General features: G+C 38.2%; 3 protein-coding genes, 1 long non-coding RNA gene and 1 pseudogene across 4 annotated transcripts; 4 read left to right on the top strand and 1 right to left on the bottom strand.

Moving 5' to 3' along the window:
• Positions 1 to 15,310: 15,310 nt before the first annotated feature.
• LOC113295022 lies at positions 15,311 to 15,652 on the bottom strand. Its single transcript, XM_026543384.1, has one exon. The coding sequence runs from the start codon at positions 15,650 to 15,652 to the stop codon at positions 15,311 to 15,313; it is 342 nt and encodes a 113-aa protein (XP_026399169.1).
• Positions 15,653 to 44,774: 29,122 nt separating this feature from the next.
• Positions 44,775 to 46,340, top strand: LOC113296830. Its single transcript, XR_003333162.1, has 3 exons — positions 44,775 to 44,968; positions 45,169 to 45,343; positions 46,051 to 46,340. It is a non-coding gene; the product is annotated as an uncharacterized LOC113296830 (long non-coding RNA).
• A 2,023-nt stretch (positions 46,341 to 48,363) lies between these two features.
• On the top strand, positions 48,364 to 52,405 carry LOC113298010 (probable methyltransferase PMT2). Its single transcript, XM_026546645.1, has 7 exons — positions 48,364 to 48,665; positions 49,224 to 49,875; positions 50,094 to 50,304; positions 50,489 to 50,780; positions 51,118 to 51,507; positions 51,659 to 51,736; positions 51,840 to 52,405. The coding sequence occupies exons 2-7, from the start codon at positions 49,231 to 49,233 to the stop codon at positions 52,069 to 52,071; spliced, it is 1,848 nt and encodes a 615-aa protein (XP_026402430.1). The 5' UTR covers positions 48,364 to 48,665; positions 49,224 to 49,230; the 3' UTR covers positions 52,072 to 52,405.
• A 1,491-nt stretch (positions 52,406 to 53,896) lies between these two features.
• LOC113295021 (DExH-box ATP-dependent RNA helicase DExH18, mitochondrial-like) lies at positions 53,897 to 54,898 on the top strand. Its single transcript, XM_026543382.1, has one exon. It carries the CDS (start codon positions 53,897 to 53,899, stop codon positions 54,896 to 54,898), a length of 1,002 nt encoding a protein of 333 aa, XP_026399167.1.
• Positions 54,899 to 60,907: 6,009 nt separating this feature from the next.
• On the top strand, positions 60,908 to 65,279 carry LOC113295020 (annotated as a pseudogene).
• The last annotated feature ends 6,810 nt before the right edge of the window (positions 65,280 to 72,089 follow it).

Below are 72,089 nucleotides of genomic sequence, written 5' to 3'. Positions count from 1 at the left end.
ACTCGTTGAGTTGAAGTTTCCGTTGAATTCCAGCTTCGTCCAGAGAAAAGTTCAGTTGCTTGATTGCCCAATAAGCTCGATGTTCTAACTCCACAGGAAGATGGCACGGCTTTCCATACACTAACGATAGGGGGACATGCCAATTGGTGTCTTATACGCTGTTCTATAGGCCCACAAAGCATCATTCAATCTTATTGACCAATCTTTCCTAGACGGGTTAACCGTCTTTTCTAGAATGTGCTTGATTTCCCTATTAGACACTTCCACTTGTCCACTGGTCTGAGGGTGGTACGGAGTAGCAACCTTGTGAGTTATTCCATACTTGCGTACTAAAAACTCGAAGTGCCTATTGCAGAAATGTGAACCACCGTCACTGATGATAGCTCTCGGGGTACCAAAACGTGAAAATATGTTTTCCTTTAAAAGGAAAGTACCACCTTGTGGTCATTTGTTCTGGTTGCGATGGCTTCTACCCACTTGGAGACGTATCAACGCGACTAGATGTACAACTTGCTGTCAGACATGGGAAATGGACCCATGAAGTCGATCCCCCAAACATCAAAAATCTCAACAATCAATAGGTTCAATGGCATCATGTTTCTCCTGAAATGCTTCCAGCTTTGAACGTTCACAGCAACACATAATCATGGCATCCTTGAACAACGATGGCCAATAGAACCCACACTGCAAGATCTTTGCAGCGGTTTTCTTGGCACTGAAATGGCCTCCACATGCTTGGTCATGACAGAAAGATATCACATCTTTCTGTTCGGTGTTGGGGACACATCCTAATGATTTGGTCTGGGCAGTACTTAAACAAATATGGGTCATCCCAAAGGAAATGTTTAACTTCAGCCAGGAATTTAGAGCGGTCTTGTCTCGACCAACGTGAGGGCATCCTACCTGTAGCGAGGTAGTTAACAATATCAGCAAACCAAGGAAGGTCTGAGATAGACATCAGCTGTTCATCTGGGAATGATTCTCTAATCAGCTCAATTCATCAATAGACTCTAAAGTTAATCTAGACAAATGATCAGCAACCACATTCTCACAACCTTTCTTATCACGGATTTCGAGATCGAATTCCTGTAATAATAGTATCCATCGAATAAGGCGAGCTTTAGCATCCTTCTTGGAAAGAAGATACTTCAAAGCCGCATGGTCTGTGTATATGATGATCTTAGACCCTATCAGATAAGATCTAAACTTGTCTAATGCGAAAACGACGGCAAGCAATTCCTTCTCGGTAGTTGAATAATTGAGTTGGGCATCATTAAGGGTTTTGCTAGCATAGTATATCACATATGGTAGTCTATCAACTCGCTGTCCTAAAACAGCACCAACAGCATAATCAGAGGCATCACACATAAGTTCGAACGGAAGCTTCCAATCGGGTGGTCGGACTATAGGAGCGGTGGTGAGAAGGGTTTTTAATTCCTCCCATGCCTTCACACAAGCAGCATCGAAATTGAAGGCAACATCTTTGGAGAGAAGACTGCACAGAGGTCTGGAGATTTTGCTGAAATCTTTGATGAATCGCCGGTAAAAACCAGCATGACCTAGAAATGATCTGATCTCCTTCACAGAGCGAGGTTGTGGTAGATGTTGAATGAGGTCAACTTTAGCTTTATCCACTTCAATTCCTTTTTCTGAGATGATGTGTCCTAGAACTATTCCTGAATTCACCATAAAATGGCATTTTTCCCAATTTAGAACAAGGTTCTTTTCTTTACATCTGGATATCACGAGGGCAAGATGCTTCAAACATTCGTCAAACGAGGAACCAAAAACAGAGAAATCATCCATAAAGATCTCGAGAAAACTATCTATCATGTCAGAAAAAATGCTCATCATGCAACGCGCGTGAAAAGTAGCAGGTGCATTACACAACCCGAAGGGCATACGTCTATAAGCAAACGTCCCAAATGGACACGTGAATGTAGTTTTTTCCTGATCTTCCGGAGCAATGTGAATTTGGTTATAACCGGAAAAGCCATCTAGAAAACAGTAGTGACTGTGTCCAGACACACGTTCTAGCATTTGGTCAATGAAAGGGAGCGGGAAGTGATCCTTCCTTGTTACTGTGTTCAACTTCCTGTAGTCGATGCATACTCGCCATCCTGTGGTTGTACGAGTAGGGACTAATTCATTCTTGTCGTTCTGAACTACAGTAATGCCTGACTTCTTAGGCACAACTTGAATGGGACTAACCCATTTGCTATCAGGAATTGGGTATATGATACCCGCATCAAGTAGTTTCAGGATCTTCCTTTGACTACATCTCTCATGTTAGGATTAAGTCTCCTTTGCATTTCCCTCGATGGTTTGGCATTCTCTTCAAGGTTAATGTGGTGCATGCAAATGGTGGGACTAATTCCTTTGAGATCTGAGATGGTCCATCCTAAGGCCTCTTTGTGTTCCTTAAGTACTTCTAAAAGCTTACTTTCCTGTTCCGTGTCTAAACATGATGAAATAATGACAGGTAAAGTATCAGAAGAACCTAGGAATGCGTACTTCAACGTACTAGGCAATGTTTTCAATTCAAGCTTGGGTGGCTCAACAATGGATGGAAAGCTTGGAATCAGAGAGTAAGGGTGGTTCCACTTCATATTTCCTTTCAGTGACGTCCATTTGAGGTACAGATTCGAGCAGAGATAGGACGTCACTACAGTATGCATCATCATAGGAATCTGAGTTAAAGTTCTCCATACATGCTTGAAAGGGGTCGACGGATAGAATGTTAGTCAACGAATCTTGTATTAATCCTTCAATCATATTAACTTCATGCACATCATCATCAAGATTCACAGGTTGTTGACTAATATCGAACACATTCAATTCTACCGTCATGTTGCCAAAAGACAGTTTCAACACTCCATTACGACAATTAATGATGCGTTGGACGTAGCCAAGAAAGGACGTCCTAAGATGACAGGAATGTGACAGTCTGGGTTTTGTACAGGTTGAGTGTCTAAGACAATGAAGTCTACGGGAAAATAGAATTTGTCAACCTTGATCAAAACGTCTTCGACCACTCCACGAGGAATCTTGACAGATCGGTCTGCCAGTTGTAGAGTGATAGATGTTGGCTTCAACTCCCCAAGACCTAACTGCTCATAAACAGAATATGGCAGTAGGTTAACACTTGCACCTAGGTCTAATAACGCTTTATTGACCGTGTGTTCTCCTATAGTGCAAGAAATTGTTGGACATCCTGGATCCCTAAACTTGGGTGGAGTTTTGTTCAGAATGATGGAACTCACCTGCTCAGCTAAGAAAGCACGTTTGTGCACATTGAGCTTGCGCTTTTGAGTACACAAGTCTTTGAGGAATTTGGCATAAGCAGGGATTTGCTTGATTGCTTCAAGAAAAGGAATGTTGATGTTGACTCTCTTGAACAGATCTAACATCTCATTGTAATGGGTACTTTTCTGTTGATAGATCAATCTTTGAGGAAATGGGGCAACAGGAGAATGAGTTGGCAAAGGGACATTCACAGCAGTAGAATTGTCAGGCTTTCCAACTTGCTCAGATTCTTTGGTTTTCTGGGGTTGTGGAGACAGCGTGGAATTTGTATCAGATTCATTAGGTTCGCCCACGTTGTTCTCGATGACTTTACCACTTCGGAGGGTGGTAATGGCATGGACTTGATCGGGAGAGGTTTCCTTGCAGGATGAGTGCCTGTTTGAAATACTCTTTGGATTTTGTTGGGGTTGGCTCGGAAGTTTACCCTTTTCTTCTCACTATGGAATCACAGATTTGACCCATCTTTTGATCAAGACTTTTCTGACTTTGCACCAGACTCTGGAACATTTCCTCTAGGGTGGATAATCTCTTGTCGGTATTGTGTTGAGGATATGATTGTTGTTGAGAGTTTGATTGTTGTTGAGGGTTTCTCGGGTGTTGATAACCTTGATTGTTCTGATATCCCTGATTGTTTTGATAGCTCTGATTGGGTTGAGATGGTCCTCCCTGAGTGGGTCCTTTTGACCATGAAAAGTTAGGGTGGTTTCTCCATCCTGGATTGTAGGTCTGTGAATAGGGTTATGCTCTTGTTTTTGAAACATGGCATGTGCCTGTTCAAGCCTAGATTCCTGGACTGCAAGCAAATCGGGACAATTTTGGAATTGATGGTTGGGATCGTTACAAGCGGCACATACAGACGAAGCGACATGTTCTCGGAGAGTAGTGGTGGAAGGTTTTGAATTTTTATGTAGTTCTAACTCTTCTAATCTCCTAACTATTGATGCCATGTTTGCTCTTCCCTCGAAATCTGCTTCAATCCTAAAAGCCTTCGCTTCGGATGTAGTCTTTCTGGGTTCACGGATGGATTCCCACTGTTGCGTCTTTTCAGCTACTTCAATCAAGAAGTCCCAAGACGCATCAGCAGTTTTGTCTACGAATAGACCATTACACATCGACTCAACCGTTGTTCGGGTGGACACATCTAGACCTTCATACAAAATTTGCACAAGTCTCCATTTTTCAAAACCATGATGGGGACATTGGAGCAATAATTCATTGAATCTCTCCAAGTATCTAGCTAAGGTCTCACCCTCTAATTGCACAAAGCTATTCAGACTTTGACGAATTGTCGCAGTCTTGTGATTCGGGAAAAACTTTTTGAAAAACTCCTTTATGAGGTCATCCCATGTCATGATGGATTGAGGCTGTAAAGCATAAAGCCAGGCCTTTGCCTTATCTTTCAGGGAGAAAGGAAAGAGCCTTAACTTTAGGGTTTCGTCGGACATTTGAGTGAAACGCAGAGTTCCACAAATTTCCTCGAATTCTCTCACGTGGTGGTACGGGTTTTCATTCTCAACACCTCTAAAAATAGGAAGCATCTGTATTGTGCTGATTTCAGCTCATAATGGCCATTCCTCGGGTAGCACAATACAAGAAGGTTGACTGGCTCTAGTTGGGTACATATAATCCTTGAGGGTACGGGGTTCTCCCATTGTTTCGGTTGATCTGGACTGTCTCCCTCAGAACTTAGAATTTCGATAGGTTCTTCTGTTAATTCTAACAAGTCTGTTTGTTTGGTCTCTGTAGGTCACAATCATGTCCTAGTAGGTACCTAACTAACATGTTGGTCAGACAGAGCAATCGGAAACAATTTGGCCACAAGGCCAATATTTTGGTTAAATGGGTTTTGATGATTTGGTTTTGAGTGGGTTTTGGTTTAATAAGGGATTTTTTTTTGGTTTAAAATTGGGCTTTGGAAAAAATTTTGAACTAAACCTAGCATAAATTAGCACAACCATAAAAGAAAATAAAAACAATAATAATAATTAAGACAAGCCCATAAAAGAAAAAAAAGAAAAAGAAAAATAAAAAAAAAAAAAAAAAAAAATAAAGACAAAAAATAATTACAGTCCCAAAAAAAAAAAAAGAAAATAAAGGAAAATAAAAATTATTACAATCCCAAATAAATAATTAAATTAATTATTACAAGCCCGAATTTGAATTTAAATGAGGCCCAAGTGGGTTAACTCATGGGTTAGGCTTACTTGATTTTTGGAGGGAAGCCCAAAAATAGGCTTTTGGTCCCCTTTTAGTTGCACAGCCCAGTTGGGCTTTAGGATCGTCCTAAGCAGCTCACGCTCAAGCCCAGCAACAACAGGTGGAACAGAGCCCAGCAGCAGCAACAACACAACGAAACCCAGCTCAGTTGAAGTGGTGAAGCCCAGCAGTAATGGTGGCACAAGCCCACCTCAGTTGGACGAGCCCAGCAACTTGTTGAGATGCAGCAGCCCAGAAGCCCAGTTCGCAGATGAAGCAGCAGGCTTGGCTTGGCAGCAGCAGGCTTGGTTCACAGCTCCAGCAACAGCAACAGCAGCACCAAGGTTCCAGCAGCCAGCAGCAGCTCAGGTGGCCAGCAACACAGCTCTGCAGCAACTCAGTGGCACCTGCAATGATAGTGATGAAGCTCAGACAACTCAGTGCAATGATTGCAGGTCAGGACAGCAAAGGAAATCAGCAGCAGCAAGCACCACTCCCCGGCAGCGGCGCCAAAAACTTGGTGTGCTTGGGAACGACACACAAAAGACTTGCAAGTATACAAGGCCAAGTTTTAGTATAGAGGTAAGAGAGGGATCAGTCCACAGGGAGTAGGAGTGCTTAAAAACTTAACCTAAGCTGTCAATGAAGGATGCAAGCAATATGGCAGATGGGAAAGATGGGAAACAGTTACAAAGCAAAGCAAATGACATGTAATAAAAACAGCAAGGAACCAAGGCTGTAGTCAAGGGCAGGGGGAGTTTGTGCACTGATTTCAGTGCACAACAGCTACAAATTGCAAGAAATTAAACAAGCAAAACATGTAGGAGATAAACTGAACAGAGAGAAAAACAAAACTGAATTTAAGTGACTGTAAAAGGGATTGTGGCTAAGCTAAGGGCTTAGAATCCACCTTTGTGTCCTAGCCAAGCAATGTGATCCTAGGTTGAGTTGAAAATCCTATGCATACATCTAGAATGGGAGGAAAACTAATTTGCTCACTAGTTTGCCCTAGCATTGACTGTCTTTTGACAGAACAATCAATCACAGGCACTATGAGCATCAATCTCTTCCCATTGCTCAATCAAACAACATCAGGATAACTATCCTAGCAATTCACCATTGACAATGCACTAGGCTTCATCTGAGCCTCAGCCTAATGCAGTTTAGCTCATGCTAAACATGTAACTAGCAATAACATTCATTGAGTATGATAATTCAAGCAACATTCAACATTCGAGATAATTGAAAACAACATGCACACATTCACTGTTAACTGCATAAGAAGAACTGAAATTGGAATTGCATCAAAATAAATTTTTTTCAATTCTCTACTGGCTAGTCCAGAGATGCCCAATTTTACAACCCCTAACACCCTTTTATAGTTACAGCAAAAAAAAATCTAAAATCCCCAAATCAGTGAAATTAGGGTTTTACAAAAAATCCTTACCTAATCTCTGAAATCAATCAATGGTCTCGACCCATTCTTCTATTGCTTCTCCTCTTCCGTAATTGGTGGTTTGATTTCACTAACTCTGTTTCTCTCAAACCTAGTTTCTAGGTTCACTGTTTTTGAACAGATAAAAGGGTTGAGAGAGAAGGAGCTAGAGAGTATCATGGTGGTGTCCTTTAGTGATGGAGGGGGTGACTGATTGATGGGGTACAGTGATGGAGGTGGTTGAGCGGACATGGTGGAGGTGATGGTCGCTGTAGAGGAATGGAGAAGATGGAGTCGATGGTTTTGGGAAGAAGGGTGTGTTTGTTTTGCGGGTATAGGTATTTGGTTGTTTGGGTGTTGAGCGGGCTCATCAAATCTTGATGTTTCGCGAAGGGAATCCGTGGGATGATAACTTCTGAAACGGATCTAACGGCGAGATGGAGACAGATTATGAGCGACCGTTGGATGCAAAAATAAAACGAAACTAACGGCTCAAGATGGAGTTAGGTGCTGTAGTGTTGGTAAGGTGCATCGAAATCAGATGCATGATGATGCAGCGACCGTTGGATGATGGAATGGATCCAATCTTACGGTTAAGAAGGAAAACGGGTTTGGGTATTGAATTTTGGGTTTAGGATATGGATTTGGGCTTAGGAATTGGATTTGGGCTTAGGTAATCTTGAGCCCACTTCTTCTTTAAGAACAATTTCTTCCTTTTTAAGCCCATTTTTATCCTTGAGTCTTCCATAACACATTCTTCACTTCTTTTCCGCTAGAGATTCCACCGGCTTTCTCCCGTGTCTTTGCTCTTTTGGCTCCGCAACTCATCTAGTCTTTATTTGGTACCTAAAAATACAAAATTAATTAATAAAAATATTTATTCTTGAAAACAATGAAAATACAGAATATGGGATAAAATGTAGAATTAATGCACAAAAGATGAGTTAAATGCCAAGAAAAATATATAAAAATATGCACTTTTTAGCACTGTCGATCAGTGGTGCAGCTAAGTGGAAATTATCTTCGAACGATGAAAGAGTGTTACCTTCGGATTAAAGGCGAGACGATGATGGCGTACTACGTTCCCAACCCTGCTGAGAAAGACTGGTACACCCCTGAGAATTTCAACACTTCGTTCGAAGATTATGTCAATGATAGAAATTGTAAGCCATGGAGTGTAGGTCTTCGTACGATTGCTTCTTCTCAAGGTGAAGTTCGTCTTATTAGTGAAGTAAGTGATTCTAAGCTTCGTTATGTCCATGGTACCGAAGGAACTCCTTCTCAAAAGCTTTTCCCCAAAGGTGAGAGACTCAAACGTGACCATGATTATGAGTGGCATGCCACCGTTATTGAAGTTATCGGTCCTTGGGCCTATTGTTGGGTGCCTGGTTCAAATGGGCGACGTCCTTTTGCCGGTAGTCAGCCTCGTGAAAGTGCCCCATCCCGCTATGGTGACTTCTGTCCTTGGGAACTAAATTTCGCTGGCATGAACTTTGAGTATGCCGCTGATGATGCTGATGAGGAGGAGAGTTCCGACGCGGTTCTTCCTTCGATGGGTACTGCCACTGTCAAGGTATGATTCCATTACGTATAAAAGTGTGTTGTTGTATGTTTCCCCTGGAATCAGAAGTTGATCAAGTGTTTGTTTCAGGCTACGAAGAATAAGAGGATCGGTCATGTTCAGTCCTCTACCGTTGGTGAAGAAGAGACAGAAATCCCGGAGGTGAACAGTCCGGTGAAAGATGAAGAAAATTCCGAAGAGGATGTTACCGGTGATGAGAAACGTACTGACACTTCTCCTTCCGGTCACGAAGGTGGTGGGAATGTTGGTGTTAAGGAGGGCGACGAAAACATCGTCTCTAACGCCCAAGTGAACGATCCTCCTACTGAGTCTATGAATGTTCAAGGAAACGAGGATGCTGATCTTCACGCCACGAACCCCAAACAAGAGTTCTACTTTGGTAGGATTTATTCCGCTGAGGGCCCGATTGACATTGATGTTGCTTTAGGGTTGGCTTCAGATTTTTCTATTCTTTCACCAAACGACGAATGGGATGTTCTTGCAGGGGCTGAAGGTGAAAAAGTAGCTGAGAAAAAAGATAGTTCTGATGGTGAGGATGCCGAGGCTCTTGCTACCAAGGAAGTCGAGGCCAAGAAGAATTCCAGTGCTGGTGAGGAGACCGCTGCTAGTAAGGAGACCGCTGCAGGTGAAGGTGCCACTGCTGGTGGAGGGGCCGCTGCAGGTGAAGGCCCCACCGCTGGCACCTCTTCTGATAGCTTTGAGAAGGTTGTGATGCACGATGAAGATGATGCAACCTTCAACTGGTTAATGAAGAAAGGTCTGTTGTGTGTGCCCAACCCTGCTCATGTGGTGCCTGGCGAGAAGAGTTCTGATGCCTTTACTCGTCAAAGAATGCAGCTATCGTCGTATGAAGATGTTGTCAAAGTCTGGGAGAAGGATCTGGGTGCTACTTCGACCAGCCTGTTGGTCGACCCTCCTTCTTCTATTGCCGATACGATGGCCATCGCTGATGGGTATCAGTATGAATTTCCTCATCAACCTATTCTTGAGGTAAGTCTTCGCATATTCCCTTAGGTAAAGTGTCGTGATGTTCTTTTATTGATTACCTTTATTATTAACGTAGTTGGTGAGGAGCGAGCACTGCAACAACACTCTATATCAGTTCTTCAAAGCGAAGGCTATTAAACTGGAGGCAAAGCTTCGTCATAGAGAAGAGGAGTTGAATTCCTCTGAGGCACTTATTGCTGCTAAGGATAAGGAGATATTGGAGTTGAAAAATCGTCTGAAAGGGAAAGAGAAGCTTGGTGCATCCTAGAAGAAACTTCGTCTTGAACTCGCCCTCGTTCGTAGTGAGTTGGATAAGGCTCGTAGCGATGCTTCGTCTTTCAAAGGTTTGTTTTCTTTTCTTACTTTCTTCTTCGTCTCTCCCTTTCGTCTTCTTAGTGTGATGTCTGAGTCTCCCCGCCCTATCTTCAACGGGTGATTTCAGAGAGTTAGCATGGCTTCGAGGTGAAAGGAATCGACAAGCTTCTAGGATCAGAGAGTTGGTGGAGAAAATTAAGGACGAGGATGAAAAATGAACGCCCGGGCCGATGAGAATAATGTCCATGTGGCTGAGTGGCGAGAGAGGCGGAACCAAATGGTTGATATGCAGAATAAGTATAATGCCGATCGTCGCCAGTTCAACGATGCTCTACTGTGGACTCGTGAGAATATACGTGAGGCTCGTGAGGATATTTATCGTTTAGAGACCAAGGTAATTAACTTGGAAGAAGAGCTGCGTCAAGCTCGTTCATCTCATGACCCTGAAGTTAAGGATTGTATACAACGGCTTGTTCGGGAGAGGGACGATGCCAGAGCTGAGGCCCATGCCCTTAGTAACGCTTTAAGTGCTTCTCGGGCTGGTGTTGCTCGTTTGGTTGAATCTGAGAAGGATCTTGAAGTTAATATGTACAGGCTTACTAAAGGCATAGAAGAAATGAGTAACGAAGTCAATCGCCTTCATCACTTAGACTCCATGAAGCAGGTAGAGTTGGATGAGTGTCAGCTTGCCCTTACAAATCTTCGACTGGATTATAAGAAAATTTCAGACGAGTATGATTTCCTCGACGAAGCCCGGGACGCTGTAGTTAATGAATATGAGATAGCTTCGGCTAGTTTCGAAGGTATACATTTATTTGGTCGTGAGCGGTTTCGTAATTCTAATTCTCTAACTTTCTTGCATCTTCTTTTTCAGAGCTCGAGGGACAACTTAACCTTGCAAATGAAAAGCTTAAAGAGGCTCAATCTTCCTTAGTGCACCAGCAAGGTCAGGCTAAGTATTATGAAGGGTTGGAAGGATCTCGGGATGCAGCGGCGAAGGAGGAATCCAAATAAGTAGCCCGACCGAAGTCTTCATTATCGTAGTCTGATCTTAAGTCCACCGTCATTGCACATAAGGCTCGTTTCCAATTTGCCGAAGAAGTGAACAAGAACTTGACCAGGATCGAGCAGAGCCTCCAGAAGGATCATAGCATCGTTAAGAATTAGCCTCGTCGTCCTATGCCTGAGCCCCTAATCTACACCTCCGATCCCTCTTCGGGAGGAAGTGTCCCTTCGTCTCTGAGGAAGACCCCAGCTGATCACATCGAGTCTTCCAAGGGGAAGTAGGCTTCTATGTTCGTTATCGAGAGTTGATCTTTGTTGATTACTTGGCTTCGGGCCATTTTTGTGTATTTTACGTATTTGTTGTTTAATTCCCCCAGCTTGTAATCAAATTTTAAGGAATGGATCATCGTTTGTTTGGATATGTACAACTCTAATTTATCTGCATTGTTAGTTCATTTATCTCTTAGATAGCAAGTAAATCTAATTATTGAAAAATGAATTAAGTAAAGTAATAAAAAGTGTTTGATGGCAATAAGGAAGATAAGCACCTTCGTTATCGACTTTGGACCTGTCACTCCGCTGGCTAACCATTGTCCAGAAGATTGCCGAACGATGTGGGTTGATGCAGAATTCCCGGATATGTAATGCGTTATTGAAATATCTACATGCATCCATTCCGCTGAACCGCTGCCTTGTTGATTGGATGGGTATCTCTTTCTACTGGAAGCCTTCCCCATGGTCCTACACTTATAGACGTTGATAGGGGAGTCCCGAGAGATTGTATATGGTTACTTTCCCCAGTATTCATTTTGCAAAAATCTTGTTTGATTGATAAGTTGAGGTCCGTTATTCCTCGTCCAGAGATAGAAACATGTCGAGCGGATACGCTGTCTTCTTCTTCTGGTATTCTTCACGCAGATGCAGGACTGCGTTGCTTTATGGATAGTATGGCTTGAGATATTTCGCATTCCATGGATGTCTGAGGAATTATCCCTTTAGGTTACGCAGGTAATAAGATCAATTTCCTGCGATATCATGTATTATAAATGTCCCTCCCCCATGTTGGTTCCAACTTGCCCCACTTTTTCTCTCGTTGGTATTGGGGTATAGTTCTCAGTACATATTGTCCTTCTACAAAATTTCTGATCTTAACCTTCTTATTGTATTCTCTTGCTAATCTTCTTTGGTAGTTTTTCATCCTTTGTAGCGTTGTTTCCCTTCTCTCTTCCAGGTCATCGAGTCTTTCCAGCATCATATCCGTTGTGAGGTTTTTCTCTCATGATTCGGCCTTGGTGGTTGGCATGATAATCTCCATTGGAATGACTGCTTCGGCCCCATAAGTGAGAAGGAAAGGGGATTCACCAGTAGCAGACCTGCGTGTGGTTCGATATGCCCATAGCACATTGTGTAACTGTTCACACCATCAGCCCTTGTGTTCATCCAGCGACTTCGTGAGGATGAGAGCAAGAGTCTTGTTTGTGGCTTCAGCCTGACCGTTGCTCTGTGGGTAGATATGGGTCGATTTGTTCTTTCGGATCTTGAAGGTATCAAAGAGAATGTCTATGTTTTTCCCTTGTAGTTGTTTGTCGTTGTCAGAGACAATTTCTTCGGGGATGCCGAACCTGCAAATGATATTTTGAAAGATGAATGTGAATACATTCACCTCCCGGATTCTAGCTAGAGCTTTGTCCTCCACCCACTTGATGAAGTAGTCTGTGGATACGATCAAGAATCGTCTTTTCCCTGACCCTTCGATCAGGGGTCCAACGATGTCTACGCCCCATTTTGAGAAAAGCCACAGACTATCTACTGAATTCAACTTCGTCGCAGGAGCATGGATCCTTTTAGCAAACCAATGGCACTCCTCACATCTCCGTGACATCCTTGCGGCATCTCGTATCATTTGTGTCCAATAATATCCCTGCATTTTTGCTTTATCCGCCAGTGATCTCATTCCATTATGGTTACCTGCGTCCCCGTAATGTATGTCTTTCAAAACAGATGTTCTTCCTCTCTTGATAGGCAGCGTAGTAGCGGTCCGAGGAAAGATTTCTTGTATAAGACTCCGTCACAAAGATCATATCTCCCTGCCTTTGATTGTATCTTTCTGGCCTGCTTCAATTCTGTGGGCAGCGTACCTTCTCTAAGGTAAAGGTGAACCTCGGTTATCCAGTCCTCCTCGTTGCTAAAGTCCTCATCTTCGTTCGCCCTTGTCAAGATATCATCTTCGACGAAGTCTTCGGCAATATCCTCCCCTACGTCATCGTCAGCAATGTCTTCTTCCAATCGTCTTCACGATTTGTAGCGAAGGACTGATGTGGGGTGATCGAAGATTCGTATACTCTTGTCACTTTTATAGCTTTAACGGTTTCGTCTTTTAACATGGATGATATGTATTCCAAGGCGTCGGCATGCCTGAGATCCTTTCTATATAGATGTCGGAACTTGATGCTTGGTATCTGTGATGCTAAGGTTTGGACCAAAGCCATATATGTTGAGAGGATCTCGTCATAAACATTATATTCCAATTCGATTTTCTGAATGACCAGTTGTGAATCACTTGTTAGGCTACATCGGTTATTCCCATTTCTATTATTAAACGAAAGGCATGTACTACGGCTTCGTATTCTACGATGTTGTTTGTATGCCCCTTGAATTCTAATCTTAATGCGTGCACGATCCTATCTCCGGTTGGGGTAGTGATCACGATGCCAATACCCGCACCTTCTCTATTCCTTGATCCATCCACGAAGAATTCCCATCTTTTTTGGCTTGAGGGCTCGAGTACATCAACTGGATCTTTTCCGTCCTCTTCAGCTTCTGTTAAGTCTTTCACCTCTTCGTCGTTATCCATAGGTAAGTCCGCCAAAAAAATCCGCCAGGACTTGTGACTTTTGGGCAGTTTGGATCTCGTGGATAATATTGAATTGATCAAGATGAGTATTCCATTTTGCTATCCTTCCTACCTTCCCAGCGTTTTTGAGGACAGCTTCCAACGGTGCTTTACATGAGACCCGAACATGATGAGTCAAGAAATAGGTTCTCAGCTTTTGGGTTACCCATACTAATGCTAGTATGAGGTGCTCAATCTTCGTGTACTTTCTTTCCACCGGGTTGAGAGTTTTTCCGACGTAGTAGATTGGTTGCTCAACCTTCGTATTGGTTTTGACCAGGACTGCGCTGACTGCATCTTCGGTCGCTGTTATGTACAGGGCCAACACCTCATCGGGATCGGGCTTCTGTAGGATTAGGATCGTGGCCAAGTACTCTTTTATCTTCTGGAAGGCTTCTTCGCATTCAGCGGTCCATGTGAACTTACTTCCTTTCTTGAGGATGTTGAAGAAGTGTTTGCATTTGTCCGACGATCTGGCGATGAATCTCCCCAGTGCTGCCAGGGATCCGTTGAGTTTTTGGACTTCTTTCAGGTTCTTTGGGGACGTCATTTCCACAATGTCCTGGATTTTAGCATGATCAACTTCAATGCCCCTCTTCGTTACCAGATATCCGAGGAACTTTCCTGATGTGACGCCGAATGTACACTTCTCTGGATTCACTTTCATGTTGTGCTTTCTCATGGCCTCGAGTGCTGTTGATATTCTTCTGCCAGGGCCACTTGGTTGTAACCGGAGTACCATCTATAAATGACAATTCTTCGTATCCTTCAACAACTTCTACCAATTGATCAACGCTTGGGAGTGGGTAACTATCCTTCAGACGCTCTTTATTGAGGTTGGTGAAGTTGATGCATATCCTTACTCCCCCATTCTTCTTTGGTACGATGACCATGTTCGAAATCCATATTGTATATTTCACTTCCTTGATGAATCCTGCTTCTAACAGCTTGCGGAGCTCCTTCTCGATTGCTTGGTGATACTCCGGTTCTACCTTCCATACTTTCTGCCTGAAGGGGGTCGTGCCTGGCTTTATACGAAGTTCGTTCTGGATTATCTTTGGATAAATTCCTGGCATGTCACCTAATTTCCATGCAAAGATGTCTGTGTACTCAATGAGTAACTTGATTAGATCTATCTCTCTTTCTTCATCCATTAAGGTTCATATCTTGATCATCTTCGGGTTTTCTCCGGTCCCTATATTGATCTCCTTCGTGGGCTCTAAAGATGTGAATGTAGGCTTTGGTTCTCCTAGGAGAGGGACATTCTTTAATTGCTATTTGGTAGGCTCTTCATCTCCCTTAGCTGCTGAGGTACCTGCTTCGGTCTTAGAATGATGCTTTCCTTTGTCAGGATTTTTCCTGAGATTTCTTCAAGATAAAGGTCAATTGCTTTTTCCTTGGCGGCCTCTTTGTTTTTGTTTCTTCGGGACTTCTGATGTTCGTCTTGTTCATTAGTGAGTTGGTTTTGTAGAGCCTGGCATTCTCGGGAGGTGACCTGATCTCCTTTGATCTCCATTACCCCTTCGGGTGTTGGGAATCTAAGGTATTGGTGATACGTTGCTGCTACTCCTTTGAGATTGTGTACCCATCTTCAGATGATGATGGCATTGTAAGGAGAAGGAGCGTCTACTACACTGAATCGTGTATCAACCTTCATCGGTCCTGCGTTCACTTGCATCACAATGTCTCCTAAAGGCTTCATTGGGGCCCCATTGAATCCGTAGATGTTATAGTACGAAGACATCATCTGCTCGTCATTCAGCTCCATTCGTTTGAACGTGTCATAAAACAGTACATTGACCGATCTCCCTCCGTCGATGAGGACCTTCCTGATATTGCACCCCGCGATGGGTAATGTGAGAACCAAGGGGTTGTTGTGATCCTCCATGTCATCCTTGACATCCTCAGCGTCGAAAGTCATCGGAGCATTCATCTATTGTTCGTGCTCGTCCACTTCTACTCCATCGATCTTGTACAACTGACAGTAATCTTCAAATTTCTTCCTTAACCTTTTGCCTATCTGGGCGGTTAGCGATGGTCCAGTAGCTTCAGAACATGAGATGATATCGAGCGTTCGGTTACGCTCGGGTAGTTGGACTTGCTTGCTTCGCTTAGCCCTCTCTTCAGTCTCGATCTTCTGTAGGTATTGCTTGAGGTCATCAGCGTCAATCAACTTTTGGATCATTATCTTGAGATTCTTGCATTTTTCGGTCTGATGCCCGTTAAAACAGTGGTACTCACAGTAATCTCTTGATTTTTTCGTACCTTGGGGGATGCTTTCCTTTGGATCAAGGCCATTCCAGATTTTACCGATCCTTGATCTCCCTTAGGATACGAGTGTAGTTGGTGTTCAGCTTCGTGTAGACCTGATTTTCGAATTTTCGGTCATCACGCCGATGATGATCACTTCGTCCTCTCTTATCTTCGTTAGGACGTTCAGTTGAACCGCCCCTATTTGATCCGCTGGCTTGCTCTACTGAATTAATCAGATGATATGTTTGAGTTTGGGCTTTGGAATTCTCTCGATGGATTTCTTCTAACCTGGCGTGCTTTTCGATGATTACTCGAAGGTCTCATTCAGTCGTAGGTACACTTCCGTGAATCTCCACGAACAGTGGGCTCATTCTATCCAATCTCCATTTGTAATAGTTGATGCTGACCACTGGGTATACGTTCCCTATTGCTTGATTCCTGTGCCATCTGTCGGTATATTCCTTGATTGTCTCTTTGTAAGCAGTTGCCAATGAGAAGAGCTTGTCCATTCCGGTGTTGACAGCCTTGTTGTACATGTAAGTTCCTAAGAATTTCTCAGTGAGCTGGCTGTAGGAATCAATGGAGTTGGGAGGTAGGTTGTCGAACCAAGATAGTGCTGATCCCTTTAGACTTGAAGGAAAATATCTGCAGAGGACTGCCCGTCTTGATCCTATCGGGCTAAAATACGAATGTAGTACCGTATATGATCTGCGGGATCGCTGGAACTATCATAACATTCGAACGCTGGGACGAGACACTTTTGAGGGATAAGTGCTTTGGCCAAGTGTGGAGTCAGCGGCGTGGTGTTAGCTTCTATGATTACTTCATATAGTCTTCCCCCCCTTGTCTAGTTTTCAACTGCTTGATTTCAGCCATCATCTCAGCACGAAGGTCCTCCATAGCACGCTGGTGATCGTCTTTTATTGTGGATCGTCCTGATTTTCGGTTTTCACTATCGAAATAATCTGAGTCGTCGGGCACGTAGTATGGGTCGGATAATCGATTTCCTCTGGAAGCCCTTCGGTTTCATGGTTCAGGATTATTGGCATTGGACACTACCATTCTTCGATCCTGGTTAGGCGACGGTGCGTTGGAATTAGCTTCGTCGTGCAAGTCCCTTAATTGAGCGCTTTGAGCGATCCTATCCTTGAGTTGTTGGTTCTCTTGTGCTAGTAGGGACACAACGTCGGCGTGCACCTTATGATTTTTCTTCAACTCTTCGAGTTCTGCCATCATCTGGATTGAATGGTTCGATCCCTGGTTCGGGGTTCCCACTTGCATCTGTCCACCGGCGGCTACAGTGTGATCTTCATCAACAGTCTGCATTAGGGGAGCCGGTGGGTCAGCAAGTGGAGTTGCGAGTTCTATCGACTGTTGTGCTGGCTGGCCTGCTATCAGAAGGGGTCAGTTGGCTAGCAGCGGTTGATTCAGCTCGTTGGTGAGTGGCATCCCGTAGAGGGGTTGTTGTATTATTGATTCAGCAATCCCTTCCCGCTGTTTATGGGCTCGGGTTATCGCTGCTGCTTTGGTTGCTGCTGCTTTCAACGCTGCTGCTGCTATCGCGCCTGCATCCAATGGCATCGTGCTTTCTGCTCCATTCTGTTTCTGGTTTGTTGCTTTAAGCTTTTCGCCCTTTTGTTTGCTACGTGTCATCACTGGAGTCGTCCTTGGTGTTTCTTTTGACGATGCCTTGGCTTTTCCCACATCTTTTGCTTTTTCCATCTTTGATTTTCTGCAAAAACGAAACGTCGTCCGAGAAACAGAATCCACATTGGTTTGGTTAGCAAAGTTAATCTAATGAGAAAAGACGTAAATCTCAACGTACACTTCAAGATTGTCAAGAAAAATGAGGTTTTGGAGAAAACTCTTTCAACAAATTGTAAATCTAATCATTGCAAACATAGATCTACTCATGGGTTTTTAAAGTACGTCGTGAATGCAGGTGGATCTTATTTAAATAAACGCAGATCTACTCTAAAGATGATAAAAACTCAAATAACTGATTACAAAGGTATGTACCCAGAGATCCGTTTTGAAAGAAAGTGTTGAACGGGTCCCTAAGGCCTATAATTCTGTTAGAAAGAACGCAGATCTAAGAAATTTTTCCAACACAAATAGTAGATTTGAAAGGTTTTTGCAAAAATGTACATAAATCCGAGGCGTTTCGGCATTAGAAAACGCAGACAAAACAGGGGTTTTCGAAAGGAAGAACAATGGTAAGTTACTCAAAACACTATTATGAAGGGAACAACGCTGAGAGCCCAAAATAGGATAAAATCACAGGGAAAGATAAATCTTTTACCGGGACAAAGTCCCCGTTTCTAGCGCCAGATTGTGAACACGGAAATAACGATGGTATCTTCGTGTACAAACAATACTCGCATTACATATAAAATCACTGAGGTTCTTAGAATACATATAAAACGATATAAGTCCGGAGTTTATTAGACTCAGAGCCATCGGGCTCGTCCTCGTCTAGCCACAAGGGAGAAATTAAAACCGATTTATATACGATATGAAATATAACAAAGCATAATAAATAAGATAGAAGATAAAGTGCGGAATATAAATGAGACGATGATTTACGTGGTTCAGCACTAAGGCCTACGTCCACGGGGGTAGTTTTTTCACTATGCATTTGAGGATTACATAGATAGTCAAATGACTTTGGAGTGAATAACGAAGCTAGGAAGAAGATAAATCTACTACTTACTCTTACTATCTCTCTCTCTCTCCTGATCTTATCTCTTACTCTTACTTTAGAAATTGGTCGACCCCTCCTCTCTTAGTGGATAGGAGTATTTATAGACTTCCTCGGTGGGGCCCTCTTTTTCAGACAACTGTCCTTATCGTCTTGGTTTGTGTACCGAACCCGACGCTATCTTCGTTCTGATCCGTCGTCTCTCAACGACATTGTATGGAAAAGAAGATGGGATTCTTTCTTCTCCATAGGATCTTCGACACGCGTCCTATGCCTAGGGTGTTTAATGCGGTGGTTGGGGAGATCTGCACGTGTCAGACGGCTGTCTGATGCCCATGTCACATCCTTGTCGGTGAGACTCATCCTACCCTGGATGAAGTAAAGTAAAACTCTTGGTCTTCTATGGTGCTTCGCGGTAGCTTGCTCTTTCAGTGCCCCTTGATTTTTCACCACTGGATTAGCCTGATGATGAACATACGTATATGATAAATGCCCCTTGGGTGTTTAGACGTGGCATCATATCTTGATGTCTCAAGGCTGTGTGTCTTCCACGTGTAATTCCTACACGTGGCGGATGATGAATTATGTGTATACATGACCAAAAACATTAATAAAAAAAAACACGTAAACCGTAACTAAAAAGGAGAGGACACTAAACTAACTAAACTACCTCATATTTGCAGGCAGAAAGATGATCCCAAAGATCTAAGCGTTGTTTGAATAAAATTATCACTTCAATCGCTACGATACGCTAGCTTCTCCCTCCCGACAAATACTACTACTAGTGTACGATCAGTGCCTTGCTTTTGTTTTTTCGGTGGAAACAATGATTTTTTTCCCTTTTACCGGCAGCGCAGTTTTGTTCTTTTTGGAAGGGAAGAGGGGCTTCGAAAACCTACCTAATTAGCATCTCGACCAACCCATTTATGTGCTCACTTATACGAGAGGGGTAAATGTCTAAAAAGGGTCGATCATAAAGCCCGTTAATCAAGCCCTTGTTCGCTTCTGCCGTTTCAGAAGTTTCCAGATGTCTGCTTTCTGAGTCACTTGCATACGAAGTTTATCTTATAATTAAGGTCTAATATGGATTACATCCCGTTTCGAATTGTTTTTCCCTTCTTTTTTTTTTTACCGAAAGTATTTTGTAACAAACTCTTACAAAAAGTTGTGTTTGGTAAAAAAATTTCAAAGTACTTTTGGAGAAAAACACTTCCATTTTAAGTCTGCTTTTAAAAGCTACTCGACACTAGCTTTTAAAAGCTGGAAAACCGGAAGTTGTGGATCCACATAATTTGATTTAATTGATTCTTTATTTTTACCTTGTTATTTTATTATAATAACAAATTTTATCCTTGAATGTTTTATACTTATCATCATATTTCTAACTTCTATTATGTTCTCTAATTTTCATTTTTCCTATTAAAATAATAAATAATAATAATAATAATAGTAATTTTTTTTTGAAGCAAACCATACGTATTCGTAAAATTCTTTATATTACAATAATTTAATTTTTCATTGAAAAAAAAGGATTCGTACACAGCTTTAGTTGGTAACTGAGCAACAAGTTGGACACCAACTTCTTTTTGAATAACAACACCCAATTTATGAAAAATAAAACTCGCTAGACCACTATCAGCATCATTACTAACTAAACAATTCTTCAAAAGCTTAAAAAAACATACATTATCCTCACTAAGCTCCCCCAAAGTAGTGAAAGCTAAAACACCCAAACCATAGCCGTGCGAAACAAATTATCCAAGTATTTAGTACGTTTACGTAAAATCTCTTTCGAAATGGCTTGTCCTAGAATGAAAGCACGAACCCCCTCCCCAGTGAAGGATGAGACACCTGTGACATCCAAACATATATCTTGGTCATCTTCCCAGTTAAGAACAAAGATATGAGTTGGACGTAAGTCCTTGTTATCATCTGACAAAAATCCCAAAGCAACCTCTTTGCGTGCAGGCACACCAGCTTTGTAAAAAATATCCGTAATTACATCACTACAAGGTCATGGAAAAACTTGAGCCCGACGTCTTTAGCAAAATGGAGCGCGTGGTCACCAAAAATATCGATAGCCCTATTGCAACTAGAGCACAAACCATCCTTTACAAACAAAGGAATACCAAGTCGATAGCAAACTACTGCTCGAAACTATATGAGACCAATAATTATAAATAAATCAAATAAATATTACATATATTAGAATTAAAAATATCATGTATTATAATTACGGTGTATTTAAAACTAAATTTTAAAACATGTCTATTTTCGTCATTAACTACATCGCCAGCACTTTAAAAGATCAATTTACAAAACAAAATTTACAGTTTGTTAATTTCAAAACGCTTTTTAATTGTAGTTTACCAAACAATCTGTCGCTTTATTTTCACAGCACAATACAACAACGCAGAACACAGCACAACAGAAAATCACTTTTCTAAAACTCACATCAATACCAAATTTGGTTTATCTTGATTCGTGAGAATCAAGCCTCTCTGAATTCAAATGAATACAACCTAAGAACAAAGTTCTAATTTGATTAACATTCAGATAAGTGTTTCATTACAGATTCAACAACTTATAAAGCTAAGCCTTCCGTCCCTACGTCTAACGGCTACTACTAGCACATATGGCTAAATCTACCCATCTCTTACAATTAATAAAGTAGCCATTATTTGGCTAAAGGCTACCAGCTGTAAATAATACTAAATAATGACAAACATTCGATATTGGCACGTCCTCTACTAGCCTGGTACATGACATTCCACCCTTCTTCAAAACATCATTTTCCTCGAGGATGTGAGATAAATGAATCATTTTAAGTACTGGTAAAGCATGCACTATAAGACCCAAAACCATAACGCCAATAAAAATCCATTTGAGGCCTTGAAAGGCTGCAACACTAGGATCAATATTCTACTGATTGTTGCTTTGTGAAATAAGTGGATCACTTACAGTGGTGTTTCTTTTCCAAGGAAGCGAGCATCAACATACCTAAGTTCCCAGTATTTGACTTCCAAAAGTAAACATGCCCATTATCTCCATAATCTCTTGTACGAAATGCACGAGCAAAAGCACCCCTTGAAACTGCAATATTTGGTTGCGCCATGGCTTCAATGTAAGCCCTTACCACCTGTGTGAATACTATGAGAAAGGTCAAAGCATCCATTTCAGTAGGAAATGATCTTGTTGTCATCTCGTAACCAATTCCAGTATGACCACGAATTCCTGATATTGCCATGCTAATAACAATTGGTGCTACATGATAAAACCTTGTACATGATATAGTGACCATCAGGGGGTTGTTCATTATGTCTGCTTGCATTACTTCAGGACCCTCTCCTTTGTCTCTTGCTGTTTTGCAGTCAACATTTCCCAGGCAAAACTGAACTACGAAACTAGTTACAACAGAAAACCATTTGAATTTTCATCTCAAAAAATCAGGCCACGCCAATACAGAGAAATTTTAATTACCATGAGTAAATATTTAGCCTCAAAACTATTTACAATAGTAGAATATACATTTTGGTTAGGATGAACCGTAACCGAACCGTGTATAATGCTTGGTTCATAAAAGTTAGCTGAAACTAGCCAATTGAAGAATAAACTTAACAATTTTCATATAAAACTTTAAGAATTTTCTTGGGTCACAAATGTGATCAATCACGTCTATATGTGTTCTTAGAGAGTTATTCAAATGTCGACTGCCTCATAGAAATAATTATGATGCATCTCAATATTTTCGACAAGGTAAGTACGTGTATTATACCCGTTAGTGAATATTTTTTTGTCATAGTACGTGTATCGAGAATGTGTATACCTTAATATAAAAACAAGTTCAGGAACTCACAGATCTTTTATGGTATGGGAACCTTTCCGGTTTTGAAACCAACAGATCTTTTCCGGTTTGCATACTAGGTAAATGTACCTTCCTGGTTCATGAGTCCACAGACTTTTTATGATATGGATACTGGACTTATAACAGTTCTCCCAGTATGTGAACTGGTATGCATACTATCATGTATCCAGATTGACAATAGTTTTATATCTCTCTAGTACTCAATATGAAATATTTTTGAATAACATCAATGACACATATCACTGTTCCAGGCTATTTTCAAATGATTAAATCTTGAATCATAATTAGGTCATAAACAATAAATTGTTCTTACCCAAATTCATCAAGTATGAACAAATGTTCTTAAGCTTAGCATATTTCGAGAACGATATTCAAGATAAACTTGACTCAGAATTTCTGTTATGCATGTATTATCTAATTTTTTTATGCGAGAATGCCTCATAGGTAGAAAGGTGAAAACTTGAGAAATAGGTGGTTCAGTCTTCACTCACCTTTGTTGAAGAAGTTCTCCAGAGCTCCTGTAGATATTCGCCTTCAAATGGTAGAACGCAGTGATATATGATTATGAACTACACACTTCTATCCTAATTTAATACTTTGACTAAATGTAGACTATAAATCAAGATATATTTTTGATAATTACATTTGACAACAAGCTTGAGATAACAACACTTGTGAGTACGACCGAGCAATGCTCTAACAGTCTCCCCTTTTGTAAATTTTAGCGACAAAACTATCAATACATATGGATTAAAAAATAAAGCTTCAAAACTCTAGACTCCATTGTTAGAGCACTGCTCGGTCGAACTCGCAAGCGTTGCTATCTCAAGCTTGTTTGTCCAGTTTAGTTGCCAAAACTATAAGTCTTGATTTCTAGTCTACTTATATCTAAGTATCAGATTAGGATAAAATGTGTAGTTGAGCTTTAGACTCCATGGATTTAATCGATTGAAGACGGAGAACTACTAATGGGAGCTTGTGGAACTTCGTCAACAAAATGTATGTAGAGACTTGAACTCATCTATCACTCAAAAGTCTATCTATATTCTATCTCTTATTTGAGACAAAAATCGTATAGCTATATAGACTACGATTATACACATTTGATATTTCGAGCTGAGTTTAACTCGCTTACATATTTCTCGAAATATGTGTTGGTAAGTTTTCTCTTTAACCAAGTTCATCTTATATTCGCGACGAAAGTCAAAAGATGATCATGTGAAAATCGTCTGGTAACATCTTATATGATTTGTGTGAGACAGTCATTTGGTGTAGACTCGAAATGTTTCGTATTGATCATTTGATCACTTAAAAATTGCTTTGAAGCTAATAGTTTGTGTGAAACAACTATTTTCGTATTCTAAGAATGTTTCAATGATTGAAATGGGAGTTTAGAACAATTAACCATGACTGGATATAGCACAACATGCGTACTTGTATGCTAACTGTTGCAAGTTATTCCAAGTCCGGGAACTTAAAATGCATACCCGTATGCGTACCGGCGTAACATTTCAAGACCAAGAATTCAACTGAGTTTGGTCACGTACGACAGTATGTGTACCCGTTCGCATACTGGCGAACTCAGATCAAGTCTGGGTACTTAGGTATTCATACCTGTTTGCATACTTGAGTGGGTTATGTTCTAAAATCGGTTTGTTCATGAAATAATATATTTATAAAATAAAGAATGCAATATTTTGCAAACCGTGTCTATAATGTTCATGAATTGATTCGAGTGAATCAAAATCGATTTTGCTTCAATTGTGTCTTGTATACTTCTATGAGAATATAAAAAATTGAACAACTCTATAACTAGTTTCATTTGAGTCATTTGAACTAGTTGTGTTAAGATGAACAAGGTTGATATGAAAGTGTTCATATGGCTAACTTCGGTTAACTATTGTTGAGCCAACAAAGTGTACATGTTTAGGTACAGTTACCCATATCTAAATGAAGTCACTTTTCATTTGTGTGTAACAAGCTAAGTTCGATCTAACGGTTGAAAGATATTATCTTGAATGTAATCAGGTTTTCATCTAACATTGAATATTGAATGCTTTGTTACCAAGGTAATATTGATTGTAAACCCTGAATTGAAGACTATATAAGGGAGAACTCTAGCAACTGGAAAACCTAATCCCCACACCTCATGTGTGATACTAGTTGCGACTAGAGTCGATTATCCTTTAACCTAGTTTTTTTTGTAAAACCGTTATAGGTTAACGACTTAAAGACTTCATTGGGATTGTGAAGCCAAACTCAACTATTTTTCTGTAGTTGCGAGTTCTGATCTTTCTTTATTCTATCGTATTGAGTACTATTTTCTCTATGATTTGTTCGAGATTTAATCTCCGATAGGTAAGATAAAAAGTAGTCACAAATATCTTCGTCTCATCATTTGTGATTCCACAGTATCTTGTTTCGCAACCATACAATTAAGATTATTGTGAGGTGATTGATATTACTAGGCTGTTCTTCGGAAATATAAGTCTGGTGTATCAATTGGTTCCCGTTCACCTTGATTTATCAAAAGACGGAACAAAAATCATATGTATTTCTGTGGGAGACAGATTTATCTATTCAGTGGACTTTTCTATGTGAGACAGATATGTTTATCAATTCTTCGACTTTGGGTCGTAGCAACTCTTAGTTGTGGGCGAGATCACCTAAGGGAATCAAATACATAGAGTCCTGCTGAGATTCAGAGGTGTAAGGAACGCGAATGTACCTTGATCAGTGTGACAATGGTCAGGACTCAACTACATTCCAATCCGAAGTTAACTTGTAGTAGGCTAGTATCTGTATCAGCTTAATAGAGTGTGGTATTAAAATTTGGACTAGGTCCCGGGGTTTTTCTGCATTTTCGGTTTCCTCGTTAACAAAATTTCTGGTGTCTGTGTTATTTTTTTTCCGCACTATACTTGTTTATATAATTGAAATATCACAGGTTGTGCGTAGTTCAATCAATTAGATATTCCAACCTTTGGTTGTTGATATAAATTGATTGACACTTGAACATTGGTCTTTGGTACCGTTCAAGTTGGTTCTCATAATAATCAGGCTCACGATTTCTATCTGTTTGATTTACTGATTACATTGTGAAAAAAAGATACAACTCTTGGATATATTTCCATTGATTGAGTCTGACTGTCTAGTTGATTCTCTTCGAATTATATTGGAGTTTTTCCATACATATTTGTTAAGAAAAATATTGGGTGTGGTTGTTAGACCCCCGCTTTCTCATCCACCATGCTTGATTTCCTTGGTTCTTCAACTCCTTGAATTCTTCGTTACTTCAAGTTACAATGATTATGAATGTGTTCAACTCAGCATCGTGGTTGTTGAAGACCCGTAGCGATAACAACTTTGAAAACAGATTTTCAATCGTCGTTAAACAGAAACATAATATTATTATCTTCTCCAAAGTTCAATTGTAACACAACTTCGAAGTAATACTACGGTGATATATTTCTCCCCCTTAGTCAATACTTACATCTTTTGCATAATTGGTGAAACCTATAGATGTTGATTCGCTCCCCCTTACATATGATCTGTAAACCATATGTATGTAGTGTGAAACTACTAATAAATTCTCCTCCCTTTTGTCAATAAAAATTGGCATAGGTACGAAACTATGGGATCGTAATGAATTAAAACAAAAGATACTTCAAGACATAAAGGAAATACATATCAACTTTTATTTAGATGATATCATAGAGTATAAAATACTTAAGTAGTGCTCGTCTAGGAGATTTAAGATACAAGCATCCCCTGTAAATTCCACATCCACTCTCCCCACAAGGATATATCGGTTAAGCACAAGTTCATTTAAGAACTCTCCTCCATTTGATGACATTCCCAAGAGAACAATATGAGCGACCTTATTTAAAACATACAAACAACTCCGTGTCGCTGAAGATACGGTTACTTTTAGCATGAATAACAGGCCTTTGAACCTCTAGGTGTCCCTAGTGGACAAGTTATAGTCTCGTGAAGGTTTACAAGAGGTGTACCTACAAAACCCTTTTCTCCAAATTCCAACTACCTGTGAAGAATCTATGGATGACACTAAACATTTTGTACTTGGCATACTATCAATGATTATAGGAGGAAGTACCCACTTTCGAATCCAATTCATTCATAAATTAGCAATATAGCTTTATCAGAAAGTTAACAAAACCACAATACTCAGAATCGAATCAACCACAATCACATGAAAAGATTAAGAAGATGGATATAGAAAATAGATGATAACGAACTGTTGACTAAGGTGAACGGTGTTTCCCATATCTTTCTGAAAGTCACTGCCAAAACAAACCTAAAAATCCTATTGAATTGAGCTACTGGTCTGAATACTAATATCAACACGACTGGCATATACAAGGGAACAAGCGGTCGACAAACTTAATTCTAGATCAATTCACTGGCATATACAAGGGAACCAGCGGTTGATTTTATTCAACACAATAATAATATTTATTTTTTTCTTTTCCTTTTTTCAATTTTTTTCATTGACATCATGATTGGATCTTGTAGATCCAAGCGCATGTTTCTTGTCAGCAGATTACATGATAGTTCCCTTGGATTCTGCACTCCACGCTTGCTTAGGCGACAGAGACAGGAAGAACACACACATATTGCTTTATCCAAGTGTCATATTTATTCCTTTTGGTCAATTGGTCGGTCTCTTTTTTTTGTAGTAACTCAATCACTCTAATTCATCCTAGCAGTGATAACAATTCGATGTTCGTGCCCCACCAATTCACTTAGAGAAACAATAGATAAATATGGGAAAATAAAAATAGAACTTGATATGGTGACGACTCCGAGATATGGTGACAACTAACATGTTATTTATTCTTATATTTTGTTCGTTTTCATATGAATAGACTCTACTAATGGGTTCCTCAACTCCTATGTTTTCATTAGTGTAATGCACAAGTTGCTAGATTTTGGAGTTTATAAAGCAATTTTTTTTTCTTTTTTTTTTTTCACTAAAGGCATCAAATCAACTAACTATACAAACATATAAATGCTCCCCACACTTACACTTTACATTGGCCTCAATGTAAATTTAGTCATTCAAAGTAAAGTTCAAGGTGGGAAATTCCGCAAATGATATGGAAAAACAAAGATAAAATGCTTAAAAATAAAAAGATAAAGATACAAAACCGGTGGGTTGCCTCCCACTTAGCGCTTGGTTTAAAGTCGTCAGCCCGACTATCTCCTCGCTTTCTGCGGCTTAGCCGGCTTCCAAAATTTGTTCGCTGTCGTATGCGTCAAAAATAAATTCACTTTCCTAAAGTATATGAAAAGAAAGAGTTCGTTTCCACAGAGAGGCGATTGTAACTATTAAGTATTCAATTTCCTAAGTAACCAATTAGGGGGATTTCTGATTTTATAAAGCAATATGAATTAAATTAAAAGCAAAGTAAATAGTAGAATGTAATCAATGAGAGAAACATATTGGTCTAGGAATTCATCTTCTATCTTAAACAAGTGTTTGCATTCATGATTAGAATTACAATTTAATCTCTTTTATTATCAAAAGCCTAGAGAATCAAGAGAGCAAGATAATCTATTAATTTTCTAAGTTCATCAACATACACATTAGAGCTGTGTATGTGAATTCTACCTAAAGAATAACCTAACGCCTTGCGCTAATTAAGTTCAATTCCCAGGAGCATTAAGTTTTGGAAATAGGCTAATAAATGCAATTGTCATACATTGCGCACGACAATTCGGACAAAGGTCAAACTCTACATATGATTACAAGAGTGTATCACTACAAACCGTAATCATATTATGCTCTTGTATTCGGGGTTATCGCTTGATGAAAAACCTTAAAATAGCTATGGACAAGGATGCAAGTTCAATTAATTGGCCACTTAACTAACAAAACATCTAAGTCCTATCACAATACATCAATCATGTGATTATTAAAACAATAGAGATTTGAACGATAATCAAGAGAGAAAACTAATGCATTAATCAAGCACAAGTTGTAGATATAGGACTACATCCTTAACCAATAATATAAGATTTAGCTACTCATAGCTATGAAGTTCATCATAATCAATAATCAAATAAAGAAGATGAAAGCAAAGCAAACCCTAGTGGCGTAAACAAAATCGACTCTCCCCTTAGCTCCAAGAATAATATGTGACCAAAGTTATCGAAACTTTTCCTCTTTTGTAGCTTTTCTTATGTCAAGCCTTCAAAATCCCATACCAATATATCCACCAAGCCCATATGTGAAATACCCGAGTAGAAAATCTGCTCAAAAAGTGTTGTCGGAAGTCCCAAAAGGTGGCCGGAAACCTACCGGAAATTGTCGGGAAAGTCGCCAGTAAGTAGCTCAGGTGACCGGCAAAGCCACCCGGTCACCGGTCATTGTCAGTCAACTCGGTCAAGGCTCAGCCGAGTCAGGATGAGTCATCGAGTTAACTCAGTTGATTTGGTCCTTACTGCCAAGGCCAAAGCCATTTTGCACTGGCCAGCTTTTGTGTTGCACAATCATTGTGCATGACTGCTCTTCTGCTGCTCCATCTTATGCCAATTTCAGACCTAGCCATTGATTCCATTTCTCCTCAGTTGCGATGCAACAAAGTCTTGTTCAACTGCAGCATAACCTCTTCAGCCACCAAATCCTTGTCTTTGTCACTAACTCAGCTGCATCTTCAAACACAGCTCCAACTCCATAACTTGTGACCTAGGCTCATCTAAACATTCATCTGAGCATCATCCTTCGCAGCAACCACCCTTTCATACTTCAATCTCTACCTGCGGCAACAACAACATTACCACCACAGTGCACTTCAGTCCATTACCAAAATCAATCAGCATTACAACTCCATCAGCTTCATACACCATCTCTTGCAATTCAATCACACCACTGCGACTGCGTCTCCTCGAACAGTACTGCCTCATAATTCCTATAACATCAACTACAGCTGCAAACTGTAATACCTTCTTATCTTCACCAGCAAGCTTGCAACTGACTCTGCAACACAATCTTCACTTGGACTCCCACGTACAGCTACATCACAATCTTGAAATTCTCCAGCTTCTTCTTGTTGACCTGAAACTGAACTGTTCAATACCATTATCTTCTCAGCCATGAACTGAGACATCAAAAACTGCAGTGCGTCTTCTCAGTTCAAAGCTCATCTTCTCTACCTGCACTTTGAGCTTAAAACTCAACAGACCCATCTCTGCAACACCAAATCGACACCAATTTCATCTCCAGTCTCTGCATCTCAAGGCTATGGCAGCATTCTCTGTATATTTCCATATACTTCTCACTGCTTCTATGTCGACGAACCCTGACAGCAACACACTGTCTATCACTTGCAATTCATCTTCACCAGCATCACCAACTCACTGAGTCTTCATCTGCTCAGTACAATCCAAGCACCATCACAATTCCACCTAACTCAGCACCAACTTCTCTTCCCATGACAACTTCATGATAAACCAAACCCATAGCAGCAACCTCGGATCACCAGTACCTGCAACAACTTGAACTACAGCTCAATTTACTGCAATTCTAGCATACATCTATACATTCATTCTATAACTTCATCTGCTCCCATTCAATTATTAGCAGCACCTTATGGTTCTTTATTTGCAATCACCAGCCCACCTGCAACCAGTCTTGACACCAACAATCACAACACCATCCTCCTTCTCAGCTCCACACAACAACTCAACCAGTCCACCATCTGACCCATCTTTCTCAAATCAACACCAGATTCAGAACCCTAACTTCTTCCTCCTTGTGTTCTTCTCGTGCTGCAGCTTAAACTCTCCTTTTTTACCAAGAACCAGGTCAATTTCTTCCTTGTTTGATTCTTTGTTCAAAACCCAAATTCTTCTCTTCAAATACGAGTTACAGAAGCAACCCATCTCTAATTTTTGCATAAATTTCTTTAAAGCAAGAACCCTAACCTCCAATTGCAGCAACGAACTCCCTTATAATCTCGGTCTCAAAGATGTTGTAGCGTGAATTAAAGTAAACCCATTCTTCAATATGCTTAAAACTGTCTAATCTCAACCACAGATGTAGATCCCCTTTTTGTTCTTCTCTTATTTCAACAGCAGGAACTCCACCTCCAAAACCCCAACTTCAGTGTTAGCTCCTTCTTCATCTCTGGTTCTCTCTGAGTTTCATCCTCTCTGAATCAAAAACATCTTCTATTTCTTCACTGTTTCTCGATCTAATCTTTAGCAGCAACTGCTGCTTTTCTTCTCAATTTCAGGTCTGCTAATGATTCGGGGGAAAGAAGAGAAAATGATTTCTCAAAGTTAGGTTTAGGGTATAATAGTTGGGTCCGGACCTGGGCGGTACTATGGGCCGCCAATTGACACTCCCAGCTAGCTACATAGGTGCCATGAGTATCTAACCGGGTGTCTTTAACACTTAAATGGGTTTCCCCTTATCCTTAGTTGAGCTGTTTTTAATCATTCTCCAAAAGAGAGTCGCCCCATAACCTTGACTCGGCTCCCAATATTGTTGGTGTATGAAATGACCATTTTGCGCTTATTGCTCAATTTAGGATGATTTCTTCTTCTTCACCTCCTTTGCTGCATAACCTTAGTTGGCTCCAAACATCGCTCGCCTGTGAATGACGCTTCTGCTCTTCTCGAATTCTTCCACCAACAATAATCATTTTTTACTTCTCATATCCACTTCTCCTCTTCAATGTCTATTCATCACTAAAGCTTTCATGCTTTTCAGACAAAAATTGCATCACTAAAGCCGACATACTTTTCAGACATAGCTGAAGAAATAAAAGAAAATAATGAGAAATAATCCGCCTCCAACAACATTTGCACCTTTTTGCCTTTTAAGCGACGTCTCCCCTTCTTTTGTTCCAAATGACTCCAAAGTACCTAAATACTCAAAAACAAACATAAGATACATAATTTACAAGAAAACTTAGCAAATAAAGCATAAACAATATATAAATATTAAGGTGTTTTAGACACCTATCAAACAATATGAGTGACCTTATTTAAAAAAGAAGGATTTTTTTGGACATCAACAAATCACATGGATTTGTATCCTAAACATCGACATAAATTAATCTCAACGCCCATTACGTACATGAGACAATTTTAACTGATATGACTGAACATAAGTAAATCTTACAGAGTGGATAGTGCAGTAATTACGCAAGAGTGTGATCATGAATAAATCAATACTACGAAAAAATTCTCACAAAGCTTGTTCTATTTTCAGTTTATAAAACCTAACATATTTAATTTTTGAGCATATATGAGATATCATTTTAATTCACAAAAAGTAAAGGACACATATATCTCATAAGACTTTACGATACATTAAACCAATAATGATTACATAACACAAGTTCATCTTCCAAAAATTCTAGAATTTAAATAAATAAATATATAAACATGCAAGATGAAAATTGTTGGAAATAGCTTCTGTACTCACAATATTTGTTATACGAAACCCTAGTTATCCTTCTTGAACACAAGAATAAATTCTTACAAGAAGTTTCATAGTTACAAAAAAAAAAACATAAGATGCAAGGGTTATTTATTATCTTTATCATCGAAATCACCCAAGGAATCTTGAATTTTATCTATTTCACTCCTGATGTCGGGAAATTTTGTAGCAAGCACACATAATTATTTTTGCACACCTTTTATCTTGGAATTGATCTTACAAACATCCTTGTGAATTTGTTGAAGAAGACTCAAGGATGTTAGATTACAAGAACCTTCAAGGGATGAAATAGATGCCCTTTTTCTTTTATACTCGATCGTTCTCATACGTTTGAAAATACTCGTACGAACTAAAATAAGAGTTCCAATAGAGTTTCCAATTGGACCAGTGGAGAATTCTCCACATACAAGTTCGATAAGATTAGGAAAACCCAATTTCTTATTGAACGAGGTCATAATTGTCATTTTTTAATGATCCACCCACATATGTCAAGACCTTGAGTATCCATTTCAAGAAATAAACTAACTCTGCAAAGTCACGACTCCAACGAGCATATTTCACCATGAAGGAACAAATATTTGGAATACCAAACTTTCCAAAGACCTTAAAAGCCAGCTAAGATCTTCGGTAGGAAACTTTCGATCTTTCCAATCCAAAACCTTTTCCACAAAGTAGAAGAGAAATTGTTTCGCAATAAGGCTTTTCTTGCTTTGGTCTAGGAAAACAAAAATCACCCATAAGAAGATTAGTGATTCCCGAAATTAATTCTCGATCAACCTTAATCTTGTCACTTCCAATCATGGTCATAAAGCGCAACTTCTCAAGATCAACATCAAAAATGTTAGCATAAAATACACTTGTAAGTATGTCAAATCCTTCACCAAAACCATTAAGGATGTTTTCAAGATTGTACAAATCAAAACTAGAAAAATCATCACAAAGAACGTATCGTTCTTCCAATTTCTTATCTAGGATAAAATCTCTAGTAGAAGTTTTCTCATAGGTCTTATAGCAATCTTCATTAACGAAGATGATTCTAGGTTCATCTTTTTCTTTGTGATTAGGTGCATAAACTTCCTTATAAATTCTCTTAGGTTTTCCATTACCACCTTTAATTCTTCCATACTTGCCAATTAAGGTAAATTCAAATAAGAGGATCTTACTTTGGGATCTCCCTTGTAGACAATTGCTTAATTGTAAGTTCCTCATTGACAAGGTTGTGCCTAATAATAGAAGAAGACAAAAATTATGATGAATCAAATTCCAAATCAAAAGGACATCGCTCCAGTTCGTTAACCATAGTCTCAACCTCAATTCCCGTTCGTGACGCACAAGAAGGAAGAAGGGGAAAGGGGAGTACGCATGCCCTTTTAAAATACCCTAATGGGAATTTGTTGGTTCGGATGTGGAAACCCATGGGTGGAAAAATAAAAATAAAAATTTACACATTCCATTTGATGTATTCACTCATACTATATTATGATTTCCAGTGGATACTTAATAAATTACATTTACAGTATCAATATAATAAGATGATTAATCTTATTCTTAGCTCAATGAATTAGTTGTTGTGAACAATGAGTTTCAGAGCACAAGTCAATATTTATATTCACAAGATTAGAAGTGTTGTAATTTATTATGACCTTATAACATCATGAAATTGGAGGCATCTCAGCAATATGTGATGTTTGATCACGTCTGATTATGAAGTACCTTCCTTTATCGAGAGTCAATTACCAAGCTATCATGATCTCAGATACTTGATGGATATATCACGGAACTAAAATTAGTACCAACAGAAAAGAAACCTTTACTACTGATTTTCCCATCTCAAGAAATAGATACATGATGGGGTGATGCCAAGATATTATCAAGAGGTTGAATGAGCAAAATACTCACAAACCATCTCGGCTAGACAGTCTTTCCGATTTGTTTCTCCATTTTTGTTGTGATCAAGAGATGGTATTCCATAATCAGGAGCAGTCAGTATCATTGAAATAAACTTGCAAGATTTTTTGACATGTCCAAATTCTCCATACCGAAAGCAAACTTTATCATTGTCCGAAAATACCAAGGACTTATCCTTTCTCAAGATCAATGCCAGGTGTTCCAAGAATTTAAAAGTATTTTCAAAAGCTACATAGATATCTTCGTCTACAAACTCCTTTTTGTTTCATTCCTTAAAGAGACTGTTTAACAATCTTTTAAGACATCGTTGGTTATTACTTTTAACAGGACGTTTCTTCATTTTCTCCTTGGCATAGGATTCTTTATTTTTTCTTATAGATTTTTTACCCTCAACCAAGACATTGTTTGAATCGAGAGCTTTATGAGGGATAAACAACCCTTAGAAAAACAAAATCTTAAAAATCTTTAAGGAACTCTAGTGTACGTTACAGGTAAACAAAAAAAAACCCAAAGTAGTTTCCCATAAGGATGTACTTTCAGGATCAACAAACACAAACTTATTAGGTTTTTCTTGTTTGCCTACTCTGATACCAATTGAAAAACTGGGGGTACCAAAATACACCACCAACTTTTTCTTAGCAACATGAGTGGACTAAACTCAAATATAATTCCGAGATTTCAACTTAATGAATCTCAATCAGGAAAGATATGAAGAGATTATATCTCTTTCACTCACAATCAGAATGTTACAGAGACTAGTCTGTGAACCTGATTATATCGTGAGAGTACTTGGACGATTCCAAAGATCAATATCCAAAAATCAATCAAGTCGTATCCAACAATTGCGTCGGATTTGTCTGATTGAATTGATTATAACGTACTACCTGTGATATTTCAATTATAAAGATAAACGATGTATTGCAAAAAAAAATAACACAGACACCAGAAATTTTGTTAACGAGGAAACGGAAAATACAGAAAACCCCCGGGACCTAGTCCAGACTTGAACACCAAAGTGTATTAAGCCGCTACATACACTATCTTACTATCAGAAATTCGGCCTGAAATGTAGTTGCGACCGAATTAAGCCGTCACAACAATTCAGTTACAGTCGCGCTCCTTACGCCTCTTGAATCCCAGCAAGACTCCGCGCAATTGATTCCCTTAGCTGACATCCTTTATAGCCTGAGAGTTGCTTCAACTTGATTGAAGACTTTAAACCAATCTGCCTCCCACGGATAAGCCTATATGTGATTTTCGTTCTGATCAAAGATCAAGGTAAGGTAGGAAATCGATTGTAATAAACAAAGTCTATCAAACCTCAAAATTTGGTCTTATGACTTCCGAAGAGTAGCTGAGATTATTATTCACCTCACAAGTATAAACTTGTGGAATCACAAAGTCTGAGACGAAAACAATTTGTGATTTTTATCCATCTTGTTTGTTGAAGCAAGGCTCAATAATTAAAACAAGATCATGATAAGTGAACTATAAAAATAACGATAGTTGGACCTTACTTCACGAATCCCTAGGTGAAGTCTTTTTAGTCGTCAAACCCTAAAAGGGTTTAATGAGAATGCGACTCTAGTTTACAACTAGGATACACAAGAATAATATCATAGATTCAAATATCCCAGTTGTTTGAAGTTCTCCTTATATAGACTTCCAAGATCAAGGTTGCTTTAGATTTAAGCTAAGGTAACTTTGAAATGAAACAATCAATAATCACCGATATATGAAAAACTAGACTTGAGATTAACATAATACTCCATCCGTCTTTAATTAACATTCCTAATTGACTTTGTCAGAATATTAAGGAAATCCTATAAATTGTCATGACTATCCCTATTTAATGTTATGTTATTACCAAAACTAAAATTATGTTAGAATTATAAGTAGAAGTTTTATTAGGAATTTTATAACTATCCATAAATGTTTTTATTTAAAAAGGAATGAAGATGAATACAAAGATATTGAATAGGTATATATGGTGATAATATTAAAGATTTTGAATTAAGATTATATTAAAAATAAGTTTATGATTGTAAAAAATAAAGGGTATATTTGATAGTTTAAGGGGAAAATATGTCTATTAACAGAGTGGACAGATAAAAAAAGACAGACCAAAGTAGAAATTAGGACAAATAAAAAAAGTCATAGGCAAAAGTAGAATATACATTCTGGTTAAGATGAACTGTAATCGAACCGTGTATAAGGCTTAGTTCATAAAAGTTAGACGAAACTGCCAATTGTACAATAAGCTTAACCATTTTAATATAATATTTTAATACTTTTCATGGGTCACAAATGTGATCAATCACGTCTATATGCGTTCTTAAAGAGTTATTCAAATGCCGATTGTCTCATAGAAATAATTTTGATGCATCTGAAAATATTCGACAGGGTAAGTACGTGTATCCAGTACGTGTACTGTACCCGTTAGCGAATATTTTTTTGTCATAATACGTGTACCGGGAATGTGTACCTTAATATAAAAACAAGTTCAGGAACTCACAGATATTTTACGGTATGCGTACCTTTTCGATTTTGAAACCAACAGATCTTTTCCGGTTTGCATACTAGGTATGCGTACCTTCTTGGTTCACGAGTCCACATACTTTTTATGATATGGATACCGGGTATGCTACCAAAAAGTCCCTGCCGAATTATAACTACACCAGTACGTGTACCGGGTACGTGTACTGCAGTTCTGGACTTATAATAGTTCTTCTCCCAGTATGTGAACTGGTATGCATACTGTCATGTATCCAGATTTACAATAATTTTATATCTCTCGATTAATCAATATAAAATATTCTTGAATAACATCAATGACACATATCAGTGTTCCAGGATATTTTCAAATGATCAAATCTTGAATCATAATTAGGTCAAAAACAATAAATTGTTGTTAACCAAATTCATCAAGTATGATCAAATGTTCTTAAGCTTAGCATGCGATATTCAAGATAAACTTGACTTGAAATTTTTATTATGCATGTACTGTCTAATTTAGTCATGCGACAATGTCTCATAGGTAGAAAGGTGAAAACTTGAGAAATAGGTGGTTCAGTCTTCACTTACCTTTGTTGAGGAAGTTCTCCAGAGCTCTTGTTGATTTTCGCCTTCAAACGGTAGTATGCAATGATATCTGATTCTTAACTAAACACTTTTATCCTAATCCGAGACTTGACTAAATGTATACTAGAAATCAAGATGTATTTTTGACAACTAAATTTGACAACAAGCTTGAGATAACAACATTTTTAAGTTCGACCGAGCAATGCTCAGATATGCCTTGGAATTTTATAATTGTTGTTTGCTAAAGGTTTATCGGTGTGTTGATCCCTAATACAATGTCATTTTTCCTATTCATCGGTATGTAATTAGGGTCTGTGATAGCTCTTGGTATCCTTTATCAATGAATATATCCCCTTGTTCGAACTCGTCTCTATGCAAAGATTCGGATACCGTGAGACGCACATGTTGGATGCATCCGTGCACATATAGATGCATCCGACGGGCACATGTAACTGCATCCAGTCCGCGTATAGGGCTTTAAACTTGACATGTCCGCGCTGCACCATAGGGAGATAGTTTATTTTTATGTGCCGCGTAGGAAGTGGGAACGACTGCAGTTTGTAGATTTGGAGGTGTTCCTAAACAAAAGATTATAAAAAATTAATATAAAAACACGAGACCCACAAAGATATTATGTAATACCGTATGGGTATATTATTGGTTATATTTCACATCCTCATGCGTTATACGCAATAGACTAAAAATAAAATTGTTAAATAGGAGGAGGAGGAGAGTACTAGAAACACAACTCTTGTTCTTTATTATCTCTTTCTCTCTTTCTCTATTTCATACCAATATTTGTTATCATCCTTGCATTCTATCTTGTTATTACTCTTGTTTTCTTTTGTTTGTTTTTACTAGGTGAATCATCTCAATAAGAGTGAACATGGATACAAAATATATAAGAAGTGAAGTACTCCAAGTATCCAAATGTAAAGCCGAGAAAAGTAAGTTCACCTCGTTCCGATCCATAAGTTCAAAAATCTAGCTTGAAGAGAACTGAAATACGAAACGAAGAAAAAAAAGAGGTCATTCTGAGGTCGTATGAGAAAGTTATGAGCAAAACAGTGGGAGAAAAAGGATGTTCCAATAATCGGTGGATGTAATGCATTATATCAACCGATTCTGATTTTTATACTTAAGCCTTTTACAATAGACACTTATGGAGGATTGTGTCTACTGATTGTAACTCGACGGGGGTCACTTCTTCGGCGTATTTTTTACTTCTAAATTAAGGTAACATGGTCTCATTGGGACTCTAACGCCTATATATCATGAGGACTGTATAAGAAGAGTTAACAACCCTGAGAAGACATCTTTGGCACATTTACACGGAGAAAACGTCTTTGAATATGTATTAACAGGAGATGCATCCTTAAGCTATAAAGCTTGGCTAGTAAATCATATATGATGCAAAAACATCAATAGTGTTGTGTATCCTTGCCTATGGAGCATTGTTGCTATGATGCGAACTAAAAATCCATCAAATTTATACATTCCGACGGAAAGGTCTATGATGCACTATATTGTGCATCATTTTGTAATGAAATTTTGGCCTATACGGACTAGGTTTTGCTTGGCTTTGGCCTTGCAATATGAGTTGGTTTAGGTGCTACTACCAGTGTGGATGAACTAGGGTCTGTGCTTGATACCTTCGATCTACAAAGTAGGGTACTTTGACATCCACAATGAGTTGCAATATTTGTGGCCCAACACTTTGTCGCTCTTATCATCAAACTAAGAGGTTATTCCGAAAGTTGACAACTCATATCATCTGGCTCGACAAATGCGAGGAAATAGACGAAGGTTACCATACTTGATGAGGTACCTGCAATATATTCTGTGAATCCTCATACTTATTATCAAGCCATTTGATGTTGGTGTACACCAATTTTGAATTTGTCATAGCCAAGAAAAAAACCTAAACTGGTATTCAAGTTAGGGGAGCTTGCATAGGCCACTTGCATCACAAGGATGATGATGACATGAGCCTGAGTGATGCACCATTGGCACGAACAAGATTAATGAATGATTTTAGCTAAATGCCGTAACGACTGGTAATAGGCTTACAATGGCCTATATGCAAGTCCTGGCATATGCCCTATACCTGGACATGGCTCGAAAGTCGGTGATGCATGCAAAATTTCCTCAGCATTAGCGCTTATGGCCTTACACCCTTTGCAAAACAAGAATAAGTTGGAACGATGTGGAAGTTTCGTTCAAGGCATCATGCTTGCAAAGCATTTTTTTCAGTGGAAAATCAACGTACTTATGGCTAGTGAGATTTAAAGCTTTACGACAGGGTCATTGTGGTACGAGTAGCGTTTCGGGGAGTTTCGGTCTGCGTAGCTTGGCATTGAAGGCGTAATTTTTCGGTCCGTCACAAAACATAGTCGAATATTATTCTCTGTCCAAGTTGTCTTTAAAGTACTCCAACTTATCTCTATGAGGTTTTGATTTTGGGCGGCCTGATCAGTCTCTTTATCTTTGTACAATTTTTTTTCTCTCTTCATAACTGCCTATCTTTTCATCCAGATATAGTTTGTATCTTGCTCGATTTCGCCTCTCAAATCGAGTGAGTAAACTTCATGTACATACTATGTAATTTGTAGATATTAAGATTCTGTGTCTTTTTTTTTTTGTTTATTATGGTTTGGGCATCTTGCAACTCTATGTGGGGGTGTTTCTCCCTGTATTTCAATAGGAAAGATGAATTTTTGGTTGTGATTCTCCTTCAGGTGTTGATGCTTGGTATTGAGTTTCTTTTGGAAGTGATTTTTGGTGGCTATCAGTGGTGATGAAGGCGATGGTAAAGGTTGTGGCATAACTTCCTTGTAACTTGTGTTGAGCAGTTGCTCCCTTTCCCTTTCCGGGAGTGATTCGGTTATTGGTTTATTAAGACTGTGACGTAAATCTTGATAATAGATTGTATTGGAGCTTGGTAATGGTGGTGCTGCTTTGGTGGTGCTCTTCACAGTGATTATGGTGATAATGCAGCGGCTAGGGTTTTGTTGGACTGTGTGTCTAATCGAGTCTTGTCTTCAGGGTCTGGTTTTATTGGTGTTGAGTTGGACCTGGGCTTTGTATCTTTGACAGACGGATCTTGTTTGTGATACCTTATGAGACTAGTCTTTAATGTATCATATGCTTTTTTGTATCGGGTTTTCGTTTAGATTTCGACAATTATGTTAGTCAATAATTCGTTGTCATTTTTCCGGCCCGTAATCGGGTCTGTGATAGCTCTAGGGAGACACTATATCCCGTTTGTTCAAACCCGTCTCTATACGAAAATTGCATCCACGCACACGTTGTTGCATCCACGCACATGTAGATGCATCATGTCTGCAGAGCAGGGCCGTACCAAAGGTTTTGGAGGCCCTAGGCGAACTTACTTAAATGGGGGACTATATAAGCAAAATAACAAGAATTCTATCAATTTGAGATAACATTACACTGTTAAGCAATACTGCAACAAAAAAGAGGCTAAAAACATAAAGCAAGTACATTTATCTCATGATAAAAACAGATCTTCCCGCCCTTTCCGACGCGAAATCTTCAAGTATACTTTCAAAATCAATATTATCTAACATCCCAATCTCAATAGACAACATTGCTAACCCATTCAACCTTTCTTCTGACATCGTCGACCGAAGATAATTTTTGATTAACTTCGAAAAACTTCGTTCAGCCGAGGCGTCTGTAATTGGAATTGTCAACAAGATTTTGTATGCAATAAACGCATTCGGGTAGCAACCTTCCACATCCTTTAAGAAATTCAATACATTAATTGCTTTACCGGTTTCGGCTGGCAGATAACTTTTTAAAACTTTCAATTCCGCATATAAGTCATGCCCATTAATGTCGGAACTCATACCATGATTAAGATGATTTTCAAGATTGATACAAGAATACAATAAGATATTATCATCAAGAGAACGCAACTGATCAACATTATATAAGAATCCAAAAATTTCTGCGAACTCTCGAAATTGTTCAAATCTACTAATGAGTGAAGATATAGCTTGATCTAATATGTAATTGAAATAGTTAACTTCAAAGGAATCTTTACCTTATGGTGGTGCTTCTTCGGGTGCACTTTCATCATCAAAATGTCTTGTTCTTTTAATTATGCGTTTTTCTGGAAAATGAGGTTCAATCCCCATTGTTGCGGCGACCGTTGTAGCTTCAATCAACGAATTCTCAAATCCAGTCTTTCTATAGTTGTCAATGAAAGAAACAAGATCTTTAAATCTCATCACGGCAGTATCGAGATGCATATCCTTATTTTGAAGCAACTTACTAACTAAATTAACTACAAGCAGTAGATGGTGCCAAACAACCATCCCAAGTATAAATTCAAAATTTTCAAATTCATACTCAATAGGGAAGAAGCTTCAGCTCTTGTTTCGGCAGTAAACTCACTGGATTCTGACAAGTAAAGTAAAGCCTCTTGAATTTTGGGAGCTTGAAATCTTATTGCTCTAATAGCCTAAATATGGCTTTAACTGTGAGACCGCCAACCTTTTCTTGATACACTTGCCAACGCTTAGTAGATGCTGAAAAGAACTTATACAAATGTTGCACAATCTTGAAAAATGTTACTGCCTTAGGACATGATTTAGCCATATCCAAAATCAAAAAGATTGAGACTATGACAAGCACATGGCATGTAAAATGCTCTGGGATTTACCTCAAGTAACCTATTTTGCACCCCCTTGTTCTTTCCACTCATATTGGATCCATTATCATATCCATGTCCTCTAATATCATCAATATTAAGATTATGCTTGAGCAAAAAAGATTTAAGTTCTTCAAAAAGTCCTTCTCCCGTCGTTTCTTCTATTTTCAAGAAACTTAAAAAGAATTCTTCAACTTTTGTTGGAGTTGTCGACACATCTACACACCTTATAACAACAGACATTTTTCTTCACGACTTTTGTCCGAAGTACAATCAAGTATCACAGAAAAGTATTTGGCTTCTTGAATTTTTTTAACAATTTTATCCCTCACATGACTTGCCAACAACGAAATCAATTCATTTTGGATTTTCGGTCCTAGATAATGGTGATGAATTTCATGATCTTTGACACGCCTAAGATGTTCTTGCATTACCAAATCAAATTCAACAATCATTTCAATAAAGCTCAAAAAATTATCGTTATGTGCTTCGCCAATCTTGTCGACATCTCCACGGAAAACCAAATTATTCTTGGCAAGAGTTTTAACAAGAGACATTATTCTTATCAAGACTTGGTTTTAATAATCCTTCTCTTTCTTGATCTGTTCCTGCTTCTCCTTGTCTATGGTTATATTCTTCTGCAATCTTTTTTCCAATTCAACCCACTTATTAAGATTTACAATATGACTTGAAGAAGTTTCATGGCTGCTAAGTTTAACACTAATATTCTTCAAATATTAGAACCCCTTGTATCTAACTGAAACTTTTTTCCATCTTGTTTAAATAACTTGCATCAAAAACAAAAAACTCTATCCACAGAATTTGAATACACTAGCCATTTCCTGTCCCAAGTTTCCCCATTCTCCATCTTTCGTATGTAGTGATCATGATTGAAGCACCTATTATATTTATCAATAGGAAACCTAAAATTTCCATTTATTTCTCTTATTGGACCTTTCCTTACCAAAATATCTCTCAAACTTCGGTTAATATTGTTACCCCAATTTCCTGGATCATTGATATTCACTAGTCCATATTCTTCATGTTCAACTTCATTTTGCATAATCTCATTTTTATCAGATGATGATAATTCTTCCACACTTGTCTCTTCATCTTGCTCAATATCAGTTGTATTTGGTGGTGACAATTCTCGCCCCATTGGTTCTTCATTTGGCCTATGTATATTCTCATCATTCACCAACAAATCACCATTTGTTTCCATCTCATTAACCAAATTTTCCCATTCTTCATCACTGTCCATTGTTTCCTCATGGATGTTATTAGTTAAAACCAAGTATTTCTTCATTGCTCCTCGTAGAGAATTCTTAAGTTTTTCCGCTCTTGCCTTTGCCTTTTTTTAGAAGCCCCACTCTTGCATTTTGTTCTTCTAAATGGACCCATGGTTGGAATCAATGTTTGATCACTTCAAGTTCAAGAATCAAAGGATACACAACCTGTTAACAAACATGCCAACAATAATCAAGTTCAGTTAACTAGCAATTCAAATTTAACATTCACCATTTGACAACAATAACAACTCAATATAATCTAACTCAAAAGAGTAAGCACTTAAGAAATCTGAACCACTGAGTGAACCTGAAAGGCTGATGCTAACTGAATCAAAAAAATTCAAAAAAAAAAAAAGTTAAAATTGATTCAGAAGACCCTAAATTTCAATTGTTCCCTAACACAATAAGACCCTAAATCCCATGATTTGGCAATACATAAAATCAATTGTTCAACTGAACTAAGACCCTAAATCTCAATATAACGAGCACTCTGTATATGTAATAACTAATGGATTCTTAAATAAGAAGTAGAAACAAGAGAAGAATAAGACTTTAAATTGATAGAACTTACTTGATTTTAGTAGTTTAACGATTAACGATCGGTCGGAGAAAACCCTAGAACTTCCATAACGGGTGATAATAGAAAGGGACTAAACAAAAGGAATACCGATGGTTGTAGACAGTAGTCAATACCGATGCCTCCAAAGCTTGGGTTTTGGTATCAAAAAGGAATATCCTTGTGATCTTCCAATAACTGCCGATAAATAAACAAGGAAAAAGAATTGTGATCATCCAATAACTGCCGACAAATAAACAAGGAAAAAAATTTTGCGATGGAAATCAAGGGCGTGAAACATACACTATATAGCAGCACTCATATTATTTGGGGGCCCCTAAAATTTGGGGGCCCCTAAAATTTGGGGGCCCTAGGTCGTTGCCTAGCTGGTCTATAGACAGGGACGGCCCTGCTGCAGAGAAGGCTTTAAACTTGGCATATCCGTGCTGCACAGTAGCTTATTTTTGTTTGCCGTGTGGGCAAGTGGGAACGACGGCAGTTTGATGTTTTAGATTTGGACTTAAACAAGGATTATAAAAAAAAAAAGAAAGAAATAATAAAAATATAGTGAAAAATACTAGAACCCCCTACTATATGGGTTCAAACATATAGAAGCCCCACTAAATGGATCATCCACTGTCAACTACATACTTTAAGAAAATGATATTACTAGGCCCAAAAAATCAAATTTTCTTCAGATCTGGCCCATAATTAATTATTACGAATTTTAATAATACCAAGGCTACCCTTTAATATTTATACAAGAGGAATAACAGAAGATAATTTCATTTTCTATTTCATTTTCTCTCTCCGTCTAAAACCAGAGCTGCTCTCATAGATTCATTTTCTAGGGTTTTATCTATTCGGTTGTACAAGATCTAATCTTCTGATTTGATTTCACATCAACAATTTGCAAGAAAATCGATCTGTGATTTAGAAAAAATCAATTATGTATAGAGATTTTTGTTCTACTCTATCTTCTGCTAAAAGAATTTAGTGGTTTTCGATCTATGTCATCTATGGCTGCCGATGACGACGAAGAGGAAAAAATGACATCGATCTCTACTTCTGTATCTACTGATGATGTTTGTAGATCATCATTTGTTTGTGAATAAGTCGAAATCGAGATGCAGAGACAATGGAATTCGTCATCAACTATTAGATCTGAAGATTCAACAACAAAAAGTGAGAAAGATAAGTTTCTCCCTTCTAATCCTGTTTAATTCAATTAAAATTCCTAGTTATGTGATTTGAAAATAAAATTGACTCTAATTTGTTGTTTTGAAGCTACTTCAGGTAAGGTTTTCTATTTGATTCAATAGGTTTTCCTGATTTAGTAGGTCTACTTTCTTAGTTTGATAAGGTTCTGATTTTTGTTTCGTTGACTTTATTCAGATCGGAGAAGAACATTATTTTTATTGAATCAACAGGTTTTGAATCTAGGTATGTTTAGGTTTGTTGTTTGTTTTTGCCGATTTGTTGATAATACTAGTTAAATTCTCCATTTAATAAAAACGCTGATCTCTCATAATTCTAATAGAGCTAGTTGTGGACTCTTGTTGGTGTTTTTATGTTGCTTATCTTGACTACATATGTTGAGTTTGGTTAACGAATCTATGGTGGTGTTGATGGTGGAGATGCAGGTTCTGGAGGAGTATGAGGAGGATGTGGTGGTAGAGGTGGTGGTATTGGAGCAGGTTTGAAGGAGGATTTTGAAGTCAGTGGTGGTGTTTTTCAGAATTGATGAATTGAAGGAGATGATGAGAAGATAAATGATGAACTATTTTAAGTTTCTACTACTGGTGCTAGTGGTGACAGGTAATTAGCTGATTTCACAAGGTTCTCTTCTTTTTTAAATGTTTATGTTTTTGTTGTGATCAAGGTTAACTTGTTCTGATAAATTTACTACGGTAGCATCCCTGTCAATGATTGGTTTTTACTGTTGACTTATGCATCCTTGTAAAGGTAGTATATGGATTCTGTAATGTACATCAAAGGGGTCAATGCTTTCCGTTGAATGAATGTATATCAAAAGGTAGTATATGGATATAGGTCTGCACATTACATCTGTTTAATTGCACATTATACAAGCCATATGCATGACAGTTTGCACATTTAACTAGCATTGGCAGACTATATATGTGTAACTAGTAGTTACACATCCAATCAAATGTGTAACTTCTAGGTACACAAGCTAAATGAATGTGTATCTACTAGTTACACATGAAAATTAGATGTGTAACTTATAGTTACACATGTTAATTTGATGGGATATGCATATGTAACCTAATATGAAACTTCTATTTAACTGTAACATTTTTAATTTTACCTTCTTTTTGTAGAGTCTGTAACTCTGTAAGGGTGAACTATTAAGTTTTGTATACTTGCTCTACTTTATTCAGTTATGAGATAGATTTGACTATTCTGTGGCCATTGGTTTTTGATTTTTGGATGTCCTGTTTTGTTCATTTGTATGAGAAGTGTTCTAGCTGCTATGGTACTGATATCATTTGCTTGTCATGTAGTTACTAAGAAGGCTGACCCCAAGGTGCTGGCTAACAAAGCTTCCAAGGCTGTCAAAGCTGGAGCATCAACCATTAAGAAGAAGGCTAAGAACATCTGCACATCAGTCACATTTCACAGGCCAAAGACATTGCAGAAGGCAAGGAATCACAAGTACCAATGTATTAGTGCACTACCAAGGAACAAGCTTGACCATTACCAAATCCTGAAATACCCACTCACCACCGAGTCCGCAATGAAGAAGATTGAAGACAACAACAAGAAGAAAACAAGGATGCTTTCAAGAAGATGTACAACATCCAGACAGATAAAGTGAACACCATTATCAAGTAAGCCTTCTTGATTACTTACGACTAGATACTTCTTTTTCTTGAAAGGTAGTATATGGATATAGGTCTGGAATGGTTTCACTTAACTCATACATCTGTATAACTACACATCACACAAGCCATATGCATGAAAGTTTGCACGTTTAACTAGCATTGACAGACTATGGATGTGTAACTAGTAGTTACACATGCTAATTAAATATGTAACTTCTAGGTACACAAGCCAAATGAATGTGTATCTACTAGTTACACATGCAAATTAGATGTGTAACTTATAGTTACACATGCTAATTTGATGGGATATGCATATGTAACCGAATTATGAAACTTCTATCTGTTATAGTGGTTATATTTATGAAATTGAGGAAAGAACATCAAGTCCTAGTAGTACGGAGTAGTAGTGGATGCAGATTAGACTAATTAGATGCAGGTTATACTTATAGTTACACATGTTAATTAGATGTGTAATTTCTAGTTATACATGATGATTGTATGTGTAACTTATGCTAATATGCATGTGTAACTATTGTTTACATGTGTAACTACTGATTACACATGCATTTTTTTTTCCTGGGTTCATATCTATACCCTGCTGAATCAGTTGTGTGATCATTTTTTGCGATATTAATGTGCTAGCACAAGGTTCCCAGGTGTTTGTATTATTCTGCCAGTATAATTAATGTCTGAAGCTTTACTTTCTGTTGCTTAAAATGTCCGTCGTCATCGATAATATGAAAATGGCTTAGGTACATCTAGACTAGCGCAATAAAACGTTTTTCTGTTAATACAGTGCTAACAACGTATTTCTGCTGAAGCAGTGATATCTTAATTAAGAGCTTTTCATTCACTTGCAAGGTTAACTGTATTATTTTATGACTGGTAATTGCTTGATAGTCACCTCTCGTTTTTGCTAGTGTTATTCATTTAGAGATGGATTTGCTGATTTTATGTTGACATATCTAAGTCTGATGCATGTGTAACTCCTAGTTACATAATTCAGATGCATGTGTATCTGCAAGTTACACATGCTAATTAGATGTGTAACTTTTACTTACACATACTGATTTTGGGTACACATATCAATATGCATGTGTAACTCCTAGTTACACTAGTCATATGCATGTGTAACTGCTAGCTACACTAGCCAGATGAATGTGTATCTCCTAGTTACACATGTTATATGCATGTGTAACTCTCAGTTACACAATTCAGATGCATGTGTAACAGCTAGCTACACTAGTCAGATGCTTGTGAAACTGAAATATACATTGTTTTATGTACAGTTCATTTTAATCGTATAAATACTGATTGCTTGTTGTTATATTTCAGGTTTTAGATAACTTCATAAAAGCTAATTGCTTAAACGTGGTAATGGTCTCGCTGGAACTGGAGTTGACGTTGAATACACAAGTTAGATGCATGTGTAACTCTCAGTTACACTAGATAGACACATATGTAACTCTCAATTACACTAAACAGATGCGTGTGTAACTTCTAGTTACACATGCTAAGAAATTATTGTAAATGAATATTAAAGTAATAACTTTTTTTTTTGATGTCTATTTATTTGCATATATATACAAGTGTAACTTTGCATTACACATATCATAAGATGTGTAACTTCTGGTTACACATGCCATATGCATGTGTAACTTCTGTTTACACCTTCGCACTGTATTTTGATAATTCGGGCCTAGATTTAATAATTTTGGGCCTAGATTTAAATTTTATTTAATTATGGGCTTGACAATATGCATAAGGGTATCAAGGTCTTTTAAAAACTCGGGGCCTAGATTTAAACTTTTTTTAATTAAGGGTCTCATATTATGGGTTATCCATGGGTTGGGTCTGAACCTAATTTCCCCATAAATAAAATAAAAACCCGAAACCCACCAAGATACTACGTAGGACCGAATGGGTATATTATTGGTTATATTTCGCATCCTCATGCGTTATACGCAATAGACTAGTCGCATCGCATCCTCATGAAAAATAAAATTGTTAAATAGGAGGAGATGGAGAGTACTAGAAACACAACACTTGTTCTTTATTCTCTCTTTCTCTGTCTCATCTCCACTCTGCAACTTTCTCGAAAGCTAAACAAGTTCTTCCTCATTAATATCATCAAACATAACAAAACAGATGTTGCCACTTTCTCTATCTAATTGTTACTAAAACCTAAGATTTATTACCCCCACAAATACTGGTTCCTCAATTCTCTGTAATCCCTGTTGTTGATCTGCCATTACTGGGTTTATTCTCTGTTTCTTGATCTTTGTAAACGCCTGGTAAGATCCGGTTAATCTTCTATGTAATGAATCTCTTTGCAGTTTATGATTGTGGGTTTTTCTTAGATTCAATTTCTTTTGTAATATTTTGTTACCCTATGGTGATCTTTCATTGTGATGATATTCTGTTTCACTATTGATTAGCTTTGCTAATGATAATAATAATAATATGTTAAAGGCTTCATATTTTGCAGCTATAAATGATTAATCTTGGATCTTATCTATTGTTAATTGATATATTTAGTGGAATAAAAGTTGTGCCGTTACTTGTCACATTAGTATTTAATTGTTAATGTCCTGAAGCTTCTTTGTTTTAAACAATCTTTTTTAATTGACTCTGGTTTCTGATCTATCGGACAACTGATTTTCTTGTTCCAATTTTGGATTTTGTGGAATGAAACATGATTTTGTGATTTCATGTGCATGTTGGTTTGGTTGTAACGTAGTACATTTTGAATAGAAAATTCCATGGATGGGATATTGTTGGACTTATATATTGTATAGTTTCTTGAGTTGTTTGATATGATATAGTTATAGTAATTGATAGTTGTTTTTCAGGAACGGCATGGCTCCGAGACCTAATGCTGGGGATGGAAAGACTCGAGGTTCTATGTCCTTAGTTATTGTAGTTGGTTTGTGTTGTTTCTTCTATCTCTTGGGTGCATGGCAGAGGAGTGGATACGGGAAGGGAGATAGGATAGCTGAGCAAGTGACACAGCTAACTGACTGCAGTGTAATCCCTAACCTGGAGTTTGAGACCCATAACAAAGGCAACTTTGACACAGCTATTGATGACTCTTCCAAGGCCACACAGTTTGAGTCATGTTCTGCTGACTACATTGATTACACGCCTTGCCAAGACCAAAGACGAGCTATGACTTTCCCAAGAGAAAACATGAACTACAGAGAAAGGCACTGCCCTCCCGAGGAAGAAAAGCTGCATTGCCTTATCCCAGCACCAAAAGGATATGTGACCCCATTCCCATGGCCCAAGAGCCGTGATTATGTACCCTATGCAAATGCTCCCTACAAGAGTTTGACGGTGGAGAAGGCTGTTCAGAATTGGATTCAATATGAGGGCGATGTGTTTAGATTCCCTGGTGGAGGAACACAGTTTCCTCAAGGAGCAGATGCTTATATTGATCAACTTGCAGCGGTGATCCCAATGGAAAATGGGACTGTGAGAACTGCTCTAGACACTGGTTGTGGGGTATGTTGAAGTCTGTTGTTCCATAAATACCACTTCCACCTCTTACTCTTACTACCTGTTGTTTTACAGGATACACCCACTAATTTTACTTTTTTATTTTTCGCAGTCGTTTTTATTGTTATTAATTACAGTATTATTTTCTGCTTTCAGTTCTTTTTTTTGCTTAATTGATTATTAGTGCTTGTATGCATCCACTGAGTATTGCAAATTGTGGGCAGGTTGCAAGCTGGGGTGCTTACCTTATGAAAAAGAATGTATTAGCCATGTCATTTGCACCGAGGGACTCGCATGAAGCTCAAGTGCAGTTTGCTTTAGAAAGAGGCGTGCCTGCTGTTATTGGTGTGCTAGGAACAATAAAGCTTCCTTACCCTTCAAGAGCATTTGACATGGCACACTGTTCCAGATGTCTAATCCCATGGGGCGCTAATGGTAGGTGTAATCTACAATTGTCACCTTGTGATATTTTATGACAAATTTCTCTACTTTCCAAAGAAAAAAAGATTAAAAAAAGAAAAAAGAGCATCCAAAGAAAGAAATCAGCATAGTTAATGCTAGTGATTGTACGTGAGCTAATGCGCTACATTTGTTTCTGATGATACTTCTGTTTGCATAGATGGTATGTACATGATGGAAGTGGATCGAGTTTTGAGACCTGGCGGCTACTGGGTACTTTCTGGTCCTCCAATCAATTGGAAGATTAACTATGAAGCATGGCAGCGCCCTAGAGAAGAACTACAGGAGGAACAACGAAAAATCGAGGAAGTTGCAAAACGGCTTTGTTGGGAAAAGAAATACGAGAAGGCTGAAATTGCAATCTGGCAAAAAAGAATGAACGCTGACTCATGTCCCGGTAGGAGTAATTCCCGTGATAGTATGTGTGAATCTACAAACCCGGATGATGCTTGGTAAGTGGCTTGAATGACTGATTGTTATGTATTTTGAAAGGAAAAAAGATATTACCGCGTAGTTTTTTCCCTTCCCACAATTCCTGTTGTTTGACACCTGATGCAATCACATTCAAGTATAATCTATTTGTGGTGTGCTTTGATCGACACATGTTGGTACTTGGTAGTACTCTGTAGAGATTAGCGGAGTACCAGCATTACATGAAAAACTGACCTGTACCTACCGGCATTGTTTCATTTTTGTCAAACAACATTAACTACTGTATGTATGATGTGACCTTATTGGTCTGTGAAAGGCATCACGTTCTCACTCTTGGTTGTTGCCATTCTATTTTAGGTATAAGAAAATGGAGGCATGCATAACCCCATATCCTGAGGCCAACAGTCCAGATGAAGTTGCTGGAGGGGAGATAAAGCCATTCCCTGCAAGGCTAGACTCTGTTCCTCCTAGGATTTCTAGTGGATCTATTTCTGGAGTCTCCGTAGAAACCTACCTAGAAGACAATAAATTATGGAAGAAGCATGTGAAGGCGTACAAGAGGGTCAATAAGATCCTTGATTCAGGAAGGTACCGAAACATTATGGATATGAATGCAGGATTTGGAAGCTTCGCAGCAGCAATCGAGTCTCCAAAATTATGGGTTATGAACGTTGTTCCCACCATAGCTGATGTAAGCACTCTGGGTGTCGTATACCAAAGAGGGTTGATTGGTATATATCATGACTGGTATGACTTTCTGAACTTTTGGCACTTCCAATTACTGTTTTTTGCAATACTACAACCATTCAGGATGGTCAATGTGTACTCATATACAGTATATTGGTATATTGCTTTCATTTAAACATCTTTCTTGTCCGTTTCTTGATCTATTTTGCAGGTGTGAGGCCTTCTCAACATACCCCAGAACCTATGACCTTATCCATGCTAATGGTCTTTTCACCTTGTACAAGAACAAGTACGTTCTACAGGGCTATATTTTTTTTCCATCACTGTATACATGTTCGAACTTAGTTTCTATTGAAGCTTACCCTTCGTTTGTGTTTCCAACCAACTACCAGGTGTAATGTAGAAGATATTCTTCTAGAAATGGATCGTATTCTTCGACCAGAAGGGGGAGTAATAATTAGTGATGAAGTTGATGTACTAATGAAGGTCAAGAAGCTTGCTAATGGGATGAGATGGAACACAAAGCTAGTCGACCATGAAGACGGTCCCCTTGTTCGTGAGAAGATATTGTTTGCAGTTAAACGATACTGGGTTGTTGGTGAAAATTCGACTTCTTCCACGTAAATATTGAACTAGGCGAGAGAGAGACCACAAGGAAACCTCAAGCAGGCAAACACCGCTCTCTGGAACCGGTACACATACTTTTATTTATAGCTCCAACCATTATTTTATTTTTTTGACCCATGAGGAAGTTATGACCGAAGTTCGTAAGGGTGTAAAGAGAAGCTATCGTTAAGTTACTTCGGCATAATATTTATAGGTAGTCTAAGCTTTATAGTAGTTTCTGATGTAATTTTTTATCTTTCCCATTTTTGAAAGCTGATTCTGTTATGAAAACAGCGGACTTTGACTAGTCCATCGCATTTCTGATGTAGTTTATCAGTTTCCTTTTGTCCTATTATTGTTGTCATTCCCATAACCTTGCACAGCGCAGCCTGCTCCAAAAAAATCTTGGTCCTTACTAGCAACGAGGTCTGCTACTCGAGCCAGTAGGGACCGAAAGGCCCGAAACTATGGTGTTGCCACCTCAAGGTTTGTTTGCTGCATGACGGGATGCAGGTGCATTGGCTTAATTGTATGAGATGAAGCATTCGCTTCTTAGATTTTTGTTTACAGAAATGAGAAGCCAATGAGAAGGAGCGAACAATTTTTTTCCTAGAAAAAAAATGATGGAAATGAAGAAAGATTGCAAACAAGCTTTCTTAATCCTTCATTGCAAATCTGGAAAGCTAATTGTAATCTGGTGATCAGAAAATCCTACCCAAAAGAGTGCTGTGACAGCTGAGCAAATTATTGGCCTTCACAAATCCTGATTACAAAAGCATGCAAAATCTGTTTTTCAATCCAATGCAGGATGAGTCCATTAAAATCTGCAAGTCAAATGAGGAGCATGGGAAATCTTCTCTCTTTTACAGAATATAAACATTGCCTTACCTGTGCCGACTGCCAAGGCAATATGGGTATCGGCCCAACTCTAACCGACGGTGCAGGAAATGTATATTATCGAGGCAAGAGGGGACTTTGGAAAGTAGAGGGGAGCTAGAAAAAATAGGAGCCGAGGCAGCTTTCCAGTGGGCAACTGAGAGAAGTGGCAACATTTTTATTTCTGAAAGTGATTTAGACCACTCTGAAGCTGGTGATGGGAAGAAAAAAAAAAGATATACAACCTTTTGGAAAAACACAAATTGTTTTAACATTTGGACCGCTGGGCTCTTGGTTTTGCTCATCTCGTGTCCGATTTGGTATGAATAGAGTTGTGAGAGACTAGTCCAATCAATACACGAGGCTTGCCTCATTTTCCAGAAAAACTTGCATTGCGAAACCAGAAAAAATAAGTGGTTACCAAATTTTATAGGTATTACAGATCCATACAGAATAAAACAACATTCGCTGATCAACTACCCTAATGAAATTTGGTAACCAGCAGGGGCGGAGGCAGTTTGAAGCTGCACACCCCTAAAGCTTCTGGCCCCTAGTCTGGCGAATTTTTGTTATTTTGCACCCTAGCAGATACTTATGCAGTTAAGATTCTCCTTACTAAAGCTTCGGGCCCCTAGTCCGTCCACCCGCAACAGTAGAAAAAAATCTCCACATGATAACAAACAAAACGACAAGCGAGTCGGGCCGGTTCAGGCTTCAAACTGGTAAAGTCCAATTCTGTATCTCATTTTATGAACTTTCTGGACACACTCTCTTGTTAGGCCTTTAGGGTTCAAGGGGTTTTATTTTGGAGGGAAAGCGCTAACAACCATCACTCTTCCTCCTTTCACGTCCATTCTCTGATGTAGAAAAGTTTGAAAAAGATTTCTACTTACTTTCATTTTCAGGTATACATGTATTCAATCTTATTTATTTGAATTTTGATTGTGTACAGTATTATTTTTTGTAAATGGCGAGAGGAAGTGCAACATCTCTATATCGAATCTATTCATCCAGAAAAAATATTTCTACGGTTAGGTTTTCTTTATTGAATCATTCATTCCATTCTACAAGAGAGCAAAAGGAGTGCTCAAACTCTCTAAAAGGTTCGGTTTTTATTGATATTGATTACCCAATACATCGAAATTTGACGGGGTGGATAAACTTACAATTAGGGTTACGGAATAAGAAATCTAGGGATTTTAACGTTACCCATTGGAAATCATACTCTACAGAGGTTAACGGAAATGATGCCAATAGTATTCTTCCTGATTCAACAGCGGTTGAGAGTACAACTGGAATTGGTAGTTGTTCTGAGATTGTATCTGTAGGTGGTGATGATCCGGTAAAATTATATCGAGAGCTTCGTGATTCTGAAGAGAATGAAGCGAAGCTAACGACGTCTGAGTGGGATGATGTAGATGAGATTTTCAATTGCTTTATTAAATCAGGATGGGCTTCTAATCAAGCTCTTGCGATTTACATTGGATTGTCATTTTACCCAACAGCTGTTAGAAAGTTTCAAACTTTCTTTAAGAATGAATGTACTGGTGATATTGCTAAGCATCTTATATCACTGGGTCCATGTCACGAGTCTGAGAGGTTCCTTTTCCCTATTTTCGTTGAATTCTGTTTGGAAGAGTTTCCGGATGAGATCAAAAGGTTTCGGGGAATTCTTGATTCTGCAGATTTAACCAAGCCTCACACTTGGTTTCCATTTGCTAGAGCTATGAAACGAAAAATCATTTACCATTGTGGGCCGACTAACAGTGGTAAAACTTATAATGCCTTGCAGAGGTTTATGGAGGCCGAGAAAGGTATTTATTGTAGTCCTCTAAGACTCTTAGCCATGGAAGTCTTTGGCAAGGTGAATGCCCTTGGGGTTTATTGTAGTCTCCACACTGGGCAGGAAAAGAAGCACGTTCCCTTTTCGAATCACTCTGCATGTACTATGGAGATGGTTTCTACATAGCAATGTTGTAATATTAAGATTGCGGTAAATACGGATTCGATGCTCGGACTTGAATAGATTTAAAAACAAAAATATATACAAAATTGTCACAGGATCAAGAGGAACCAGGACTCAGGATTTCACCAATTCTTATACTCATGCGATTCAATTATTAATTCTAGACAATTAAAGCTTATATTGATAACAAATACCGACTCTTACTTTGCCAAAAATAGATTTTGTAAGTATTATATGTAAATCATAAGCATAATGCATCAAGAATCTCATGGATTAAGCATACATCATCAGACAAAATCACAAATAATCAATAAAAATCATAATTCCATTCATAATAGTGCAAATAGTCATAAAAGAATTAAATAAAATTACTCATGCATAAAGAATGGTTTCCTCCATCATCCCAGTATTGGGGTTTAGCTATTCATATCAATCACACACTCAACATATTAATTCAAAGCTCAAAGTGTGATTAAAAGAGTCAAAAGTTATAAAATAGTAGTTCTGAGACTCACAAAACGCGTCCAGAAAAGAACGACAACAGAAAACTGCAGCGAACTGCGACACCTCTCTTCTGATGTTGAGCTGCTGAAAATAAGACTGTTCTGAAGCTGCTGAAAATAAGACTGTCCTGGAGAGTCTGTTCTTCGTGTTCTTGAAGCCTTTTAATGGCAGCAGCAGCAGCAGGTGAACATTGCTGCTACTCCTTCTTCTTCGCTCCTCCTGGCTCTGTCTCGACCCCAAACTCTTGATCAAACCTTTTCTAACTTCTCTCCACCTCTTATATACTTCACAGCTCAAAGAAATCCCGATAGAATCTCTTTTTTTTTTCTTCTCTGCCGTTGAAACAATAATCACCTCTGTCAGTGTTTGTACGCGTCTGTTAGCTATAAAATAGCCACCAAACTCTTCCTATGACTTGAACAGGACCAAATACATGATTATCCAGCGTAAAACTCTCCCAAAATCTCCACAAAATCTTTGAAAGTGCACAACAGGACACGTCTCTCTGTTTTAACTTCGATTGCTTCTCCCGGATATTCTAGCCCAATTAAGCCCATGAAATCATCCATACTAGAATTGTATATCCATATCACGTCCATCCCATGAGAATCAGTGATTTAATCTCATTAAAACTCGTCCGAAAATCCAACCCTAAATCTGTCTGGTGAAAGAAAATTTTCCCGCCAAAATTTGTTTTCAAACGGTGAAGGTGACCTCCCCCTTATCCAGTTCTGGTGTCCCTTTAGCACATGTCCGAATTGGGTTACCCCTTATCCATAGTGAGAGTCCGAATAACACTTTCCCCTTGGGTGCAAATAGTAATTTTTCTGGGATATTTTCAGCACTTTTTCAGGGTTCTTCCGGGGTATTTCTGGGGTGCTTCTGGTACGTTATCTACGGAGGTTCAAATGCCACATTTTGAGCCAATTTCGCCGCAAAAGCTTATTTCTCCAAAAACACCTACAAAGACATAAAATAACCAAATAAGTACAAAATCGAGCACTAACAATATAAACAATTGGGACAAATTAGACACATAAATGCGTCTATCAAATACCCCCAAACTTATTATTTGCTAGTCCCGAGCAAATCAAAACTACAAAATAAAATCCTAACTCACTGTCGCAGGCATCGTCGATTGCATTTAGCGTATTCAATAAGCCTTTAAACCCCTAGGTGGCCCTAGTGGCCGAGTTATAGTCTCGGGAGGGCTTACCAGAGATACACCCACAAAACCTGTACTCCAGACCTTAGTTATCTACGCAGAACCTTGGAAAGCACTAAAGAATCTCCTTGGTTGGTATACTTATTGACTACAGGAAGAAGTACCCTGATGCGAAATTCCAATTGCTGTACACGAGTTTGCACTCAAGCATACTAAAATTCATATAAAGTGACAGAGCTCTACTCAGATAGTTGCACTATGGACATCATATTCGGAGTCAAACTAATCACATGGAAAGATTAAGAGATGGATATAGAAAAACATAGATGGTTTTGATGTTTACTAAGTGAACGGCGTTTCCCATATCTGTCTGAAGGCCTCCGCCAAAATGAACCTATCCTAATGGATTGAGATACTAGTCTGACTAATATCAACACACTGGCATATACAAGGGTACCAGTGGTCGATAACCTAACTCTAGGTCAACACAACTGGCATATACAAGGGTACCAGTGGTCGACTTTATTGAATTTATTCCTTTTGGTCAAATGGTCTGGTCTCAATTTTTTTTTTTTTTTTTTACTTTTTGGTAACTACCATTTTTTTTTTCATCTTTTTTTTCTCTTTTCTTTTTCAACTTTTTTTTTTTTCATGGTATCTCAATCACTCTAATTCACCCTAGCATTGGTAACAACTTGAATCGTGGGCCCCACCTATCACTTAGAGAACATAGTTTAAAAACAAAATAAAATAAAAATATAAGTGAAAAGGACTCAACGAGATATGGTGAAACTATCATGTTATTTCTAACACCTGAGCTCTATGCTTTTATGAATAAACTCTTTAGATGTTTCCATCTAATCAGATTGGTTCCTCAACTCCTACAATCAAAATGCTTCCATCCACTTAGATTAGTTAGTGCAATCCTAAATAGGCATAAATTTCTAAGCTCTGGAGTTCATTTATTCATACTGCAACTAAAAAGTTTTCTCCCATATCCCCAAACTTAAATCTAACATTGTCCTCAATGTTCTAAAGATGAAATTAAAAGCATGAACAAGGAGAAACTGTTACCATTTGAAGCAAAGAGATAAGGAAAGATATTACCGTGTTGCATGAGATTGGGTTACCTCCCAAGAAGTGCTAAGTTTAAAGTCTTCAGCCAGACATAGAAAAGGTTTAGTCAACTCGAACCGTATAACAGTAGCCGGAATAACTGTGGTCTTTAAAACCAAAAGAGCTGACAAAAGGAAACTGCAGTGAACCAAGAAAATGTACAAGACTAGCATTCCCTTACCTAGTTTCTGGATAACTATCGCTAATTGCGGTTCAAGTTCAGGTTCTATGAAGGGTCTAAATAGACTATTTTCCTCGGATGCATTTCCTCATAGGTAGGATTCAAATTATTAGGTCCTAGAGAGTGGAAAAACTCAGATAAGAACCTGGAATCACAAAATAATAACCTAAATTTTAGGATCCTCTAAGTCAATTAGGTATGACTGACATAGTTGACCACAGTCAGAGTAGTGGTCATTCTGAAGCAAATGTGTCGATTCTAATTTCCTAAAGTACTTAGGCTTAGTCTCAGAACTTAATAAGTGACACATTTGAAATCTATACGTTCCCATAATTGGAAGAAAACTATTTGGTGGGAAAACAAAGTCAATCTGGGTATCATAGCCTGGGAAACCACATCAACCAGAGGATGGGTTTCTAACGACTGAACTTTTTTCATGACATCATTAGGTTCGGAAACCTAGTATGAAGATAATCTTGTAAGATGGTTGAGGCATGGATATCAAGTCCTATGTGAGGGGACTTTCTGAGAGTTAAAGGTAAAGCACTAGGAAAGTGATATCACCCCCAAACTTAGAGTTTTTAGTGTCTCTAGTTAGACTAGCCACAATCTCCCTAATTTCTAGGTCATCAGATTCCTGAAAATGGGCAATTGAATCTTCTAAGTTGTAATCTTGCGGTGTATCCTCATTAATCTCTGTCGAGTTCATCTAAGACTATTGTTTCTAAATCGTACGACTCTGAAGTTATTCTCAGGGTAAACCGTTCCTCGAAACCATCATCGATTACAGTTTCTAAAAATCGTTCGACTCGAAAACAGTAGTCTCAAGATAAACCGTGTTCCTCTAAACCTTTATCGGATTCGTAACAGGACATACTACATCGTCTAAAACGGTGGTATTCCTAATCAAATCCTCGTCCTCTTGAATAGGTGAATAATCATAAAATTATTTGGATTTGAAGTAGAAATAATAAATCATTATAAGCTCAATTGATTACTAGCTTCCTGATCACTATTCCTACATATTTCAGTGTTCTTCATCAATACTATCCTCATCATAATCATCATTATAACATGAAAAAGATCGAACCTCATCAAAACAAGTAGTGCTAACCAATTCTACCTTGTTATTTTGATTATGTAAATAAATATCTTCATTCTCAAGGGTATTATTGGATACACTATATTGGCATTCAAGTAATTTCGACGCAATCTTTGCAGTTTCATTCGTTCGCCTATCCGCTTGAGGTGGTCTTCTAAAGAAGGTTCACTCATTATTGTAGTTCTTTCGTCTATAATTATACTATTCATCATCTAATTATACGTCGATTGAGCTAACTGACGTGTGACTCAGCTAATTCCTGGACTTCTAGAGAGGAATCACGAAGGATCATAAAAGGACTACTTTTCAATAGTTTGATTGTATCCTCTATACGAAGAACTAGTACTATAATCTTCTTGCTCGTGACTGATGCGCGGATAGTAATTGGGCTCACCATGGTATGAACCATAACCTTGAAAAGGTTGGCGTCCCCAGTCACTATTCTCACTATGGTCATAATACTGATGATGTCCATATTCAAATTCAGGTCGATATTCATTGTATTGGCTTCTATCATACCAGTTCGACATTCTTAATTGCAGGGGAATTCTACGCAATCACAAACAAGTCTGACTCCAAATCAAACCTATGAATCTAGCAAACAAAAAGCATGATGGCTCCACTTAGATTGTTTTCTAGACCAGCTTCTATTCCTTCGAAAAGGAATTCGTTACAATTTGAGCACACCCTCTGGAATCAATCGACGAGCTAATGTAAGTTGAATCGAGGCGAGGGAAGCTCAGTGGAGCTTTGATACCCAAGGCCTCACCGCTATCACAAGGCGGCGCAGTCACGCATTCAACTCACAGAAACCATCATGAACTTTGAAATGTGCTTAAAGAGCAACCAATATTTTTCGAACGAGTTTCCTATTAAGCTCGTTACCCTATTGGTCTCGTTCTATTCAAATTTTAGGCTTAGGTTCGCGTTTGGTTTCGTTTTCCTAAGGCGGGCAAGAAGGAAACGGTGATGAAATCCGAGTCCTTATCTTGATTTGGCCAGGCCTTGCCCTTTACTAGGAAATTAAAAACAGTCCAAATTCGTCCTCAATCAATGAATCACCTTAAGGAATACAGTAACTCGCTTACAGGAGATTCGCGGTGTTTCGATGGACTTACCTCCCGTACCAGACGGGCGATGAACCGTTGTTGTCGACTCGGGCCACGACTCCTATGCCGTGTGCGAACCCGAGGGGCCGAGACGATATAGTAATCGTCGTCCTTCCCTGCAAACAGTTTGTATTTAATTTTTTTTTAATTTATAACCCTTCCGTAGGGTTTTTAAAAATAATGTCCAAAGTCCAGAATAAAGTCCAAATAAAAAGTCCAAAATTACAAAAATTATGAAAAATAAAGCCTATTTACAAATTCTAAAAAAAATATATAAAAGCTATATACAAAAAAAAAAAATAATAATAAAAATAAAATTAAATCCTAAAAAAAAATTATGTCTTTTTTTTCTTCTCTTTTAGCTTTTAGCTTTAAGCTTTTTGTTCCCAAGTCCTTAGTATTCCACTTGGAACCTGTAAATCAAAGACACAAAAAGAAACTTAAAAAGGAACAAATAATAATAAATAAATAAAAAATTAAACCTAAAAACAAATCTATATACAAGTCCGCGTCGGCGGCGCCATTTTGTTGTAATATTAAGATTGCGGTAAATACGACAAGCGAGTCGGGCCGGTTCAGGCTTCAAACTGGTAAAGTCCAATTCTGTATCTCATTTTATGAACTTTCTGGACACACTCTCTTGTTAGGCCTTTAGGGTTCAAGGGGTTTTATTTTGGAGGGAAAGCGCTAACAACCATCACTCTTCCTCCTTTCACGTCCATTCTCTGATGTAGAAAAGTTTGAAAAAGATTTCTACTTACTTTCATTTTCAGGTATACATGTATTCAATCTTATTTATTTGAATTTTGATTGTGTACAGTATTATTTTTTGTAAATGGCGAGAGGAAGTGCAACATCTCTATATCGAATCTATTCATCCAGAAAAAATATTTCTACGGTTAGGTTTTCTTTATTGAATCATTCATTCCATTCTACAAGAGAGCAAAAGGAGTGCTCAAACTCTCTAAAAGGTTCGGTTTTTATTGATATTGATTACCCAATACATCGAAATTTGACGGGGTGGATAAACTTACAATTAGGGTTACGGAATAAGAAATCTAGGGATTTTAACGTTACCCATTGGAAATCATACTCTACAGAGGTTAACGGAAATGATGCCAATAGTATTCTTCCTGATTCAACAGCGGTTGAGAGTACAACTGGAATTGGTAGTTGTTCTGAGATTGTATCTGTAGGTGGTGATGATCCGGTAAAATTATATCGAGAGCTTCGTGATTCTGAAGAGAATGAAGCGAAGCTAACGACGTCTGAGTGGGATGATGTAGATGAGATTTTCAATTGCTTTATTAAATCAGGATGGGCTTCTAATCAAGCTCTTGCGATTTACATTGGATTGTCATTTTACCCAACAGCTGTTAGAAAGTTTCAAACTTTCTTTAAGAATGAATGTACTGGTGATATTGCTAAGCATCTTATATCACTGGGTCCATGTCACGAGTCTGAGAGGTTCCTTTTCCCTATTTTCGTTGAATTCTGTTTGGAAGAGTTTCCGGATGAGATCAAAAGGTTTCGGGGAATTCTTGATTCTGCAGATTTAACCAAGCCTCACACTTGGTTTCCATTTGCTAGAGCTATGAAACGAAAAATCATTTACCATTGTGGGCCGACTAACAGTGGTAAAACTTATAATGCCTTGCAGAGGTTTATGGAGGCCGAGAAAGGTATTTATTGTAGTCCTCTAAGACTCTTAGCCATGGAAGTCTTTGGCAAGGTGAATGCCCTTGGGGTTTATTGTAGTCTCCACACTGGGCAGGAAAAGAAGCACGTTCCCTTTTCGAATCACTCTGCATGTACTATGGAGATGGTTTCTACATAGCAATGTTGTAATATTAAGATTGCGGTAAATACGGATTCGATGCTCGGACTTGAATAGATTTAAAAACAAAAATATATACAAAATTGTCACAGGATCAAGAGGAACCAGGACTCAGGATTTCACCAATTCTTATACTCATGCGATTCAATTATTAATTCTAGACAATTAAAGCTTATATTGATAACAAATACCGACTCTTACTTTGCCAAAAATAGATTTTGTAAGTATTATATGTAAATCATAAGCATAATGCATCAAGAATCTCATGGATTAAGCATACATCATCAGACAAAATCACAAATAATCAATAAAAATCATAATTCCATTCATAATAGTGCAAATAGTCATAAAAGAATTAAATAAAATTACTCATGCATAAAGAATGGTTTCCTCCATCATCCCAGTATTGGGGTTTAGCTATTCATATCAATCACACACTCAACATATTAATTCAAAGCTCAAAGTGTGATTAAAAGAGTCAAAAGTTATAAAATAGTAGTTCTGAGACTCACAAAACGCGTCCAGAAAAGAACGACAACAGAAAACTGCAGCGAACTGCGACACCTCTCTTCTGATGTTGAGCTGCTGAAAATAAGACTGTTCTGAAGCTGCTGAAAATAAGACTGTCCTGGATAGTCTGTTCTTCGTGTTCTTGAAGCCTTTTAATGGCAGCAGCAGCAGCAGGTGAACATTGCTGCTACTCCTTCTTCTTCGCTCCTCCTGGCTCTGTCTCGACCCCAAACTCTTGATCAAACCTTTTCTAACTTCTCTCCACCTCTTATATACTTCACAGCTCAAAGAAATCCCGATAGAATCTCTTTTTTTTTTCTTCTCTGCCGTTGAAACAATAATCACCTCTGTCAGTGTTTGTACGCGTCTGTTAGCTATAAAATAGCCACCAAACTCTTCCTATGACTTGAACAGGACCAAATACATGATTATCCAGCGTAAAACTCTCCCAAAATCTCCACAAAATCTTTGAAAGTGCACAACAGGACACGTCTCTCTGTTTTAACTTCGATTGCTTCTCCCGGATATTCTAGCCCAATTAAGCCCATGAAATCATCCATACTAGAATTGTATATCCATATCACGTCCATCCCATGAGAATCAGTGATTTAATCTCATTAAAACTCGTCCGAAAATCCAACCCTAAATCTGTCTGGTGAAAGAAAATTTTCCCGCCAAAATTTATTTTCAAACGGTGAAGGTGACCTCCCCTTTATCCAGTTCTGGTGTCCCTTTAGCACATGTCCGAATTGGGTTACCCCTTATCCATAGTGAGAGTCTGAATAACACTTTCCCCTTGGGTGCAAATAGTAATTTTTCTGGGATATTTTCAGCACTTTTTCAGGGTTCTTCCGGGGTATTTCTGGGGTGCTTCCAACATACTTCTGGGGTGCTTCTGGTACGTTATCTACGGAGGTTCAAATGCCACATTTTGAGCCAATTTCGCCGCAAAAGCTTATTTCTCCAAAAACACCTACAAAGACATAAAATAACCAAATAAGTACAAAATCGAGCACTAACAATATAAACAATTGGGACAAATTAGACACATAAATGCGTCTATCAAGCAATTGTATGATGTGGCTGTTATAGATGAGATACAGATGTTGGCTGATCCATGTAGAGGGTATGCATGGACTCGAGCATTACTCGGCGTAATGGCTGACGAGGTTCATCTTTGTGGCGATCCAAGTGTTCTAAAAATTGTTCGAAAAATATGTGCAGAAACTGGAGATGAGTTAGTTGAAAATCATTATGAACGGTTCAAGTCTCTCGTGGTGGAAGGCAAAACCCTTCTAGGGGATCTGCGGAATGTTAGACCTGGAGATTGTGTTGTTGCATTCTCAAGGAGAGAGATATTTGAGGTAAAAATGGCGATCGAGAAGTTTACGAAGCATCGATGTTGTGTCATTTATGGTGCATTGCCGCCAGAGACTAGGCGCCAGCAAGCTACGTTGTTCAATGATCAGGATAATGAGTATGATGTTCTGGTTGCAAGTGATGCGGTGGGAATGGGGTTGAACCTAAATATTAGAAGGGTTGTTTTTTATAGTCTCTCAAAGTATAATGGTGACAAAGTTGTACCCGTTCCAGCCACACAGGTGAAGCAAATTGCGGGAAGAGCTGGCAGAAGAGGAAGCCGCTATCCAGACGGACTCACAACTACCTTGCATCTGGATGATTTGCAGTACCTAATCGAGTGTTTAAACCAACCTTTCGACGAAGTTAAGAAAGTGGGTCTGTTTCCTTTCTTTGAGCAGGTGGAGTTATTTGCAGGGAAGCTCCCAGATATGACGTTCTGCCAGCTATTGGATAAGTTTGGTGAGAATTGCCGTCTTGATGGTTCTTACTTCTTGTGTCGTCATGATCATATCAAGAAGGTTGCAAATATGTTGGAGAAGGTTCAAGGATTATCTCTTGAAGACCGTTTTAACTTTTGCTTCGCCCCAGTTAATATTAGAGATCCAAAAGCAATGCACCATCTGTTGAGTTTTGCTTCAACATACAGCCAAAACTGTAGGGTTAGTATAGCAATGGGAATGCCCAAGTGTTCTGCTCGAAATGATTCGGAGTTATTAGATCTCGAGACCAGACATCAAGTTTTGTCTATGTATCTCTGGCTGTCATATCACTTCAAGCAGGAGATGTTCCCTTACGTGGAGAAGTATTCTGCAATGGCAGCAGATATTGCAGATTTATTGGGTCAATCTCTCACTAATGTTACCTGGAAACCTGAATCAAGGAATCCTTCCCCCAAAGCCCAGAAAGAAGATGGCTACCAGAGGCCAATGTCCCTTATCAAAGAACAACAAAAGTAAGCTTTCCTTGCTATATAATGCGTTTCACGCTTCTCTTCCAATCAGCACAATTGAGTTAACTATATTCTCTAATAAGTACTCTGATTAAACTCATGAGCATTTTTGGGAAAACCTAACCAGATAATACCGCTCTTTCATGCCCCTTCTTTCTTTCTTTTACCTTTTCTTACTATGCAGTATCTGTAAGACTTTATCTTATGCCTAATAACTTGACTTCCATCTCGGTGTGTCTAGGAAGAAGCAAATGAACGTTCCGCAGCTGAATCCTTCTGATCAGGGTCTCTCAACATAAGGGTAATGCTTTCCAAGGTTCAGTTTATGATTTTCAGACCTCACTGTGGATATTAGATTAATGTATCTTCTCTTTTCCCTTTTGGATTGTTGATAATATTCCAATTTTGCTGATGGTTCCTCCTCTGTTATGTTTTTTCAATTGTTAGTTACATCTATTATTCTCTATAAAAGCACACTTTTGAATAGCTTCTGATGTGTGAATCTTTATATGCTCTATAATATGTATTGTTATCTCAGTAACATTTGGATCTGTCATCGCGCTTCTTCAGCTTTTTCTAGTTACTTTACATTTTATTTGTCACTCCAAAATCCAAATGCTCTTTTATCTTCGTTCTTAGTTTCAGAGGTTCAGTCTGTTTTCTATAGAGAGCAAAGCCCAAAACATACCCCTTTAGTCTTATATTGTGCCACTCTGAATGTTCTAGCATCAGATAATTTGCATCTATTTTCCACTTTTGGAACAGAAAATTAAAGGGCAAGTTCCTTTTTGGTTAGAACTTCTTCTATGTTTACGCTAAATGATGGATCACTCTTGGGTGTAAAGGAGTTATTCTGCTCAGTTTTGGCTGAATAATTGCAGGCTAAAGGAACAATCAAGTTGTAGTTGAAGCTGCTGAACCCTTGAACTATATAACTCTAGTACAATATTGGTTACATTTCATTATAGTAAATTTATCATAGCCTAATAACTAGGACTTGTTATGCTCTTAGTGGTTACCTGAATGCTTAGGCATTGGTTCTACATGTTGTTGCCTTCTGGGATGCAACGAATATCCTGCTCGAGTGAAAGAGGATTTCTTCATTTGGTTTTTTGGAATGCAACGGCATGGAGATATGAGGATCACTAGTACATGCATGGGCTTTTTGAACTTAAAATAAAAATATTGATATTGGCCGCTGCATAGACTTTTTACAGTTGTTATTAAAAATATCCTGTGAAAAACACTAGACGAAAATACAATTGACAGCGAAGTCTAACTTCAACTAGAAGTGGTTCCTACAGTATGCCTACTCAAGTCATTAATACCATGAATTAGTCTCTGTCTCTGAAAGCAAAAGTGAATAGTATCTAAGCACAAGCAGAACACTGGCAGCAATTGTTACTGTTCAGATAGAAAATAAACTCATCACACATTTGATAATGCTGAATTTGGAGTTGAACAGTGCTTAGCTATGGATGCAGTCTACTGGGCAAGAACTAGGAGCTATATGAAGGTCATTTTGGAGTTGGAATGTGAGTTAGTGTTTTCGGCATGTTAACGAGTGTGAATTATATGTCCACTGGTCTGATCAGGGAATAATATTGGATGCCAAAAATAAAATTGTTAGTAGTAATCTTTGGTTTTGTAAGTTTGGTTTTGAGTTAGGTTGCTCATTCTTTGGCAAAGAAAGCCAAGACAAGAGAAAAAGAAGATAAAAAAAAAAAAATAGAAAAAGTAAACTGATCAAAAAAAAAATAAAAAATAAAAAAACCAAGACAAGATGGTACTGGTTTGAATTTTATGACAATTTTACTCCAGATACAGCAAACTGGGTTGATAATGATTATCAGGTTGCAACTGTTTTATGCTTCAAAAATTCAAAAAAAAAAAAAAAAGAAAAGAAAAGATTGCAACTGTTTTATCTTAATACAAAATCTTTTTGAATCGAAAGAAAAGAAAGTTATCCGTCACATAATGGAAATTTGGGATGAAGGAATATCAATGATGCAGCAGTCAGAGAAAATCGGGTTGGCCTGTAGATGTCAAGCACAGGTGCCACATTCGACTATTGGGGTCAACACGCCTGGCCGTTGAGCTGATGACCTCTGGAATGGGCAAGTACACGTAGCGGCTGTTGATATGAACCTGCAGTTTCATGTCAACGGAATAATGGATTTTCAATATTTGTACCTGTTATTCGCTGTTTTCAGGCCATATTAACATGCTTATGGGCAGAAGGATATGGTTGAATTAGAATCAAACCATAAAACACTTTCTCATTAACCAACAAAGAAGAGAAGAAGCTCCTCTTATACAGATATAAGACGGACTACAGACTGTCATAACAACACTCAACCTGTACGGACACAATGGACTAAAAGCATCCAGTTTATAGATTCAGGGCAGACCCTTTACAGATAATGTTATTACAGACACCTGAGCTGAAATAAAAGAGAAAGTCATACATACTGTCACTAGCCCCCCCTCAAGCTGAAGTGGTTGCAGCACCTTCAGCTTGTGTTTTAAGAATTCAAATCTTGGAGTACTGAGACTTTTAGTGAAGATATCCGCTGCCTATTGTAACGTAGAAATATAAACAACCTGCAAATTCTTGGACTGAACCAATTCTCTCACAAAATAAAAGTCCAGAGCTAGGTGTTTGATTATGCTGTGGAAAACTGGATTTGAAGCAATAGAATGGAGCTTTTATTGTCACATGCAATAGATGGAGGAGCAAGAATTAAAATATAAAGATCCTTGAGAATGTGAAAGATCCAAAGAACCTCTGCAGCAGTAGAGGCAAGAGACCTATACTCCGCATCTGTACTACTTCTAGACACAGTAGGATGTTTATTGGATGACCAAGAAATTGGATTGCCACAAAAAAAGATACAGTAACCACTCACTGATCTTCTATCATCTGGGTTACCAACCCAGTCAGCATCAGTGTAGCCTTTGCAAAGCATTAAATCCTCTAGAAAATAAAAAACCATGCCCAAGAGTGCCTTTGATATACCTGAGTGCTCTCTTAGCAACCTGAAGATGTGCAGTGGTTTGAGCATGCATGAACTGACAAATCTGATTGACTGCATAGTTGATGTCAGGTCTTGTCCATGTGAGGTACTGTAAGGAGCCACCTAGACGCCTGTATTCTGTAGGATTGGTGAGAAGATCCCCATCTGAAGCAGAAAGTTTGAAGTTTGCAGGACAAGGAGATGTGCAAGGTTTGATCCCGACAAGATTGCATCAATGACGTACTTTGTTTGACAGAGAAATTGACCTTTGGAGTTTCTGGTAACCTGCAATCCCAGAAAAAAATGTAGAGCTCCAAGGCCTTTCACAGGAAAAAGAGTACTCTAATGAAGAATGATCTTGTTACAGTGAGAAACATCATTGCCAGTAATAATGACGTCATCCACATAAACAAGCATGATGGTAAGCTTAGACCCGAATTTCTGAACAAACAAAGATGGATCAGCCAGAGATGGTTTGAAGTCAAGAGAGATTAGAGCATCTGCAAGATTTTCATACCAAGCCCTTGGTGCTTGCTTCAAACCATACAAAGACTTGTTGAGTTTACAAACATAGTCAGGATGATCCTTATCTTCATAGCCTGAAGGTTGTACCATATAGACATTTTATTTAAGATCTACATGCAAATATGGGTACATGTGAGTTCATGAAGAATATCATAAGAGGAAAGAAAAGAATCAAGTTCATGATTCATAAATTCACCATCACCATCAGTTCTTATAATTTTGATAGTAGTAGATAGTTGATTTTCAATAGTAGTTTTGAATTGGAGGAAAACAAGAGTAAAATATGGTTTTGCAGTGAGGGGAAATGTTAGAGCACTGCTCGGTCGAACTCGCAAGCGTTGGTATCTCAAGATTGTTTGTAAATGTTAGTGATACTATAAGTCTTGATTTCTTGTCTACTTATATAAATGTCTCGGACTAGGATAAATTTTGTAGTTGAGCATTAGCCTTCACGACGTTCATCAATTGAAGACGAAGAACTACTAAGGAGAGCTTGTGGAACTTCATCAACAAAAGGTATGTGGAGACTAAAACTCATCTATCACTTGGAAAGACTATTTCTACTCTATCTCCTATATTGAGACAAAAGTCGTATTACTATATAGTATTCGATTATACACATTTGAGATTTTGATCTGAGATTAAATCGCTCACATATTTCTCGAAATATGTGTTGGTAAGATTTCGCTTCAACCAATTTCATCTTATATTCTTGACGAAAGTCAAAAGATGATCATGTGAAAATCGCTGAGTAACATCTTACATGGTTTGTGTGATACAATCATTTGGTGTAGACTTGGAATGTTTCATTATGATTATTTCAATAACTTGAAATTTTCTTTGATGTTAATAGTGTGTGAAAACGGCTATTGTCATCCTCTAAGAAAGTTCAATGATTGAAATAGAGTTTACAACTATTGGATTAAGAACATAGTATGCATTCTTGCATGTATGTGATCCATGACCGGAACTATGGTATGCATACCCGTATGCGTACTTGTAGTTGTGAAATTCCGTGTACCAAGTACACATACCGATACACATCTTGCGTAAGGAATAGGTCCGAGAATTTCTGTTGGGCTTTGGAAGTGTACTAAGATATGCATACCCGTTCGCATACTGGCAAACCCAAACTCAGACTCGCTACTTAAGTATGCGTACCCGTTTGCATACTTGAGTGGTTAAAGTTCTAAAATCGGTTTGTTCATGAACTAATACATTTATATATTAAGGAATGCATTCTTTGCAAACCATGGCTATAATGTTCATGGATTGATTCGAGTGAATCAAACCGATTTTGCTTCAATTGTGTTCTTGTATACTTCTATGAGAATATAGCAATTGAAAAACTCTTTAACTAGCTTCATTTGAGTCATTTGAACTAGTTATGGTTAAGATGAATAAGGTTTATACGAGAGTGTTCATATAGATAACCTCGGTTAACTATCGTTGAGACAACATGGTGTACACGTTTAGGTACGGTTACTTAAACCTAAATGAAGGTACATTTCATTTGTGTATAACAAGCTAAGTTCGATCTAACGGTTAAAAGATATTAGCTTGAATCTAATCAGGTTTTCATTTAACGGTGAATATTGAATGCTTTGTTACCAAGGTAACTTAGATTGCAAACCATGATTTGAAAACTATATAAGGGAGAACTCTACCAACTGGGGAACCTAATCCCCACACCTCCTGTGTGATACTAGTTGCATAAGCTAGAGTCAATTCTCCTTTAACCTTAGGTTTTTCACGAAACCATGTAGGTTAACAACTTGAAAACTTCATTGGGATTGTGAAGCCAGACCCAACTATTTTCTCTGTAGTTGCGTGTTCTGATCTTACTTCTACTACCGTGATTGAGTATTATCTTTTCTAAGATTTTCTTGAGATTTATCTCTGATAGTTAAGATTAAAAATAGTCACAAATATCTTCGTCTCATCGTTTGTGATTCCACAATATCTTGTTTCGTTACCATATGATTAAGATTATTGTGAGGTGATTGATAATACTAGGCTGTTCTTCGGAAATATAAGTCTGGTTTATCAATTGGTTCATGTGCACCTTTATTTATCAAAAGACGGAACAAAACTCGTAGGTATTTAGTTGAGTTTTATGGATACAAATTCGTGTTTCATGTGATTTGTTAATGTCCAAAGAAATTCTTCTTTTCTTGTGAAAGTAGGGTCGCTCTCGTTGTTCTTTCGGGAATGACATTTTATGGGGGAGAGTTCTTATTTGAACTTGTGCTTAATTGCCAAATCTTTATGGGGAGTGCGGCTGTGAATTATTGTAGGACTTATCTTGTATCTTTATAAAATCCTTGATGAATACACTAAGTTTCGACTATGTGAAATCATCGAAACAAGTTGGTATGTTGCTCTCTTTTGGTCATAAAGTATCTCTATGAAAATTTCATGAGGATCCCACTAGTTTTCGTACCTTTGCTAATTTATATTGACAAAAAGAGGGAGAATTAATGTGTATTTCACACTACAAATACATATGGTTTACGAATCATTATGTAAGGGGGAGTGGTTTTCATTGTGAGATGAAGTATTGACTAAGGGGGAGTGATACATATCACCATAGTATTGTTGTCAAAGTTTTGATAGAATTGAACTTTGATGCTGTGTAATAATACTATGACACTGTATAACAATGATTGAGAGCAACTGTTTTCTCATTGTTATTGTTGCGGATCTTCAACAACTATGATGCTGAGTTGACCACATTTGGAATCATTGAAGTATTTGGAAGTGATGAAGATTTCGAGTAATGTTGAAGAACCAAGGAGATCAAGCATTTGTATGAGAAGCTACAAAGTTTATTTATTTTATAATCCATATGTATTGATAGTTTTGTCACTAAAATTGACAAAGGGGGAGATTGTTAGAGCACTGCTCGGTCGAACTCGCAAGCATTGCTATCTCAAGCTTGTTTGTCAATCTTAGTGATCAAAACTACAAGTCTTGATTTCTAGTCTACTTATAGTAATGTCTCGGACTAGGATAGATTCTGTAGTTGAGCATTAGACTTCACGACGTTCACCAATTGAAGACGAAGAACCACTAAGGAGAGAGATTGTGAAACTTCATCAACAAAAGGTATGTGGAGACTAAAACTCATCTATAACTTGGAAAGTTTATTTCTACTCTATCTCCTATATTGAGACAAAAGTCGTATTACTATATAGTATTCTATTATACACATTTGAGATTTCGAGCTCACATTAACTCGCTCACATATTTTTCGAAATATGTGTTGGTAAGCTTTCGTATTAACCAAGTTCATCTTATATTCTTGAAGAAAGTCAAAAGATGATCTTGTGAAAATCGCGAGTAACATCTTACATGGTTTGTGTGCGACAATCATTTGGTGTAGACTTGGAATGTTTCGTTATGATTTTTTCAATAACTTGAAAATTGCTTTGATGCTAATAGTGTGTGAAAACGGCTATTGTCATCCTCTAAGAAAGTTTCAATGATTGAAATAGAGTTTAGAACTATTGGATTATGAACATAGTATGCATTCTTGCATGTATGTGATCCATGACCGAAACTATAGTATGCATACCCGCATGCGTACTTGTAGTTGTAAAATTTCGTGTACCAAGTACACATACCGGTACGCATACTTGCGTAAGGTATAGGTACGGGAATTTCTGTTGGGTTTTGGAAGTGTACTAAGGTATGCGAACTCAGACTGGCTACTTAAATATGCGTACCTGTTTGCATACTTGAGTGGTTAAAGTTCTAAAATCGGTTTGTTCATAAACTAATACATTTATATATTAAGGAATGCATTCTTTGCAAA

The sequence above is a fragment of the Papaver somniferum genome, chromosome 7 (assembly GCF_003573695.1).
Source record: "Papaver somniferum cultivar HN1 chromosome 7, ASM357369v1, whole genome shotgun sequence".
Classification (NCBI taxonomy): domain Eukaryota; kingdom Viridiplantae; phylum Streptophyta; class Magnoliopsida; order Ranunculales; family Papaveraceae; genus Papaver; species Papaver somniferum.
Note: the sequence above shows the minus strand (reverse complement) of the source record. Positions and strands in the feature narration are given on the sequence as shown.

Bases quoted from the DNA above. Each gene is read 5' to 3' on its own strand.
- LOC113295022 (XM_026543384.1), bottom strand. From the start codon at position 15,652: ATGAATGCTCCGATGACTTTCGACGCTGAGGATGTCAAGGATGACATG.
- LOC113298010 (XM_026546645.1), top strand. From the start codon at position 49,231: ATGGCTCCGAGACCTAATGCTGGGGATGGAAAGACTCGAGGTTCTATG. The intron at 50,781-51,117 runs GTAAGTGGCTTG...ATTCTATTTTAG, and splicing joins ACAAACCCGGATGATGCTTG to GTATAAGAAAATGGAGGCAT. The intron at 51,508-51,658 runs GTATGACTTTCT...TCTATTTTGCAG, and splicing joins ATTGGTATATATCATGACTG to GTGTGAGGCCTTCTCAACAT.
- LOC113295021 (XM_026543382.1), top strand. From the start codon at position 53,897: ATGGCGAGAGGAAGTGCAACATCTCTATATCGAATCTATTCATCCAGA.